The following is a 58937-nucleotide window of genomic DNA, read 5'->3' on the forward strand; positions in this document are numbered from 1 at the left end:
TGGCACACAACATGAAGCTGTGCAAAGGCCCTCCTGGCCAAGGCTGCCACCTGTTCTGTCGCCAGGAGGACTCCCAACATGCGCACAGGATATGTCTCGGGTAGTGCGACTCCATCCAGTACAAGAGATGGAAGGTCCCCAGAACCAGGGGGTCCAAAACCCAAAGCCACTTGGTCTTACTAGGGTTGAGCCAAAGCCTGTTGTCCGCTATCCAGACCCCCACAGCCTCCAGACACCGAGACAGGACCGCCCTGGCATCACTCGGACAGCCTCGGGTGGAAATATATAGCTGGATATCATCATCATATTGATGATATCTCACCCCACACTGAAGGATTACCTCACCCAATGGCTTCCTGTAGATGATAAACAGGAGAATCCTGTGGCAGCCCACAACAGGGGCCGCAGGCTGGACCTCTCCTCTCCTATCGACATCGATTATTTGTGTGCCGAATAGTAAAAGATTTTTCTAAAAACCAGACCAATATAGAATATTTAAGGAAGTGGTTTCAGTTGGAAAGCAAGGCCTGTAATTCAGAATTCCAAAATCCAGGGATAAATCTTGAAAGTATCCACAAGTGTAGATGTGCAAAACTACACATATCATTATTTGTATTATCTAATTTTCAAAACACATCCTGAGAGAGTCCAAGCCTTATTATTTCCAGCAATAATGAAGGCTTGAAGGCTTTCTGGAAAAAAAATAATCTCTTAACCCTCCCTTCATCTCCACCCCCTCCACTGCTTGTTTCTTCCCCCCGCCCCCCAAAAAAAGAAAACGAAAGGAAAGGAAAGGAAGAAACTCAGTACTTAGATTTTGAATTCTGGTCACACGTACATTGAAGCATGACTGGGGGAAAAAAATAGTGGAAGATGATAATAACAGAACGCCTTGTGCTGGTTACTAAAAAGGTAGCATGAAATGGTCTGGATTTCACATCTTCTGCCTCTAGCTCACCCTTCCTTCCTTCCTTCCTTCCTTCCTTCCTTCCTTCCTTCCTTCCTTCCTTCCTTCCTTCCTTCCTTCCTTCCTTCCTTCCTTCCTTCCTTCCTTCCTTCCTTCCTTCCTTCCTTCCTTCCTTCCTTCCTTCCTTCCTTCCTTCCTTCCTTCCTTCCTTCCTTCCTTCCTTCCTTCCTTCCTTCCTTCCTTCCTTCCTTCCTCAATAGATGCAGTTTTTAAATCACAGGGATTAAAGCTGTTAAAGCAGAGATTTCAGGAATTGGTAATGGAGCCAGAATGGAGAGTGACCTTCTGCTGCATGAAACCCCCAGACTCAGCTGGCTGTGTGCATGCATACACTATCTAGGTAGGACATAGTTGAGACGTCTGGTGTTTGCATCAGCAGCGGGTAGCCCCAGGCACCCTGTTCTAGACCCCATGAGCTGAGGCAGAGAAGCCTATGTGAATGCAGCAGTTAACCTCTAGACTGTGTAAGGGCACGCATCCCACTAATGTGGGAATTAGCTAATGTGCAACAGTGCGTCTGCTTTCCATGCAAATTCCTGGATCCAATCACTGGCACTGACAGTGAAAAAGACAGACCATGGAAGAGGTGAGACAGGGAGTCTTTCTACCTGCCTCTCAGAGAGGGAGGTACTGGTGGCCCTCCTGATGTTGCATCACTACAGCATCCTGCAATCCTCACAGCCATGATAGCAGGAGCTGCTGGGAGTTGTAGTTCAACAACACTGGGGAAGCCCCTGATTCTCCCTTTCTGGCACCTGAAACCGACATAAGGCCGCAAGGCTTTTCTGCGGCTTCTAGAACTCCCTCCAGACACACCTGTCCAAAATCTATTTTGAGGATGGTAAAGTTCAAAATTAATGGGGTAAGCCCTAAAATAGGCTTACCTAAAAAAAAAAAAGGAGTATTAGAGAAGTCCCACTGAAAAACCCAAGGAAAGATACAGAAAATCATGGTTTCACTTGGCCTCACATAAACTACAGGTAGTCCTCGCTTAACAACCTTTCATTTAGTGACAGTTCAGACTTATGATGATGCTGAAAAAGCTGAGTTACAACTGGTCCTCACACTTACAACTGTTGCAGCATCCCTATGGCCACGTGATCACACTTTGGGCACTTGGCAACTGGTTCCCATTTATGACTGTCGCAGTGTCTCATGGTCATGTGATCGCCATTTTCGACTTACCCAGCTGTCTTCTGGCAAGCAAAATCAATGGGGAACCATGTGATTCGCTCAATAACCACATGGTTCACTTAACACCCAGTGATTCACTTAACGGCCACTGCAAAAAAGGTCGTAAAATTAGGTCAGATTTGCTTAATGACCACTTCACTTAGCAATTCTGGTCCCAATTGTGGTTGTTAAGTGAGGACTACCTGTAAATCAAGTAGTCTCCCTCTTTCAAAAGTTGGTCCACTGCTGCTTTTGAAACAGAGTTTTGAACAAATGGGACAAATACTATGACCCTTTCAAAAATAAATTATTTTCTATTTAAACTGACCCATTCTGTAGAACCATAAATTCCGGAACTTTCAGCTGAAGGGCCATGAAAGTAAAGCACACCTTTGACATGATGACATTTTAGTCCCCAGATGCTTCAGGAACATTTGTTGTCATTCAGTTCCAGGGAAGCACATTCTGAAAATGTTGGTGGTCTACAGGGGCATAAAAGCAAATGAAGTTACCTGCCTTGGGCAACCTCATAGAGTAAAGGACAATCAGTGTGTGCAGAAACCAGTTGTCCAAAAATGCCATTTGGGCATTTCAGGACCTTCCACACCATCCACATCTCACATTAAATCACAAATCTTTTCACTGGCTTCCTTTTCAAACCAGATCCCAGTTTAAATTAGCAGTGCTTCTGTTTAGAGCAGTGTTTCTCAACCGCTTGAAAATGTGTGGACTTCAACTCCCAGAATGGCTGGCTTGGGAATTCTGGGAGTTGAAGTCCACACATCTTCAAGCGGCCAAGGTTGAGAAACACTAGTTTAGAGCCTTCAAGTCAACCCCCACTCCTGAATCTATCTGCTCTTATTTCACCCTGCAATCCTGCCCATTCCTTGGGTTTCTCTGAACAGGATCTTCTTTCTATTCCCTATTCCAGGATCAAAGTCTCCAAGCTCTGGGTTTTCAGGTATCATGTCCCTTTTTTCATTCTCTGTTGTGAAAGTTTCATGGTCTTTAACAGAAAGTTTTATGGTCTTTAACAGAAAGTTTTATGGTCTTTAACAGAGGTCTAAATATATATTTTTTAATTGGATGAGCAGGTTAGTGCAGGGACTGATAATCCCACCTTACTCTCATTGATTTTGGCAGTTCCTAAATTAATAGCTCTTTTATTTTAATTATGGATCTATACATGCTTAGGACCAGGTTAGGGACTGATCTCCGCAGAGAAAATCTATGTGGTCACTAAGAGTAGACACAGACTTGACGGCACATAATCAATCATCAATCAATACACACTTGGTTGAATTGCAAGGCATTGCTTTAAATATGTATGGTAATGGCTGTGTCTAGTTTGTCTTAATTGTTAATGTGTTTATTGGTTTGGCTGTTAAGGTGTAGACTAATTTTATAGAATGGACTTCGGGGTTTGTTTGTTTTGGACTTTTTTCTATCCTGCCTTTATTATTTTTATAAATAACTCAAGGTGGGGAACGTCCCTATTACTCCTTCTTCTTCCTATTTTCCCCACAACAGCAACCCTGTGAGGTGTGTTGGGCTGAGAGGGAGGGACTGGCCCAAGGTCACCCAGCCGGCTTCCATGCCTAAGGCGGGACTAGAACTCTCTTACCACGCCTGATTGGCTCTTGGGCTGAGAGGGAGGGACTGGCCCAAGGTCACCCAGCCGGCTTTCATGCCTAAGGTGGGACTGGAACTCACGGCCTTCTGGTTTCTAGACTGGTACCTTGACCACTAGACGTATTTGCATTGTGCCTTGTAAATATAATACTTGTAACAGTAGTAGTCATGTTGATTGCCCCAGCAAACCAGCAAAATATCCTGGACACCACCCTAGGCCATAAGAAAAAGCAAAATATCTTGGACACCACCCCAGGCCATAAGAAAAATACTTTTTAAAAATGCAAACTGCTTCTATTCTCACTGCAGTAACTGAATACAGGGCATGGATTAAACAGATGTTTTCTTGCCTCAGCTTTGGAGAAATGAATGACAGCGTTGGGAGTCTCTGCTAAGGGTTGCTGTGAAGATAAACCACAGCCAATGGCACTCTCTTGAGTCTGTTGGAAAGTGGGTGGAATAAAAATCTGTTGTTTTTACAAAAAAAACCAACTCTACGTGAGTTATGCATACAGATCCGTATTTATCCACAGGAAATACGTTGTTTAAAAAAACTGTGTTTGTAGAAGCAGCATGTTTTGATCTCTGCTATAGAAAACTAAGGAATCAAGAAGAAATCTGAAGGAATTTAAATTTGGAAGAGGTCTCTCCTTAAATTTTTCTGTCCTGCAATTCACCCTCTTCCTGGGTTCTTCATTGCCAATAAAGCTAAGTTGAGCCAGGCTACCCAAGGTCCCCATTTCTCACATTCAGCAATGCACATCACGTTCCAGGTATTGTACATATATTGGATGAATAAAGACATCATTATCATCAGAAATAGCTCCATGATTCTACAGCATGCCAAACCCATGTTTCTGCAACTGCTGCAAAGATGGTCGCTGAGTGCAATGGGAAGGGGGCTTTTTCAGCAGAATTTGGCAGTATTCTGGCTGTGGGGAGAGAGATCCTCTCATTTTTTTGCTACTCAATTATTTTTTATTGCCTGACAATGGCCCAATAAAATAGGAGTATATTGGGAAATGCAAAATATTTCCATTGGAAATACTATGGAATGTATTCTGATTGATTAGTTTTACTAATCCAAATGAAAAATAATAATTTTTCTGATCATTTCAAATATTGAAGCATATGCTGAGTGGGAACACAGGGGCAATGGTGCTCAATACCCACCTCTTCAAAAAGATTGTGTCTCTGTTCACACAACAGCCTTAATCAGGTCAGGAAACACATAAAATGGTTACTTCAGCCATCACGTTTGACTTGTGTGGTGAGCACAGGTATTTTAAATCTTACTTTGCCTTCTTTTAACAGCCAAGCCTCAGATCCAGTCCTATCTGCAAAATAAGGATAAAACTACTGACCTATTTTTTTTTATTACTAAATAGCTTATTGATTATACTGTAAAAATCTTTTGGGGCATTCTACAGAGCTAAAATGATGGACTAGGTGTAGGGAGACCTGAATTTTAGTCTTTCCTTAGACACAAATGCCAGCTAGCTGACTTTGGGCCATCCACTCTCTCTCAGACCTAGGCAGGGAAGTCAAAAAACAAAACTATCCGAGAAGAAGGTATTGGCAAACCACTTCTGAAAATGTTGCCAAGAAAATGGCATAGTCCTGTTATTATGGGCCTTTGACTGATAACAACAAAATGCTGTTACATTATACTATTATTTATAGGCTACAGAATTTAGTACCCATTATTAATTCTCAGCTTTGAATGCTGGAATAATGTGAGGCATGCAAATAGTATTTAGTAAATCCAGCAGTCCATATTTAATGTGCTCTGTTAAGGCTGGGGATCTGTATAGAAATATATAGGATATTCTTCTTAGAGTGACAGCCCTGACATTGATTGGCTCAGCTGCTATGACATCATGGAACAGCCCCAACATTCCTCAAAGGTGGCAGAACATCCACAGTCCCATGTTCTGAAACAGAAGGGATAAATACCGATTTGGCTGGAATTAAAACCTCATGTTGAATTTGGAAAGCTGGAAAAAAAAATGCCTGGAATGATGGAGAACCTTGGGAGGCCAGGAATGAAGGAATAAGATTTCAAAGAACAGGGCAGTGAAAAAGGTAGATGCTTGAAAAAATGGCTGCAGAAACTCCAGGAACAGAGGCATAAAAGAACAAATAGTCTGCATTTCACCCAGCTCTAGGCTTCTACTAGGATTTCAATATTTTCTCCTGGTGCCAAAAAACTCTTGCTGGTCCATGAAGGGCTTTTAGGACAGCAAAGGGTACCACCCATTGAAAATACAATTACCACCTTAAGTGAATTGATCTCCAGATAAAATGGTTGGTGAGGAGATGGAAATATCAACACTGATAGCTTATTAAAAGAAGAAAGTGGTGTGAGAATAGATTTTTGGGTCCAGGGGAGATGTGTGTGTTTCTTATGCATGACTGTTTCGGTCATTTACAAGTCTCAACCCTACCCCTCACCCTTTGTGGTAAAACGCCTCTTATCTGGTGCTCAGAGGTAGACTGCATCTAAATAAGGAGGGTCTTTTTTTGTTCTTGCCATGACTAATGCTTACTGTAGACACAGTACTGATCATCCTCCACATTTGTGTAATTGGATCTTGCACTGAATGACAAAATATTGATCCATATAAGAATAATGCTTTTTTAAAAATCACTTTATTGGCTACAACCAAGTGATGTTTCCCTTTTGGCTCAAGCAGTTTTTTGGAAGTTAGAAACAACTGTCAAGACAGTATCCAGTGTAAACTTCTCTTAAGATTTCTCAGCTTAATTAACTCTGGCTTGGAGAAAGCATACATTCAGCCCACTATTTCATTTCCAACAATGCAGAGTCCAGAAGAATCAACCTCCTTCATTTGTTCTTGGAGTAGTGCTTCTCAACCTTAGTAACTTTATGTTGTGTGGCCTTCAACTCCCAGAATTCCCCAGCCATGCTGGCTGGGGAATTCTGGGAGTTGAAGGCCACACAACATAAAGTCGCTAAGGATGAGAAACACTGGTTTAGAGATAGACTGCCTCTGAACAAGGAAGTTCCGTTTTCTTGCTCAGGCAAAAGCTACTGGCAAGTTGATACTGTTCTCTCAGCATGTATCCAATCCCGTTTAACCTTACTCTTCCTCCTGCTTTCTCTGTGTACTCGGCGTATGTTCCGAGGTGCTCTTCCTTTTCTTACTGCTCCTATCAACGGACAGCGGCCCATCCTCTCGCCCCTTCCCGGCCTCCTGGATCGCCCTTCCCTGCACTCTGCACACACTCAGAGACGCTCTGCACCGGCTCCCTGCGCTAATCTCCCCCTGCCCCTCCGTCTCCTCCCTGCTCCGGCCGCTGGACTACCACCTCCTCCGCCGTGTCCCGATCGCCCTTCTCGCCTCACCTCGTCCTTCTTCGTTCCCTGGCCACTTTTCTCCTCCGCCCTCTGTGCATGCCTAGGGGCCACGTGCAGGGGCTGCACCCGTTGCCATTCGCTCCTCTCTCCCGCTTGCTTTGGGACGCATCCTCTCTCTCTCCCTCTCACCGCCTGGGCGTCACGCGTCACACTTAAAAGCCCCTGCCCTGCAAGGCAACGCCACCCTGCCGAGGGGCTTTACGGACCGAGCCGCGAGCCGCCCTCTTTTGGCGGGTCGCCGCCGGGTCCAGCGCCCCCAGTGGCCCCACGGCGCCAAGGCAGCCTATCCCGCCTTCGCCGGGAAGGCGAGCGCGCGCCAGAGCGCAGAGCGCAGAGCGCCCGGCGGCTGGATCGGCTGCAGCTCCGGCGCCCGGCTCCTTCCTCCGCCCCCGACGCTCCCATGGGCGGGCCCTGCCCGGCCCCCTCCCTCCCCTCCTAGGCGCCCCCAGCCCTCCTGCCCGCCCAGGGGCCGGGGGGGCGGAGGGGCTGGGCGCCCCAAACTTTGCCCGCCCCCCCGCGCCGGCTTTCTCTATGGAGTTGCGCCGGGCGCTCCTCTGCTGTTGGTGCCTGGCGCTCACCGGCAGCCTCCTGCTGCTGCTCCCCGCGCCGGGCCGGGGCCACCCGCAGCCCTGCCACATCCTGGCGCGGATCGGGCACACGGTGCGGCTGGGCGCCTTGCTGCCCCGCGGGGGAGGCGCACAGACCCGGGTTCGCAGCGCCCTGGCGCGGGCCAGCCGCGCCGCTGCCGCCTTGCCGTACAACCTGAGCCTGGAGGTGTTGCCCGGGGCGCCCCTCTACCGGGACCCGGCCTCCCTGGCGCGCTGGCTGTGCCAGGCGCTAGTCGTGCGAGGGGTGGCCGCCGTGCTCGCCTTTCCCGCGTCCCGGCGGGAGCTGCTGCAGGTGGATTTCGCCGCCGCCTTTCTGGACATCCCCTTCGTCAGCATCGGGCAGGCACCGGAGGAACAGGAGCCGGAGCCGGGGGACGACGAAGGCGGCGACGGCGACGAGCCCCCGATGCCCTTCAGGACCTGGGTAAGCCTCGTTCGCCCTCCCTCGCTGGAGCCTCCATAGCCAGGGGCAGCCTGCCTTCCAGCGCCGCTGCTGAGGAGAAAGAGCAGGGAAAGCTGCTGTCCAGCTTGGAGGATGCTGGGAGCCTCCATATGCGGGTGCAGTCTACCTTGGGGGAGGTAGAGTACCGACGATTGGGCAGTTTCTGAATACTGTAGCTCTTTTGTTGATTCATGTGGTACCCTGCTATTGTAAGGGAGTATTATGATTATTGCTATTGATTTCCACATCCACAAGCATTCCTTCCCGTTACTGAATGCTAGAAAAATATCAGCAGGAGAGTCCTGTTGCCATTGGAGTTAACCTTTAAATCATTATTTACTACTCTCATGAATTTCCATATACTGTCTACCTTCATCTGTTGGATTCAGGGAAGATCTGGTAGATCATCCTCCTGTGTTTAGGACCATGGTTAGCAATTGTAACCCAGCTACTTAGTTGTGATTCTCTTCCTCCAGCAGATAAGCTTCCCTTAGATATGGAAGCTCACAAGAATTTACCCATTAACACCCATCCATACCCAGATTCAGAAAGAGACACCCGGGCAAAGGAACATGGTGCCTTCCAGATGTCTTGGACTTCAGCTCCCAGCACCCCTTGCCAGTACAGCTTAACACATCTGGGGAGCACCAGGTTGGAGAAGGTTGTAATAAGTGAAGCCGGTTTCTTGCTACCTCATCTGGCAAAGAATAAATAATGTGTGTCCTCATGTGGCTTTCCCGTCTTCTGCTGGGTGTGGTAACTAAATGGGGCCTGAGGGCACGATGGCAGTCTGCCTCTGCCATATCCTGGGGACAAAACAAGATCTGTCATCCCGTTCATTCCTTGCTTGTGGCATCCTCAGAGGCAATGTGAGTGACTGCGTAGTGTCGGAAAGCAGAAGTTAGGATTTAGACTTCTTTTCTGTTTCAAATCAAGACAGCTCTTCTTCGGCCATCATGCACAGTGGACCCTCCTTATTCAGAGGCAAGCTATCCCTAGATGCTAGATGAACAGGTGATCCACCATGTTCAGAGTCAGTCTTCCCATAAACAATGGGTATTAACAGATCAAAGAAACTGGGGCAAGGATAATAAGGATATTGCAGGACATCATGCCTTTTAGCTCTGGAGCTGGTAAGAACTGGAGTTAGACAGAAATCTGTTGGACTGCAGATTTCTAACTTCTGGAAGAGCATCTCATGGTATGTAGGAACAAAGGAAATGGTGGAACTGTGAGTTGTCTAGCTCAACACTGCCTGGGTTGGCTCTTTGGGATACCTGACATACAATATGCGTTTTCCAGCCTTTCCAAGAAATCTTGGATCTGAACCGGAGATCTCCCCAATGCAAAGCTGATGCTCTGATCTCAAACCATGGGATGCTTCTCAGAGCCTTCAGTCTCCCCTTGATGATCCTACCCACTAACACAGTGTTTCTCAACTGTGGCAACTTTAAGAGGTGTGGACCTCAACTCCCAGAATTCCCCAGCCAGCTTGCTGGCTGGGGAATTCTGGGAGTTGAGGTCCACACCTCTTAAAGTTGCCACAGTTGAGAAACACTGCTGCAATAGAAGAAAGAACTTTTAAGCCTTGTTTGTTCGTTTATTTATTTATTCCATTTGTATGGCCACCCATCTCAAACAAGTGACTCTGGGCAGCGAACAGTCATTAAATCAATTAAAAACCAAATACAATCACAATACAAAAAGGAAAAATTTAATTCACATAGCAGCTGAGAATTATTATAATCCATAAATGTTAGCATGATGGTATCCCCCCACCCCCAAACAGGCCCTAAACCAGTGTTTCTCAATCTCAGCAACTTTACGCTGTGTGGACTTCAACTCCCAGAATTTTTCCAGCCAGAATCCTTGCTGGCTGGGGGTTTCTGGGAGTTGAACTCCACACAGCTTAAAGTTTCTGAGGTTGAGAAACACTGCTCTAAACCTTCTGTGTAGAAGCTCTAATGTCTCTGCTTTTTGTAAACTGTTACAGGCAGTTTATATTTTGCAGAAGGAAGGCAATTTCCAGAAAGTGGAAGTTTTGTTTCTCTGCCACTGTTGGCTGGGACCATTGGACCATTGTTTTTCTGAGCAATTGCCTGAACGATCTAGGGATCCTTCTTCACTGTGCATTCTGCCTTTCTTCCTCAATGTACTGCTGCTCCAAGTCAGCTGGCCCAGAAAACGGTTCACATTAAATGGTGCCTATATTAGATTTATTTTTTTAAAAAGAAAGCATATAAATTTGTTAGCCCTTTGTAAAGGAAGCCTGCCCTCTTCCATGCCAGGGAATTATTCTATTTATCTCAGCATGGACTGACAGCAGCTTCTGGGGTATCTCAAGGACTGAAATAGGGTTCTTCTGCAGATGAAACAGGTGTGTGCTATTGTGGTATAGCCCTTCCCCACTTTTGAACCCTTCCCTGCCTCCAGAGAGATCATGTCACTCTTATCTTCACAGCAACCTTGCAAGGTAGGCCAAGGAATAATAACTGGTTCATGTCCAATCAGTGAAATTATTTTCAGAGCTGGGATTTTAACCGGGTGGTTCCTGGCTCTGCCTCTGAAGCGGCATAATCCCGCCTTGGGACCCAGGGCTGAGTCAAGCAATTAACAGATCGGGTGTCCCCCGAGGCTAGAAATAAAGCTTATCAAGGAACAATGTTTTGTGAAAACTGGGGTTGGTAGTGGAGCCAGACTTTTGAACAATGCCTACTTTTATTGGCACACGGCCACTTTGCTTTCGCCCTGCTGGTGCGTGTGTCACACTTCCATTCCTCTGCTCTTCTGCAGTAGCCTGCAGATGATAGTTAAGAAATGGGTTGGGTTTGTGAAGCCAAGAAGGGCGGGGAGCTGCGCAGGAACGGGGAGGCGGCAGCTACTCGAGATGTACCAGGCACCCAAACCTAGGGTCATTGGCACCCCTGTCTGGCACAATTAAAGCCTCTTGTGCATCTTGGAACAATGAGATCAAGTGTGCATAGGGTTTCCCCCTCTGTCAAGTGCCGCCCAGCTAAAATGCTATTTGGGGGACAAACAGAGGACAGGTGAGGTCCTGGAATCTCAAATGTTCCTTTTCTCTCTCTCAAGAAATTATTTGAACAGAATAAAGAGCTTTATAAGGTCATATCAAGATTCAAAAGGGGGATTCTCCCCCCCCCCACCTTTTTTTTCAAATCGCATCATCCTATTGATCAGAGCTAAGACATCCTTTGCTCCTTGTAACTAATTTCCCCAGTAGGCCATCTGTATTTCACATGCAGGTTTGGCAAAAACCAATTTCCTGCTGGCACACCGGTGAAAAAAGGCACAGTCAGAAACCAGAGTTTGTGTGGAGTTCGCATTTAAAACCAGAGAGCATTTCACTTGTTCCCATCGTGCTGGTCTTTCACCTGGACATCTCTGAGGATCAGATGTGGTAGCTATAATAGTAGCAGAGCCCTGGAGATTTTACTTGTCCCTGTGAAACGATTGGTGTCTCCGACAGAGTGCAGGAGAAAGCTTTTGGAAAGCAAACCGATCTAGCAAATTGTCAGTTGCAGAGAACTGGATGGTTTCAGCTTAGTTAAATTGGTGCTCTAGGCTCGGAGCACTTTACACCTTAATTCCAGTCGAGAGACTGGAATTGCAAACGGAGAACTGGTAGGAGAGGTATGAAATATAAGTAGAGCATGAAAGGAGATTGGAACAGCTACAATCAACTGTAGAAAGTGGCTGGGTCAATTTCCCCAATTGGGTGAGCTCCAGATATGTTGGGATTGCAACTCCCAGTATTCTCCAGATGGCACAGCCACTAAATTCTGGGATTTGCAATCCCACTATACCTGGGGTGCTAAATTGGGGAAGGCCCAGGTTGGACCATTGGGGAATGCTTGGATGGTTCTTATTTGATCGCATCCATGGAATTCTGTGGATCTGGGGGAACGGTCTATACCAGTGTTTCTCAACCTTGGGAATCTGAAGATGTGTGGACTTCAACTCCCAGAATTCCCCAGCCAGCCATGATGGCTGGGGAATTCTGGGAGTTGGTCCACACATCTTCAGGTTCCCAAGGTTGAGAAACACTGGTCTATACCATCACCACCACCCCAATGCTAGGAAGTTCTTGCAGCACTGGGGACAAGAATCACACAATGCAAGGGATCTGTGGTAATCCATTATGAGGTTCACCCACTCCATGCATCTTGGAGGCAGTCCAACCTGCCTGTTCCAACAGCAGACATCCGGATCACCTAAGTTTCTCAACCTTGGCAACTTGAAGATGTGTGGACTTCAATTCCCAGAATTCCCTAGCCAGCATGCTCCCGTTTGGGGAATTCTGGGGAATTGAAGTCCACACATCTTCAGCCTTGCCAAGGCTGAGAAACACTGACTTAGGTGATTTCTTGGCAGGGTATTAGCCCTAACAAAGAACAGCTTGTCTTTACACAGTGTAAGATTCTATGCCTCTAGCTGCAGTTATCGTGTGAACTTGGATGGAAATTTAAAAAGGGATTAGTAAATGATTGGTGAAGAATTATGTTCTGTCAGTGATAAGTGGAGCCTCCAAGTATAGTGGTAGTATACCTGAGTGACAGAAACTGAGGGGAAGTCACATTTTCATACACTGTGAGAAACTCAAATGGGTCTTTGACCTGCTCAAGGGGGGGCATTGCTTGATTTCTGGGGACTTCCAGAAACGTTCTCAAAGTCCAAGTCTTTCTCTTTTGAAAGTAATCAGCTGAAAAATGCAACAGCAGGGGTACAAAATGGATAGCAGCACTTGAGAATGGCCACATTTCAGGGTGTTTAAAGTGTTCTGGTATTTGCACAATCTTAGCACTGTTACAACAACTTTATAAAGTTGACCAACAGTGTAATACTGTAATCCCCCTATTGTGAAAGAGCCCCATGTCTTTGGAAAATCAAAGATGGGAGGATTTCTGATTTGTAGATTGATGGGCACGTCAGACACTGCATCAAGTTTCAGTGTGTGATGAGCATACACGGGTCTTCCTAAAGCAGTGTTTTCCAGCCGGCTGGGGAATTCTGGGAGTTGAAGTCCACATGTCTTCAAGTTGCCAAGATTGGAAAACACTGTTCTAGAGCCCCCTTTGCTGAACCTGTCCTAGGTTCAGTTTGAAATTTGAATTAAATCAAGTAGCAGGGAATGCTGAGACCTGATAGAGAGATGGACTGTGTTCACACTTTCTGCTCAGCCTAGCTACTGAATTTAATTAGTTTTCTGGGTTGCACAGTTATCAACCAAACAACAGGCTGGGTTACGCAACATGCCAAGCCAAATCCATCCAAACTGAGCTGGGTTTAATACCAAGATGCTCACATTGTGCCAATGCAATCTCTTGAGTCGTGAACTGACCTGGTGAAACCTGTTGTAGAAATACAGCTACCACTGGTTAAGGCAGGCAGCGCTGTACTGGACTGTAAAAATGATACATCTTTTATTTGTTTGTTTGTTTGTTTGTTTATCAAATTTGTCACCACCCATCTCCTCCGACCGGAGGGACTCTGGGCGGTTTACAACACAGAATAAATATACAATAAAAACTCAAATGAATACATGATAAAATTCCAATAAAATCCCATTAAACCCGAAACCAAAAATCTTGCTCTAAATTAGCTTGCTATGTTCCTGTCTGGCATTATAAAGAAAAATAGAGGCTATCCTATTGTGTGGGCATCCTTCATTTCTTAAAAATCAACAAAAGCAGATGGTTGATATGGATTTCATATGGAAAAGAACCAAGTTGCAGGATTTCTAACTCCCACTGATTTCATTTCAGAGTGCTTGAAAGTATTTCATTGGGAATACAGCGTGCCCCACATTGCTCACCTTGCCCCAAAGAAATAGCCGAGGACTGCCCTTTGTTTCAAGCCACATTCAGGGGGCAAAGGTTTTGCAAAGGGAAGTTTGCATAGCAGATTTAGCTGAAATTATTTGAATGAAGGTAGATCACTAGAAAAGTGCTTAGCGTCTTCCTTCTCTCTTCCCCCCTGTCCCCTTTTTAGAGCTGTCATCCATCATTAAATGAACCAGCAAATGGTTTTCCTTTTCTTCTTTAAGTGGAAGAAAAATTACAATCCATAACTTTTGAGCTTTTTGACAGAACTCCCTTGGGCCATGAAAAATATCTTCATTACAGAGGAGGTAACTTCTGGATCCAAGGTACAGTGACGTTATAGATCTCCACCCCAGCAGCAAATGAAAAGTGAGTCGAAGGAGTGATGGCCTGATGAGGTTGGAGAGGAGACCCAGGCCAGGGCAGTTAAGGGAAAGGGAAAAGGTCTGCATTAAGATTAGGTCAGATGCAAGGGTATCTACAGGGGTCAAAAAAGTCAAAATGCTGGCCATAGCCATACCCTTTTTTTAACATGCATTGTGACTGTGCCCACAGTCTGTAGAAGTTTTTCCCCAAAGAGAAATCAAATCAACTCCCCCTTCTGCTGGCTTTTAGGTAGTAATAGGACTTTTGTTCCATCTTCCCTTTGATGGCATTTTATTAGGAATAATGACAACTTAATTCTGCATTTTCCCTCCTTATTCTTTAAGAGAGCTTTACCGAAGTTGTTGGTTGGGTTTTGAGTGGGTTCAATCTGAAAGTGTCCTTGTTGGTCAACATAATTCAACTCCACATCTGTTCAAACAGTCATCTGCAGAATGCTCTGAGATTCTATTCTTATTGCATTTATATTTCCCTCTTTCTCTTGAGATTTAAAACAATGTCCTGGAGTGGGACATCCCTCATTTTATTCCCAAAACAACAAACCTGTGAGGTAGGTGGAGTTCACAGCTGAGGGTGGACTTGAACCTGGCTCTGGAGTCCCTGTCCATTGAACTGTTAAATGGACAAGGACACTGGCTTTAAAAACTTGCAAACATCAGGGTGAAGGGAGGTGAATGGAATGATGGAAATAATTTTTTTAGTTGGTCCAGCTCTGTGCCTTTTTAAAAAGATGCATTATTTTCCAGACTTAACAGAAAGGTAACAGTGGATGAGTGGCCCCTGAGTTTAGCAGGTTATTTTATTATAAAAGGTTTCAGCTTCTATTAGTAATCTGTTCCCTCTTCCACTGCATCTCTGCAGAATTCCCAACAGCATCATCCATGGTAAAATCGAAGTTGCACAGAGATATATTTCTAAGTGGGAACAGACTGATTGTGGAGCTCAGCCCCTGGTCTTCTCTTTTGATCTGCTTTCAGACTTATAATAATTTCATGATTTGCAGGCAAGGATCTGGGTCCCTAGAGATTTCTGGAACTCTTTTACTCGGTGTTTCAATTAACCATTGCTGTCCTGTGTGCACATAGGCAGAACAGGATATTGGAAACAGGCTAGGAATGGAGCTGGCCATTAATTGCCCCCTGAGATTCTGCACCATATTTGAGGGCAAAGAAATGGGACAGCAGATTTTCTAAATTTCTCCAGGACAACTTCTCAAGGGTGGGACACTGCCACTTCTGTTGGAAAAATCCCAGGGAAGATGTTTCCTTAGGATTTAATGGAAGCAAGAAATAGAAAAATCTGCAACTCTACAGGTGAAAGAACTATACAGGGTAAGACAGATCTTACACACACACACACACACACACATCCCTTGACTGTCTTTGTGATGGCAAATGCTCTTTCATCAGACTTAGTAAGAACTGATACGAGAAGTGTGCAGAATTGCTCGGCTTCATTCTAACTAGAATCGTGTTTACAAAAGGTCAGAAGTAGCACCATTTTAGTAGCGTCTCTGGGTAGCATGTTTTCAGCCTAACACATTTTATTAAACGCATATATTTTCATGAGCTACACAGCAGCTCGCGAATGCTTATGCCTTTTAATAACATTTGTTAGTCTCAAAAGGTACTACCGGACTCCTGATTTTTGGTTGCCAGTTCTCCTTCTACAATGTTTGCAGAACGGAAGAAGTCCACTTTTGTTCACATTAAGAACTATCTGAAATTGAGGATCCAGGCATCTTTTGCCTTGATTCGCCTCCTCTTAGAAAATTCAGCACTTTTAATTAAGCCATCTGGAGGTGAGATCCCTTGAGAAATCCAAAATGCTGGGAAAGGTGGAAGGAAAGAGAAGATGATGATCAGCAGCAAGGGGGATGGACTCAGTTACAGCGGTGATGGGGCACATTGGAAGACCTGAAGGACCAGGTTATGGACCAGTCATCCTGGAGAAGGTTTATATACATGGTCTTTAAGAGTTGGTGGCACATAATCAATCAGAGCCAAGGCGGTTGCTTCAGATTTCAGCTAGAGGAGGAACTCAGGGTAGGCAACCCGAAGCCCACAGCCTTATTTTCAAGCTCTCTGCAAATAAAGAAAAGCCTGTTGTGGAATCAACACAGGACTCAAAGCACAAATAATCAAGGCTGACTGCAGTCTTTGTTGATACAGTGAGCTGGTGGGTGCCTCCCCTGCAGACAAAAGAAATGCACTGATATTTATACATTACAGAAAAGGAAATGATATAAGCATACATATTCATATGATGATGCAGGCTCCAACAGATCCCAGGAGCCACATCAGAGCTCTCTGTCCCGAAGAGTGCAGTGCTAGGAACAGCTAAGATCCTGCGCGGAACCCTCAAACTCCCAGGCCTCTGGTGGAGGACCCAGGGTTGAGGAAGACACATGCCACCCATAGGGGTGGGAAGGGAATTTTTTTTTTAATTTTCATAAACATTAGATCTCAAGTTACTTTCTGCCCTACATGTCTACTCTGAAGAAAGCCATTGTCTTAGTGGGAAGAAGGGAAGGAGCAAGCTTCTTGAATACAGGGATTGGTGGGTTGCTGTAGGAATGTCCTGATAAAAGTTAGCAGAAGCTGCAGAAGCTGGTGTGAGAGAGCTTCCACGGTTGTTGTCACATGCCTTTGTTTCAGTTGGGTTTGAACGGGACCATTCATCTGAAAACTTATTTTTCTCACACTGTTCTGGTTATATATTGAGCAGGGGAAGAGAAAAAAGAGAGTAAAGTAGAAGAGAGAGAGAGAGCACACAAGGAGGAAGAGTGGCATAAAAGAATTTAAAAAAAAAAAGAGTGGTCCCACCCACGGGTCTACCAATAGCTCTGCCTTGTCCACCAGTAATGCAACGATGGAAGGAAAGAGGAGGACAACCAGCAGCAAGGTGGATGCGCTCAGTTATAGTGGTGATGGAGGCACTATGTGTTGATGTTGTTTATTCATCCAGTCGCTTCCAACTCTTCGCGACTTCGTGGACCAGCCCACACCAGAGCTTCCTCTCGGTCGTCACCACCCCCAGCTCCCCCAGGGACGAGTCCGTCACCTCTAGAATATCATCCATCCACCTTGCCCTTGGTCGGCCCCTCTTCCTTTTGCCTTCCACTCTCCCCAGCATCAGCATCTTAGAAGACCTGAAAAACCATGTTAGAGACATGTCGTCATAGAGAAATCCTATCTATTTGATCCCTAAGCATCAACATTGACTTGATGGCACATAATCAATCAATACAGAAGATCCTAGTGCATGTAGTAAGCCCTTCTTTTTTTGTGCCTTCGAGTCATTGTTGGCTCCTGATGACCACCTGCACTAGTCCCTGCAGTTTTCTTGGCAAGATTTCAGAAGTGGTTTGCCATTGCCTTTTTCCTAGGGCCGAGAGACAGTGGCTGGCCCAAGGTCACCCAGCTGGTTTTGTGCCTAAGGTGGGACTAGAATTCACGGTCTCTCAGTTTCAAGCCTGGCCCCTTAACCACTACACCAAATGGCTCTCAAGCCCCTTCCTATACATTATCTCAATTGTTATTTCAGTGTCCTCCCTCACAATACTGGAATGCAACCTCTTGGGCTACACTGAATATGTGCCATCAAGTTGGTGTCATTGTTGGCAACCACATAGACAGACCTTCTCCAGGAGAATCTGTTTCCAACCTGATCCTTCCGGTCTTCTGATGATGCACTCATCACTGCTGTAACTGAGTCCATCTACTTTGCTGCTGATCGTCATCTTCTCTTTCCTTCCACTTTTCCCATCACTCTCTTCTTCAGAGAGCTAGGTCTTTGCATAAAGTGTCCAAAATATGATAATTTAAGCCTCAAATGAGAACTTTGGATTGATTTATTCCAAGATCAATTTGTTTGTTTTCTTGGCTGTCAAGGGCATTATCAGGAATATTCTCTGATACCAAAGCTCAAAATCATCAATACTCTTCCTATCCTGCTTCCTAAAAGACCAACTTTCACTTCCATAGAGTGTCACAGGGAATACCATGGCTTGCACGATTCTGATCTTGGTTGGGACAGAAACATCCCAGCATCTGAGTATCTTTTCCAAGATCTTCATTGCTACCCTAACAAGTTCTAGTCTGTGGTGTATTTCTTGACTGCTGGTTCCTCACTCTTGATGGTTGAACCTAAAAGACAGAAGCTGTCTACCATTTCAGTGTCTTGATTGTCAATTCTAACGTAGGCTACATACAACTTTGAAAATACTGCAATGTTGTCAGATGTTACGGATTATTCCAACCAGTTGGAGACCGCATGAAACCTTTAATTAAAGAACCAATAAAACCCACTCCATCTTCCCCACTTTTTCTTTTCCTATCCCCAATTCTAGCTTTTGCCCTGGCAGTACTAATCTGAGCACTGCTGCCCATCCCACTCGCCTTAACAAATACAAACCTTGGCCAAATGTTATGCCAGTTTTGAGCATATTCAGTTCAGCCCTCACTCATCCTGATCGGAAGAGGGCCAGTCTCAAAATACTTCCGGAAGTGCTGATTCCTGACAGATTCCTGCAAGGAATATGGTATTTGGCCCAACTAAGATCTTCCAACCTTTCTATCCCTGGAGACTGAGGAGGAAGTGTTCTCTGCATGCTACTTGACCCCGATCATCAACTGTTCCAGGCAGGTTCCCTTAAGGTTGGGTGGATTTGCTGTGTACCTGCATGAGAGCGATTAAATCGGGGATAGCCATTTTGTAGCCCCTGGCTACAAAAGCACCCTCCAGTTTTGTTTTTTGTTTTTTCCAGTGCCCAGAGCTTTCTCCAGTTATACTGCTGAGTTTCCCCAAACCTTTGCATATCATTACATCCTAAACATTATATCATCTACATGATCCACATTCCCAAAGGAGGATGGCCAGGAGACACTAATGTCAGATCAGAGATTCATTCAGAGTCATAGTAGTCACCCTCCTCTCTGAGAGCACACTTGGGCCTTTGCCATGTGCCTTTAATTAGCTGATTATTTCTGCCATCAATACCAGCCATTCTCTTTGGCCCACTCACTGGTTTCAGCAAAATGCTTAGAAGTGTACCATCTGATTTCTGTTTTATCCTTGTTTGCAAAGTGCTTTGTGGGCATAAGTGTTAGCATTGCTTTGGGTTGTGGTGAATGGCTTAGTCATTTCCATTTTACAGACAAGAGAGCTGAGGATCAGAGAGAAGAAAAAAAAGGCTCTGGGTAGAATTTGATGATACAAAATGGTCTTCAGATCCAGCTGATGGGGTGACCTTCTGGCCATAGAAGGAAGGATGTGTTTGCTAAAAACCAAGAAAGAGGGTAAACTGTTTTTGACTTTGATGATCCTTCTGCTGTTGAGATGTCTTTTTATTTATTTATTTATTTATTCATTCATTCATTTATTTATTATTCAAATTTGGCTACCGCCCATCTCCCCCAAAAGAGGGACTCTGGGCAGTTTACAATAAAATTAAGACTATAATAATAGACAATTAAGATCTTATAAAAACAAATTACAAATATAAAATACAATATAAATAAGTAAAAAATCCAAGAGGTTAAAAATTCTAATCAGGTGGGAGGGGGTCTAAGGCATGAGCCAACCCCATGAATGGTTGCCCACCTTCCCGCCCCACACGAGATGGCAGACCCAGGTTTTCAGGGCCCTCCTGAAGGTCGGAAGTGAAGGCGCCTGCCTCACCTCTGGGGGCAAGATGTTCCAAAGGGCGGGGGCACCTGGAGAGAAGGCCCACTTCCTGGACCCTGCCAGCTGGAATTCTCTTATCGACAGGGTCGGTAACGTGCCCCCTCTGCCTGACCAGGTGGGGCAGGTCGATGTTGTGGGGATGAGACGATCCCTCAGGTAACCTGGACCCGTGCCATGTAGGGCTTTAAAGGTGATAACGAACACCTTGAATTGGACCCGGAAGCAAACTGGGACCCAGTGCAGCTCGCGCAGTAAAGGTGTTATATGTGCCAATCTAGGGCACCAAAAATAACCCCCCATGGCCACATTCTGGACCAGCTGAAGCTTCTGGATACTCTTCAAGGGTAGCCCCATGTAGAGCGCATTGCAGTAATCGAATTTTTTTTTTTAAAAAGCCAGTTTGCTCTAGTGGTTAAGGCAACAGGCTAGAAACCAAGAGACTGAGTTCTAGTCCCACCTTAGGCATGAAAGCCGGCTGGGTGACCTTGGGCCAGTCCCTCTCTCTCAGCCCAACCTACCTCACAGGGTTGTTGTTGTGGGGAAAATAAGAGGAGGGGGGAGTATTGGGTATGTTGGCTGCCTTGAGTTATTTATAAAAATAATAAAGATGGGATAGAAACTAAATAAATAAAATAAAAAAGCAACATGAAAATCCCTGAAGAATGAATCTAGTATTGCCTCTGATATCAAACTCAAGCTGCAAGTGCCAAAAGAATACAGGGAAAACGCCAAATCCTGACAAACAGAAAAAGAATTGTCATGCTCTGCAGAACTGCAAGACATCTTGCATGAATAAAAAATAAGGGAGCACCTTGTCCATGAAAAAAACAAGCCCAATAAAAACTGGGAACATGCAATTGTTTAGAAAAAAATTCGTAGAGTACTGTAGAGGAGTGTGTGACTGGCTGAGACCCAAAATAGAGCTTCCAAGTTCAATGGCTGTCTATCACTGCATTCAATTCTACTAGTGGTTGCTTTTTCAGTGTTGTTAGGGAGGGAGGACTCTTCCTTACAGATCACTGCTGGAGACAGAAGATCGGGCCAGGTGGATCAAGTCCAGCCAAGCAATTCATTTGCTCATGGCCGGGCCACAAATCTCTGTCACTTTGTCCTCTCCTTGCTTGAGACACCCTGTAGGTGGATGGAGACGCCAAGTTATTTTGGCTAACTTCGGAAATGCTGTCTGGGTAGCTTGCATTCCTTCTGCCTCACATCGAAAGCTATTTGTGATGGTTGAACTTGGAGAGAAGGTTTTAATTGTGCTGCATTTCTGCATCCCATTCTTGGACAAGCAGATATGACAAGATGGCATCTAACCAGCAGATGGTTTCCAGCAGGTTCTTCTTCTTCTTCATAACTGGAAGAGAAAAGGGTCTTAATTCTTCTGAGAAAGTGACACAGTTCCCCTTCTCCATTTCTCTTTTAAACTGTAACAGTGTAATGGTATGTGGGAATGACCTTGGGAGACAGGGCAAAGAGATGCAACCAAGAGAACAGTCAGATAAAAGGCAGCTGAGCCCGCAGCAGGAATGTGGGCAGGTCAAGAGGCTCAGAAGAGACCCTCCCTAGTTTCTTGGGCTGTAAAGGAGACAGGGAGAGAGATGTACTTTCAGACTTGCAAAATTCTGTTAATGTAGCTTTACAAGAATGTAGAATTAGCTCATCTGGTCATGTTTCCTGTCTGGTTTACCTTGTAAGGCTGACAGACAGTGACCCATCAGTTTTCCATTTTGGTTTTCTTTTCAGTCAGCTTCACACATTTTTTTTTTACTGTAACCACTTCTGGAAAACTTCATCCAGTTCTGATGCTGCAGTTTATCAACAAATTGGAACATGATGGCAAAAATGTAGTTCATTTGGAGATGAAGTCCTAGGAAGAAAGATTGAAGAAGTTAGAAACATAGAATAGTTATTTAATGAAGAGTGGTTTTGATAATAAACCTGCCTGGCCACCTCATAGTCTAAGCAGGACATTACCATTAGGAACTTCCAACCAGAATCTGCTTCTCTATAATTTGACTATCAGCCCATGTCTTCCATTTCCAAGGCCACAAAAGGCAGTGGTCTTCCTGTGTTACATCCATTCAGTTACCAAAGTTCAGTTCAAGAAGGGGAGATTTTGTTTCAAACTTGGGAAAGGGTTTTGACAATAAGACTTGCTTGTTAGTGGAATAATCTACTTTAGAAGATGAGGATTTTAGACAAAAGGGATGGCTACCTATCTGAAATGATATACGGAGATATTTTTTGTGGAGGACAAGGGATGGGCTGGATTGCTTTGAATCTTTTTAAAATCTACTATCCTCAGCCTCCCCAAACCTCCTTAAACTGCAAAATGCTCCCAATTTCTTCTGCGATGTTTCAGTCCCAGATCACCCCAGCTTCCTCCCATGTTGTGGTAGTTTCAAGACTCTGTATGGAGAATGTACCATTTGGCCCACCTTTCAGATCAGTTGTGCTTTTTGTGTCCCTCAGGCACATGTGTGCCTTGTGAAACAACCTTCCCAGGATGCTAACATCCAAGCTTCATTTGAGTGGGTGTCCAAAGCACGTGTGGGTTTTTCTTTCTGTGTGTGTGTTTTGCCTGTGTACATATTTATCAGCGGATGTGCTGATCATGCTTCAGCAAAGGATCGTTACCTTGTCGTGGTGCTGGAGCTTGAGCACCTCAATGATGCCATGAGCTAAACCGTGAAGGGCCACCCAAGAAGGGAAGGTCATGACAGAGAGGTCAGACTAAATGCGATCCCTGGGAAAGGTAATGGCAACCCACCCCAGTATTCTTGCCGTGAAAACTAAATGGATCAGTACAACCAGAGATATGTCGGTATACCATCGGAAGATGAGACCCCCAGGTCGGAAGATGGTCAAAATGCTACTGGGGAGGAACAGAGGATGAGCTCAACTAGCCCCAGACGTGATGACGCAGCTAGCTCAAAGCCGAAAGGACGGCTAGCGGCCGACGGTGCTGGTGGTGAACAGCGAATCCGATGTTCTAAGGATCAACACGCCATTGGAACCTGGAATGTAAGATCTATGAGCCAGGGCAAATTGGATGTGGTTATTGGTGAGATGTCAAGATTAAAGATAGACATTTTGGGCGTCAGTGAACTGAAATGGACTGGAATGGGCCACTTCACATCAGATGACCACCAGATCTACTACTGTGGACAAGAGGAGCACAGAAGAAATGGAGTAGCCTTCATAATTAATAGTAAAGTGGCTAAAGCAGTGCTTGGATACAATCCGAAAAATGATAGAATGATCTCAATTCGAATTCAGGGCAAGCCATCTAACATCACAGTGATCCAAATATACGCCCCAACCAGAGATGCTGAAGAAGCTGAAGTAGAGCAGTTCTATGAGGATCTGCAGCACCTACTGGACAACATGCCTAAAAGAGATGCTATTTTCATCACAGGAGACTGGAATGCTAAGGTGGGCAGTCAAATGACACCTGGAATTACAGGTAAACATGGCCTGGGAGAACAAAACGAAGCAGGACATAGGCTGATAGAATTTTGCCAAGACAACTCACTCTGCGTAACAAACACTCTCTTCCAACAACCTAAGAGACGGCTTTATACATGGACTTCACCAGATGGACAACACCGAAATCAGATGGACTACATCCTTTGCAGCCAAAGGTGGCAGACATCTGTACAGTCAGTAAAAACAAGACCTGGAGCTGACTGTAGTTCAGATCACGAACTTCTTCTTGCACAATTGAGGATCAGACTAAAGAGATTAGGGAAGACCACAGATCAGCTAGATATCTCACTAATATTCCTAAGGAATATGCAGTGGAGGTGAAGAATCGATTTAAGGGACTGGACTTAGTAGATAGGGTCCCGGAAGAACTCTGGACAGAAGTTCACAACATTGTTCAGGAGGCGGCAACAAAATACATCCCAAAGAAAGAGAAAACCAAGAAGGCAAAATGCCTGTCTGCTGAGACACTAGAAGTGGCCCAAGAATGAAGGAAAGCAAAAGGCAACAGTGATAGGGGGAGATATGCCCAATGAAATGCAAAATTCCAGAGGTTAGCCAGAAGAGATGAGGAATTATTTTTAAACAAGCAATGCGCGGAAGTGGAAGAAGACAATAGAATAGGAAGGACAAGAGACCTCTTCCAGAAAATTAGAAACATCGGAGGTAAATTCCAGGCCAAAATGGGTATGATCAAAAACAAAGATGGCAAGGACCTAACAGAAGAAGAAGAGATCAAGAAAAGGTGGCAAGAATATACAGAAGACCTGTATAGGAAGGATAACAATATCGGGGATAGCTTTGATGATGTGGTCAGTGAGCTAGAGCCAGACATCCTGAAGAGTGAGGTTGAGTGGGCCTTAAGAAGCATTGCTAATAACAAGGCAGCAGGAGACGACGGCATCCCAGCTGCACTGTTCAAAATCTTGCAAGATGATGCTGTCAAGGTAATGCATGCTATATGCCAGCAAATTTGGAAAACACAAGAATGGCCATCAGATTGGAAAAAAATCAACTTATATCCCCATACCAAAAAAGGGGAACACTAAAGAATGTTCAAACTATCAAACAGTGGCACTCATTTCACATGCCAGTAAGGTAATGCTCAAGATCCTGCAAGGTAGACTTTAGCAATTCATGGAGCGAGAATTGCCAGATGTACAAGCTGGCTTTAGAAAAGGCAGAGGAACTAGGGACCAAATTGCCAATATCCGCTGGATAATGGAAAAAGCCAGGGAGTTTCAGAAAAACATCTATTTCTGTTTTATTGACTATTCTAAAGCCTTTGACTGCGTGGACCATAACAAATTGTGGCAAGTTCTTAGTGGTATGGGGATACCAAGTCATCTTGTCTGCCTCCTGAGGAATCTGTATAACGACCAAGTAGCAACAGTAAGAACAGACCACGGAACAACGGACTGGTTTAAGATTGGGAAAGGAGTACGGCAGGGCTGTATACTCTCACCCTACCTATTCAACTTGTACGCAGAACACATCATGAGACAAGCTGGGCTTGAGGAATCCAAGGCTGGGGTCAAAATCGCTGGAAGAAACATTAACAATCTCAGATATGCAGATGATACCACTTTGATGGCTGAAAGTGAAGAGGAACTGAGGAGCCTTATGATGAAGGTGAAAGAAGAAAGTGCAAAAGCTGGCTTGCAGCTAAACCTCAAAAAAACCAAGATTATGGCAACCAGCTTGATTGATAACTGGCAAATAGAGGGAGAAAATGTAGAGGCAATGAAAGACTTTGTATTTCTAGGTGCAAAGATTACTGCAGATGCTGACTGCAGTCAGGAAATCAGAAGACGCTTAATCCTTGGGAGAAGAGCAATGACCAATCTCGATAAAATAGTTAAGAGCAGAGACATCACACTGACAACAAAGGTCGGCATTGTTAAAGCAATGGTGTTCCCCGTAGCAACATATGGCTGCGAGAGCTGGACCATAAGGAAGGCTGAGCGAAGGAAGATCGATGCTTTGGAACTGTGTGTTGGAGGAAAATTCTGAGAGTGCCTTGGACTGCAAGAAGATCAAACCAGTCCATCCTCCAGGAAATACAGCCAGACTGCTCACTTGAGGGAATGATATTAAAGGCAAAACTGAAATACTTTGGCCACGTAATGAGAAGACAGGACACCCTGGAGAAGATGCTGATGAGAGTGATGGAGAGTGGAAGGCAAAAGGAAGAGGGGCCGACCAAGGGCAAGGTGGACGGATGATATTCTAGAGGTGACGGACTCGTCCCTGGGGGAGCTGGGGGTGTTGACGACCGACAGGAAGCTCTGGCGTGGGCTGGTCCACGAAGTCACGAAGAGTCAGAAGCGACTGAACGAATAGACAACACGTGCTGATCAGTAGAACAACACACAGAATAAATCTTGATAAATCTCTCAAGCTTCCTTTTACTCCCTCCAAGATGCAGAGTAGGAGGGAGGAAACGTAAAGGGTGTAGAGTGCAGTTCCAGAATTAATTTTATAAAACATCCTCATTAAGTTGAAGAAAACAAGGACTTACTGATAAAGCCTCTTTAGCTAACACAGGCATAATTGGACTGGCTATTGAGATGCATTTAATTATTAATTATTCCTCCACTAGTTCTTTTATTTCTATGACACCAGTGTTTCTCAACCTCAGCAACTTTAACATGGGTGGCCTCCAACTCCTGGCTAGGGAATTCTGGGAGTTGGAGTCCACCCATGTTAAAATTGCTGCAGTTGAAAAAAATCTATATTAGACAATCCTCTTCTCTCCATCCAGGAGTTGCCATCTCCAACTCACTGTCCTGCTAAACCTCATCCTTGACAAAAATAAACCTTGAATTTATTCGTATCCTATTCTCATTCCCATTTTTCCCTGTTCTCCTTCTCTCTGAAAATTTCACCGTCTAATTGTCATGTGGAGATCCCTGAGGAGGAAGCTGTGCTTCCTAGACCCGCTGATTGATCTGTTGATCTTTCCGTCTATTTTCTGTATATTCCAACTTCCGTCCGGGAGCCCTTGCTGAAAATGGGTCTTTAATCAAATAAGGAGATTGATACCACTATGTTAGGAGTGTCTTCTTCATTCAGGGGTATCCAAGGGGGAGGTCAAAAAAATCAGGCGGCAGACATGAGTCTGCAGTTATCAGCCAGGTAGGCAAAGGGTATGACCTTTGGTTTAGAATCTCCATGAGATTTAAGCTCTTAACATTTAAGGGAAGGGATTAGCAAAAATCCCTTGCATTGTGTGATTCCGGTCCCCAGTGCTGCAAGGACTTCCTGGCATTGGGGTGGTGGTGGTATAGAGCAGTGTTGGAACTTGCCCCACGTGTGGACTTCAACTCCCAGAATTCCCCAGACAGCTGAAGTCCACGCATCTTAAAGTTGCCAAGGCTGAGAAGCACTATTGTCAAGGGTCCTAGCTCCATAGGACCAGTCCCTCATGTCTCCTCTAGCAAGCTTTAAATGAGACTGAACTTGCCTGGGGCAAGTTGCAAAGTTTCTGTGCCCTGTGTAGGTCACACCCTGTCTGTGCTTTGCTGGACTCATTTATTTCCACAAGAGCTTGTCCTGTTTTCCTGTCCTAAGCAAGAAATGGCTCTGTATGTTAAAGAGAGGCTGGGAAATCATCATCATCATCCTACAAGCAGTTGGGGGCAGCCTTGCCAGCACCTTCGCAGCCATGCTCTTGTGCCAGTACGTCTATGCTTGAGAAATTGCTGCGTGCAGGCAACGAGAGAGGCTGCGGCCCGGATCCCCTGAGGTGTTTGCAGAAGCTGGGAGGAAATTCTCGCCATTGAAACTGGCAGGAATCATTGAATAATCTAAACACATAAAGTGGTTTGTCAGGCCTCTGTGGGAGTTAATGACTTGGCAAGTCCCTGTCTCCATCCTCCTCCTTTGAGAATCTCCTGATTTTTCAGCATCTCCGTGTTTGAAATATTGGATCGACCTACAAGGAAGAGTGCAGCATAATTACCTGCATAGCAGAATGTGCTTGTTGCAATGCTGCATGAGTTGGCACACAACCTCTCACCTTCCAAAACTGGTTTTCTGCCCTGTACAGGTAGTCCATGCTTAACAACTACAATTGAGACTGGAATTTCAGTTGCTCAGCTAAGCAATCATTAAGGGCATCTGACCTAATTTTACAACCTTTTTCGCAGTGGTCATTAAGCAAATCACCGTGGTTGTTAAGCGAACCATGTGATCGTTAAGCAAATCATGTGGTTCCCCATTGATTTTGCTTGCCAGGAAGGTCAAAAATGGTGATCACATGACCACAGGATGATGCGACAGTCATAAACGTGAGCCAGTTGCCAAAATGCCCAAATTGTGATCACATGACTGCAGGAATCCTGCGACAGTCACGAGTGTGAGGACCAGTCATAACTTGGTTTTTCCAGCACCGTCTTAAGTCTGAACCATCACTAAATTAATGGTCATTAAGTGAGGACTACCTGTATTAAGTATGGCTAAATCACTGAAATGCCCTAATGCAGGCAGAATGGCTTGTCCATGAGGACAGCCCATCTCTGTATACTTCCAATTCCAGGTTTTGCCTCCTTATACACATAAGGGTTGTTTACATATGTTTTCCTGGTGTCCTTTTCATTTCCTTCCTCAAAATATTGCCTTGGTCTTGATTTGTGCCACAATCAATAGAGTGGTGATGGTGACAATGACGATGGACATTTTTTAATGTCATCAGAATGGAATGTTTGCATTTGTAAAAACAGAAGAATAGCTCTCTGGATGAAGCCAAGGCCTCTCTTGGCCCAGCATTTCATTTTGCACCTGGCCAATCAGATGCTTCTAAATAGGTGGAGATTTATCCCTTTTCTGTCATTGCTCCCTTTCAGCAGATATTTGAAGTCATGTCACACACACACACATTCCTGCAATTTAGAGATAGATTGAATCTTCAAGATGGACGGTCCTTGATTAGGCCTGTCCTCTGTTAATTTATCCAGCCTTCTTTCTGCAGCTGTCACCATGTCTTGTTGAAATGGGTTCCATGGGTTGATTGTGCCCAGTGGAAAGAAATCCTTTGTTCAGCCTGCTTTAGCTTTCACTCCAATCAGCCTCCCTGGATGACTTTTATTGTTCATGCTTGGAGGCAGGAAGGAACTCTTTTCCTGACCTGTGTTCTCTTCACCTACGGTATCTACGGTACCTGGGCTGCCAACATCCAAATGACCCTTCGATGGCAGCAGAGAAAGAGTTTTCTCTGCATCTCTTTGCCACAATTTAGCAGTCCCAGGTATTTGCAGCCTGGATATGATAACCTTATCCATGTCAAGGATGACTTTATTCACCTCAGACATGTCTCCCCACAATTTCCTTTTTTTTCCAAACCAAAGAACTCCAAACATTTTTGCCTTTTTTCACAGAAAACCACAGAGCCCTAGAGTTGGGAATACCTCAGCGGTCATCTAGTCCAACCCCCCCGCCCAGTATTCCCAATGCAAATATACTATCAATTTGTATGAGGGCGGTACAATGTTGGCAGCTTGAATTTCAAAGAATCCTAGCGTGGATTTTTGATTTTGCACACTGCAAACATCTTCACCGCTACCTGTTTGTTTTTGACCTGGTGGCCCCTCCACGAAGAAGATGTAAACACAGTCCCTGTGGGGTCCCTCCTGGTTAGCACAGATGGTTTTAAAAAGTTCCCCGCTGGACCCCGTTAACCAAAGCCCCGTCCTGAGTCTGATGCATTCCAAGCATTGCTGGACTCCAGTACCCATCCACCCCATCTAGTATGGCGTATGATTGGAATAATCAGCAGTTGTAATCAAACAGATCTGGAGGGCACCAGATCAAGAAAATCTCCAGCAAAGCCACAAGCAGAAGATGGCCCTAGTTGTTTTTTTGCATTGAGAGAGGTAGATTCTGAACATGGAGTCTTTGCAAAGTGTCCCACTGAAGCCCTAAGTGATAGGGTGAATTATCAATCCATTCATAAACTTGTTTCTCACAGGGGTGACTTCCTTAGTCTTTTAGATTAGGTAATCTTTGGTTAAAGATGGGAATTAGGACCAGGAATTCCATCACTAAGTGACGCAGTTATAAAGCGCAACACCTAGCAACGGCAGTTCTGGCACTTCCGGTTGCTGTTGTTAAGCGAATCCCACATCACTGTTAAGCATGACATCACATGGTTGCCATTTGCAACCTCCTGCCAGCTTCCCCATTGACTTTGCTTATCAGAAGCCAGCAGTGAAGGTCGCAAATTGCAATCAGGTGACCGTGGGACACTGTGGCCGTCATAATTGCAAGCTGGTTGCCAAGGGCCCAGATTGTGATCACGTGACTTGCAACAGCCACAACCAGCTGTAAGTCTCCTCGTTCAGTGCCGTCATAACTTCAAACTCTTGCTGAACAAATGGTCAACCAAGGACTACATCTACTATTAGTTAAAGTAGTACTGTATTTATTACATTATTTTCATATAATAAATGTTTGGGTGTCAAATCTGAAACAATCTGAAACTTCATGAAGGGGCTGATGAGCTGAAGAGTTTGGGGACCCCTCTTTTAGATGGAGAAATGGAAATGGGGTTGCATCTGTCCTAACAGCCAGGAACCACGCTGAGACAAGGAACTGGTCTCTAATGCTTTATTGCTAGTACATAACAGGAATCCTAACAAACTGAAGAAGCATGGGAAAAACCCAGCCATATAAACCCCAAAGGTTAAGGCGGTCCCGATCTGTGTCTCTTTGAATGGCTGCCCAATTCCTCAGTGCTACGCATGCGCTTAACAGTCTGGATGGGAGCCCCCTGCTCGCCATCCTTACTCATGACAGCATCACTCTCTTCTACAGACCATGGCTGATCTCAAAATCAAATCGGCATTGAACCTGATGTGTACGTGGATGGGAGATCCCCAGAAAATTCCAGAGCTGTAGGCCAGACCAGGAAGTCAAAATGACATCCTAGAAATAAGAAATGCTTCAGTCTTTTTGCCCACAACTTGACTCAAGGGAGCCTTTAGCTTTATTTGAAATTCAGCGTTTAGTTTTATTCTGATAGTCATCTCTTGCTGGGATGAATTTAAACTTAGCTGCAGATGTCTTCTGCCCTCTGGTGGCAGCTACCACATTTGCATGGTGCTGGTACTGTCCTCCATCTCTCTTTCTGGTCCTTGCCTCATCTTCTTCTGGCTTAAGCCTCCTCTGCAGCAGGCTGTGAGCTAGAGATAGCACAGGGGGACCAGCAGTGACCAAGCCATCTAGCCCAGTGTTTCTCAACCTCAGCAACTTTAAGATGTGTGGACTTCAACTCCATGCTGGCTAGGGAATTCTGGGAGTTGAAGTCCACACATCTTAAAGTTGCTGAGGTTGAGAAACACTGCTCTAGCCAATGGGCCTACCTGGGAACCTGCTAAGCAGAAAGGGAGGAGGGCTTGTGGCACTAAAGTCATTTGCAAAGGCATACTTTTATCCAGACCTGAATCTCAGAAGCTCTTTATAAGGGCGAGCAGGCAGTTGTCCACGGGTCATGTGCAGAGTGTTGCTTCAAAGTAGCTAAGCAGACCCATGCAGCTTGCAGACAAGGCTTCCAGTTCAGAAAATGTGGATTGTCAGAAGCTTTCAGTTTTGTTTGCAGAAGAAATTCACCATCTATTTCTCCATTCTATTTTTCCTTTTCCCCCCCAATAAATCCAACTGTGATAATATGAAATGGATTACTGTCATGTTCACCATTCCAATGTTGCTGGTACATCGTAACGTTTCGCATGTCATTTGGCTGATGCGTGTTTCGTCTGGGAGGGGAGGAGGATTCCATCTCGTGGGATTGTTATATGTTAGCAGCTGGATTGGAATGTGTTTGGGTTATCTCGTGTGTTCAAGGTTCCTTTCCCAGGACATCAGCAGAAATGGTTACCAGCACCTGGGGGGGGGGAGTTTGCAACGGCAGGGCGAGGGGAGGGATTACGTTTGATCCGAGGGTTTTTAGTTTGTATTTGGCGCGCTTTTGCTCATTCTCAGCTTTCTCTGTATTTGCATACTATTCTTTAATAAACCAGATATCAATAAGTTCCTGCTTGTGAGTCTGAGTCTATTAGAGTAGGCAATCATTACATAAAGCTGAGAATCCAAAAAAATTTTCCGTTAGCCCCTTTCCAGATTTATTTTGTGAGGGAGAAGTGCTAGCGATGAGCAAACCAAATCCCCAAACCACGGAAAGCGAGGAATCGAGCGAGGGGGAACCCGACTCCACAGTGATAAGAACGGAGAAAGTCCCTCCTCGAGAGCCCTCAGAAGTTCGAGAGGGGTCGAGCTCCAGCCTAGGAGAAGAGGAGGTTGGAGGTAAAAGAGCCCCTGAACTGACCGGTGAGTCACCAGGCGAGCTGCTCACCTGGGATGAAACACAGGGATCCCCACCAGGGACGTCCAAAACGTCTTGGAAGCAGCGATACCCGATGTCCCCAACCGTGGTGAGGCAGGAGGGAAAGGAGGATTCCCAAACCCCTGATCGTATAAAACTGGTGGAGGCCAAATTGGAGTCACTAGAATTTATGTTCCGTAAAATGTCCATGGACTGGGGTCCCCGGGAGAGGAGGAGAGAGGAGTCCAGTAATAGGTATTCGACTCCTTCTTTGCCCCCACCTTCCCCGGGGGAAAGGAGTAGGACCCGGCACAGAGAGGAAGCAAGAGCGCCGAGGGTGAGAATTTCAAGGTCCCCTCCCCATGAGCAGAGTTCCCTGGGAGCTAAGAGGAAGCCCGACCAACCAGCTGTGGTGAAGGGACCGCCCGGAGTGGGGGTTAAGGACTTTACCGTTAAATTTGATGGAGATCCAACTAAGCTATCGTTCTTCCTTACTAATGCAAGGAGTTATATGGACGAATGGGAACAGTGTTTCCGCTCAGAAAGAGCCAAGATTAATGCCATTGCCACTAAGCTCAAGGGGTGAGCTGCCGATTGGTATGTGCAGCTATGTCACTCGGATGCCCCTGAGCTGGAGGAGTTCAAAGAATTCCTGTGGGCATTGAAACTACACTTTGAAGACACGTTAGCTAAAGAAAGGGCAAAACGGGCATTGAGGTAGCTGTGCCAGGGACCACGATCGGTGGCAGACTACGCTCTGGAATTTAAGGCTCTGGCTGGGAAGGTTGAGGATTGGTCCCAATCCACATTAATAGAACTTTTTAAGGACGGTCTGAATACGGAGGTCCTGAGGTGGTCGCTTGGCAGGGACGACCCAGATACCCTGTATGAATGGATACAGCTGGCAGGGAAGGCTGAGCATGCCCATGAGACTTTTGCTCACCGGAGGGTGATGAGATATGCTGGGCTCAGCAAGGGTTCCCGTACTGCTGCACCCACTGGAAAGACCGGTCAACGTGCCTGGGAAGAGGAGAGAGAGCGCTGCTATGCAAAAGGACAATGCCTCCGATGTGGGAAGGAAGGTCACCGAGCAGCGGCGTGCCCGAAGGGAAAGACCGATGATCGTCTGGGAAAGTCGTCAGGGAAATCTCCCTCTTTAACCAGGAAAATGAAGGCAGCCATGGCTGAAACTGAAGTGGAGGAGATTCCTTACTTCGGGGACGAAGGGGAGCCCGATCTATTACAGCCGGCGGGAAACGCCAGCCACCTGCTTTAAAGAGTGCCTCTGGGCAGGTGGTGGAGGAGGGGCGCGACCATATTTTGGTGAGTGGCAACTATCCCACACTGACAGTGAAAGTGAAGCTAGGCTCCCGCACAAGAACCGTTGAAGTTTGGGCATTGATCGATTCAGGGTGTTCGTGTTGCTTGATGCACCCTGACGTGGTGGCTGCTTTGGAGTTACCCAGCTTTCCACTAAAACGTCCCATGATTTTTACCCAACTGGATGGTTCTACGGCGGGGGGGAAGCCAGTCACCCATTCCACGGGCATGGTGGCATTGCAAATGGGCAGCCACCGTGAAGGGCTGCCATTTGTAGTGGCACCTGTGGGGGGTCCCTTAGTCATTCTGGGGATTCCTTGGTTGGTCCAACAAAACCCATATATAAATTGGGTGCACAGGACTTTGACTTTTGGGGATGGTTTCTATCAAGCCCCTGGGGAGGACGACGCTCCGCAGGCTGCAGTGGGGAGGGCGGCGGCGGCAACCCCGCATTTCGCTGTCACCCCACTGGAGGGCTTGCCGGAGCAATACCAAAGCTTTGCGGATGTGTTTAGTGAGAAGGAAGTGGACCAACTTCCACCTCATCGAAAAACTGACTGTGCGATAGAGTTGGTCCCCAACGTGCAACTGCCCAAACCAAAAATTTATGCTATGACGCAAAAGGAACTGGCGGCGTTGTGGGAGTTTGTGGACAAAAACTTGGCCAGGGGGTTTATTGAACCAGCAAATTCGCCAGTGGGCGCCCCCGTCTTGTTTCGAGCGAAGGATGGGACATTGAGACTTTGTACAGATTACCGCGGATTAAATGCGATTTCAATATTAAACAAATATCCTCTGCCAATAATAAAAGACATGTTAGCACATCTGGCTAAGGGGAAAATCTTCTCTAAGCTGGATTTGAGGGAAGCCTATTTCCGTATCCGCATACGGGAGGGGGATGAGTGGAAGACTGCTTTCAATTGTCCTCTGGGTTCTTTTCAGTACAAGGTTTTGCCTTTTGGGTTGGCGGGGGCACCAGGGGTGTTCATGCAATTGATCAATGAAGTGTTACATGAACATTTGTTCAAGGGCGTACTGGTCTATTTGGATGATGTTTTAATTTATACTGAAACGGAGAAGGAACATGAGCGCTTGGTGAAACAGGTGCTTAGCAAACTGAGAAAGGCTGAGCTTTATGCTAAACTTTCTAAGTGTGAATTTCATCAGACTCAGCTTGACTACCTGGGCTACAGGATCTCTAACAAGGGCATTGAAATGGATCCTGAGAAGATTCAAGCTATTTTGGGGTGGGAGTGCCTGCGTACCCACAGGCAGCTCCAAAGTTTTCTTGGTTTTTCCAACTATTACCACCAATTCATCCAGGGGTTCTCAGAAATTGCATTGCCTCTGACTGATTTGTTACGTACGAAGGGGTTGGGGGACACACGCAAGGTGAAGAACCCGGGGGCATTGCTCAATTGGACACCTGCATGCCAGTTGGCTTTCGACAAACTCAAAAGCCTGTTCACTGCTGAACCCATTCTGCAACACCCTGATCCCACTAGACCCTTTGTGGTTCAAGTGGATGCTTCCGATTTCTCAATTGGAGCACTCTTGCTGCAAGCGGATGCTGCTGGCCGCCTGAAGCCCTGTGCGTATCTGTCCCGGAAATTTTCCGAGATGGAAAGGCGATGGCATGTTTGGGAAAAAGAAGCTTTTGCAGTCAAGGCTGCTTTGGAGGCATGGCGCCACCTCTTAGAGGGGGCTAAATGTCCTTTTGAGGTTTGGACTGACCATAAAAATTTGGAAGCACTCAGCACGCCCCGTAAGCTCAGTCCTAAGCAGATCCGCTGGGCTCAATTCTTCAGTCGCTTTGACTTTAAGTTGAAGTTCATTCTGGGCAAGAAAAACTTCCTGGATGATGCGCTTTCCCGCCTGCCCCAGGACTCAGTCCAGGCACCTGATGTTGTGGGTACGGTGTGGACAGCACCCCAATTGGGGTTGCAAGCTGTCACACGCAGTCAGACTCATGCACAGCTGCCCCCAGCTTCGGTTTCACCAGCTGGGGGAAGAACGCCAATTCCCTCGCAATTGCAACAACAGTTTCTGCTAGAGCTGAAATCTGACACTTGGTTGCAAGCGAATAGAGACAATGTTACATTTGACAGAGGCTTCGCTTGGAAGCAGAACCGCCTCTATGTCCCTGACGGTTTGCGAAGGGAAATATTGATTCAGTCTCATGATGATAAAGTGGCTGGTCATTTTGGGTTTGTCAAAACCTTACACCTCGTGCGCCGCCAATTCTGGTGGCCCACATTGAGACGTGATGTAAAAAGTTATGTTGCTTCTTGTCCTGTCTGTGCCATGTCTAAACGGAAGGGGGGCAAACCGCAAGGGCTACTGCAGCCGGTGGCCAGCCCCTTCCATCCTTGGGAGGAGGTTTCCATGGATTTCATTGTGGATTTGCCTCCTAGTCAGAGAAAGACTGTGATTTGGGTGGTGAAGGACTACTTTTCTAAGCAAGCCCATTTTATTCCATGTGCTTCCATTCCGTCTGCGCAGCAGTTGGCCCGCCTTTTTCTAGTCCACATCTACCGGATTCACGGGAGCCCCTCCCGCTTGGTCACGGACCGCGGAACACAGTTTACTTCCCAATTTTGGAGGGCATTTTTGAAGCTGGTGGGCACCAAGCAGGTGTCCATTGCGTCACATCCGGAGACTGACGGATCTACGGAGGCTCTTAATTTGACCCTGGAGCAATTTTTGCGGGCATTTGTCAACTATCAGCAGGACAATTGGGTTGATCTGCTGCCTTTTGCTGAAGTGGCTTATAACAACGCCGTCCATCAGAGCACGGGGCACACCCCTTTCCGTACTGTGTTTGGCCGGGACTTTGTTCCCATTCCTGACTTGCCTCAGCCCTCCACGCAGCCTTCCTCTGCTTCTGATTGGGCTGCTCACCTGGCTGATTCATGGCCGGTAATTCAACGGGCGTTGGCTGATGCCCAATCTGCCTATAAACTGCACGCCGATAAGCGACGAGCCCTGCAACCTGCTTTTAAAGTTGGTGATAAGGTCTACCTTTCCACCAAGTTCATTAAATCCCCTCAGCCCTCAAAGAAGTTGGCTCCTAAATTTGTTGGTCCATTTCCCATTGTGGGCGTTGTGAACCCTGTCACATTTAAACTGGATTTGCCACACAATCTGAAGCGTTTACATCCTGTTTTTCATTGCAGCTTGCTCAAGCCTGTCAACCACCCCGATCATTGGCATCCGCAACCCCCACCTCCTGCTCTGATCATGATTGACGGGCAGCAACATTTTGAGGTGAAGGAGGTCCTTGATTCTCGCAGACTTCATGGCACCCTGCAGTACCTCATTCGGTGGAAACACTTTCCCCACCCTGAGTGGGTGTCTGCCCGTGATGTTCAATCTCCTCTTTTAGTTCAACGCTTTCATCTAGCTTATCCTGTGAAACCTGCTCCTTGATATTTTTGGGGGGGCGGTATGTCATGTTCACCGTTCCAATGTTGCTGGTACATCGTAACGTTTTGCATGTCATTTGGCTGATGCGTGTTTCATCTGGGAAGGGAGGAGGATTCCATCTCGTGGGATTGTTGTATGTTAGCAGCTGGATTGGAATGTGTTTGGGTTATCTCGTGTGTTCAAGGTTCCTTTCCCAGGACATCAGCAGAAACGGTTACCAGCACCTGGGGGGGGGGGAGTTTGCAACGGCAGGGTGAGGGGAGGGATTATGATTGAGCCGAGGGTTTTTAGTTTGTATTTGGCGCGCTTTTGCTCATTCTCAGCTTTCTCTGTATTTGCATACTATTCTTTAATAAATCAGATATCAGTAAATTCCTGCTTGTGAGTCTGAGTCTATTAGAGTAGGCAATCATTACAATTACATACTGCATATTCACCAGTAATTCAATGGGGGGTGGGGTCAGAAATAAATAGGGGTCCCCCTCTGTACTTTTAAGCAGGCACTTAAGACAACTTTCACAAAGCCTTTCATTTGATGAGGAACTGAGGCAACCTCTGGGCTATGTGGATCAATCAATTTATTGGTATATATAAAGCAGGTTATATTTTCAAAGCTTTTATTCGTAGGAAAAGATGAAGCAGAGGTTTTGGACTCCTAGTAATGTTTGATTTGGGGAGCTGCAAGACAGAATTCTGAGGGGAGCTTCTTTCAAATGCTGTCCTCATGTTGATACAGTTTAGATTGGTGATCCTTAAACTTTTTTCTCTCCCTTCCCACTTTTAAAAATTATAGAGGACCTCAAAAGAGCTTTTGTTTATACGGGTTATATTCATCGATATTTGCCATATTAAAAATTAAAATGGACACTACCGCTTCTCACAATTGTTTGATGGGATTTTAATATTGTCTTATTTTTCAGCATAGGTTGGCAAATAATTTTGATTTTGTGGACCCCAGAGAGGGTCTTGGGGAACCCCCAAGGGTCCTAGGACACACTTTAAGAAACACTGGTTTAGAGGACATGGACACATTTTACAGAGCCTATTAAAGCAGCTAAACTGAGCCTCACAGGATCAAAAAAGCCAAGATGGTTGTGGCTGTGACTGTGAAACCAAAACTGTCCTTTTTTCCAAGTGTCACATGCGGCTCATTTGGGTTAGTGTGTGGTGAACTCGTGTGATTGTGTGCCAGTCACTGAATTCTCCCTCCAGCTTCTGACCACAAACATTGCCCAGATTGCTTCAAGAGCTGGGTTTGCACAGCTCTTGAACCCTGGCTAAAAGGGGATTGAATAATTAGTGGTTCAGCATGTTTTAGTAATCCTGACATTGTTTTAGCATGTTGTATGAACCAGGCCCATCACACTGAGCCACCATTTAGGGTTTTTGTTTGGATGCAGTGTTTTATGTGAACACAACCATTGTATTTTGTTAACCTTGGTCAGGGTTTACAGTGTTGTGTGAACCCGGCCTGCCCATGTACAAAAGTTGCAGGATTTTTATTATGACGTTGTGCCTGCCATCTTGCAGATTTTGACCCTGCAGACTCCCCATCCTAGCTAAGCTTTCTACTAAACTGAAACCTCTATCTGATATTTGTCACTTTTCTGTGCTCAGATCATGATCTAAGCAAAAGACTTCTCACAGGTGAGCCACACTGAGACTGTGGCAACCTTAGCAGCCTCCTCACACCCATTCAAGGTATTATTTTAGTAGGCAAAAAACAAAAGGGATCTCAAAATGTTGTACAACTTTGGCTTTTATGTGTAGGACAAGGTTCATAGAAACCTACAGATGAAGGGGAAACTGAAGCCATCAGGCCCAATCAGGTTTCCCTTCTCATCCCTTCCCTTCCCTTCCTCATCCATTTACTCCCTTCCCTTCCCTTCCTCATCCATTTACTCTCTTCCCTTCCCTTCCTCATCCATTTAATCCCTTCCCTTCCCTTCCTCATCCATTTAATCCCTTCCCTTCCCTTCCCTTCCTCATCTATTTAATCCCTTCCCTTCCCTTCCTCACCCATTTAATCCCTTCCTCATCCATTTACTCCCTTCCCTTCCCTTCCCTTCAGCTTCCGTGGCCACCCATTCACAGAGAACTCTGGGCAATTTACAAGAGTTAAAACAATATAATCAATTAAAGTGATCATGCCAGAAGAGGGTAGGAACAACAACCACTAAGCTACAGGCAACCTCAGTCTCATAGGTGGGTTCACACAACACCCCAGCCCACACCCTGTGGAAAGAGCTTCATCTTTAAGGTTCTGTTGAAGGACAGCAGGGTTGGGGCCAGATTCATCCCTGACAGACAGCTGCCCAGCCTCTGCTTGAAGACATCTGACAAAGAGGACCCCTCTGGGTCTTGGCTCCACAGTCTGAGTGTTCTTGCTGTTAAGATGCTTTTTTCAAGTGTTGTAACAAGATCTCCCTTCCTGTAACTTCAGCCTGGGGGTTGCAAACTCCCTGTCTCTGTTGCGAAGCTCGTGGTAGAAAAATCTCTCCTCTGAAATTGTTCTTGCTTGCTTTCTTTCGCCCTCCCAACTCCTTCTTGCAGAACCCCTTCCATCTCCACATGGACCGATGCAGTGACTTTGAGACTCTCCTGGACTTACTGGTCACCATCTTCCACACCAACCGTTGGCAAGATGTCACTCTAGTTTTGTGCCAAGCGTGGGATGCCTCTGGCTTCGTTGACCTCTGGACCAGCCATGCCAACCTCGAGAAGACAGTTGTGGTTGACCTGAGCTCCCTTGATGAGAGGGAAGCGGCTCGCCATCTTCGTCGGCACTTGGAGGAATACCGCGAATTGCCCGGCCCAGCTTTGCTCTTTGGCTGCAACGCCCGACTCTCCCAGCAAATCTTCCGGATGGCAAAGGAGCTGGGGGTAATTCAGCAGTTCCACTGGATTCTGGGGCAACCACAGAACGTGGATGAGCTGCAGACCGAGGGGCTGCCCCTGGGTCTCTTGGCCTTTGGGGAGGTGGACAGGCCCTCCCTGGAACACTTTATCCAGGACGCAATAGAGCTGGTGTCCCGGGCCATTTCTCGAGCTGTCTACCTTCGACCTGATCTCGCCCTCATCCAGAGCATGGTGAATTGCAACGACAAACACGTTGTGGACTCTGAGTCCTCTGGGCTCTACCTTTCCCGGTGAGTAAGCTACTCCTGATAGCTGGTTTTTGGATACTGAGGAGTAATAGTTCCGTGGAGTCCTTGGTGCTCTCTGAGCCTGGTTGTTTTCTTGCAGACGTTTCATTGCCAGACTAGGTAACACCTTCAGTGTGAACAGGGAGGGGGCCTTGCTCTCAGTTTATACACGGTGGCTTGCCCTGCCTGTGTTGGTGGGGGTGTTGTTCTCTCCTTGGGAGTTCTTTGATTGGGCTATTGTTTGCTGCTTGGAATTCCCAAGGAGAGAACAACACCCCCACCACACAGGCAGGGCAAGCCACGGTGTATAAACTGAGAGCAAGGCCCGCTCCCTGTTCGCACTGAAGGTGTTGCCTAGTCTGGCAATGAAATGTCTGCAAGAAAACAACCAGGCTCAGAGAGCACCAAGGACTCCATAGTTCAACCCTGAGCTGCAAATATTCGCTTCGATTGGTAGTAATAGTTCCCTCTTCTTTCAGCATACACACATTTCTCTGTATGTTCTTGGCAAGGCCACTAATATGCAATGGACAGCCTTCTCTGAGGAAAAGGAATTCTGCAGAGACTCATGCAGAGGTGCAACAGGCAAGCATCCCTGAGGCTTGCTGTTAGATCATGTTTCTGTATTTCCATCAGGTCTGCATGTAAGAAATTAAACTAGTTTGGTTAATTATGGTGGCATGAAATTAGAATTATGAGGGATGAAATCCCAACTAATTCAGAGGGCACCAAGTTTATTTGCAAAGTGCATCTAAACCAGATGTGTCAAACTCAGATAGAAACAGGGGCCACTACAGGTAGTCCTCGACTTATGACTATTCGTTTAATGATGGTCCGAAGTTACAACAGCCTCAGAATGGGTGCATTACAGCCTGTAAAGCACTTCCGAGCGTTGCAAAAACATTGCATCACCCCCTCACGGTCACATGATTGCATTTTGGGCGCTTGGCAACCAGCTCGCATTTACGACTGGTTGCAGCATCCCACGGTCACATGATTGTGTTTTGTGACTTTTTTGCCATTTTTTGGCAAAACAAACGCCCATTGGGAAAGCTGAATTGGCTTAATGACCACTGTGATTTGCTTAACAATCCAGCTTAATGTACACACACACAGGGTTAGGGTTAAATATTACCCAACTGTATTTGGTAAAGGCTTCCACCGGTTAGCAGCAGAATGGAGCAGAGTGTTTTAGAAGCTCAAGATTCCTGTTTTTGTTTCTCCTTACTTCCAGGTTTTTAGCTAACACATCTTTCCATGGCCAGACAGGCGAGGTCTTTGTGCGCAACACGTCTCACGTCCACACTGACCGTCACTACAAAATCTGGAGCCTGCTGAGGGATTCGGTGGGCCAGCCCACGTGGGTGACCGTGGGGAGCTGGAAGGGGGGTGAAATGGAGGCGGAAGAGGGCAGCTGGCCGCAGCACCTGCAGCGCAAGAACCAGGCTGAGGGCGGGGGCTTCTCGCGCATGAAGCTGCGGGTGGTGACCTTGGTGGAACACCCATTTGTCTTCACCCGGGAGGTGCGTAGGCGCATTTGAGACATGGCACCAGCTGAGCAAAGCTGAATGTCTTACAAACGTTTCCCTCTTTAAAAATATAAAATTATGCAATGTATAACAGCCATCAGTCAACTTGGCATTCTCCAGATGTGCTGATTATAACATCAATCATCCACATGCAGAAGAGATTGGCTGGGAACAATGGATATTGTAGTCCTGCATATCCCAAGAGAGCCAGATGGGGAATGCAGGGCCTAGTCTCTTTTTCTGCATAAGTATCTGGTGCAAACTGTGATACAACCCCAAAACATGATGAAACAGGCATCACAATATCACAAGGCAAACGCTAGCTATTCAGATGCACATCCCAACATTGCATACAACATTGCATACAACCATACAGGTTGTCCTTGCTTACCGACCACTCGTTCAGCAACTGTTTGAAGTTGTGATGGCGCTGAACAAGTTGTTGTTGTTCAGTCATGAGTTATATCCGACTCTTCGTGACACCATGGACCACAGCACGCCAGGCCTCCCTGTCCCCCACTGTCTCCCAGATCAGTCCTTGAAGTTCCAGCTGTCACACCACCCCCACAGTCGCACGATCATGATTTGGATGCTTGGCAACTGGCTTGCACTTAATGACGGTTGCAGCGCCCTGCAGTCATGTGATCTCCATTTGTAACCTTACCTGCCGGCTTCCCACAAGCAAATTCAATGGGGAATCTGGCAGGGAAGGTCACAAGTCACTCCAGTAAGCACCCCGTCCTTCCTGCACTCGCACAGTGCCACAGCCTCCTTCCCTCAGCCTCCCCGCGCTGGTACGACTCCCTGCCCTGCTTCCTCTGGTCTCCCTGCGCTTGTGCGGCGCCACACCCTGCTTCCCCCAGCCTCCCTGCACTTACCCACAGCCTGCCTCGGGCCTCTGAGGGCCTCCCCCTATACCTTGTGGCACCCTCCATGGCACCCCTGTGCTCCTTGCCTGGGATTCCTGCCGCCTCCTGCTTAACGACCTGTGTGTCTTGGGGTTACAACAGCAACTGGGACTGCCAGGATTGTCGTCACTAAGCGATGTGGTCACGTGACGTCGTGCTTTATGACCACATCGCATAGCAATGGCAATCCCAGTCCCAACTGCCATCGTAACTCAAGGCCTACCTGTATGGTTCATGTTGTGTCATGACCCAGGCTTCAGTGTTTAAATTTAAGGAAAAACTTCCTGACAGTAAAATCTTTTTAAAACAGTGGAAGAGTCTACCTATGAGGGTTGTGGGTTCTCCATCTCTGGAGATCCCTGGAGATCCCCTAGCCACCTTTCGAGGACGAGTTAATTAATTTTCCTGTACATTGCAGAGGATGAGACTAAATTACCTTTGGAGTCCCTTCTAGCTCTACAATTCTATAATTCTCTGATTAGTTCCCTCTGCCCCCCTGTATTTTTCCCTCCCCAGCATTTTTTTATTGCACACCATGCTTAGCAAAAAATGTTCAGCAGGGTGGGTGTGTGGGTGTGTGTGTGTGAAAAAGTCAAGCTGACAACTATGTTGTTGTCTTTTATATGCATGTTGCAGCCACCAGTCTTCCCCTGGACGCCCCTGTTGCCAAATTAGTTTGTAGGCTTTTTCTCTGAAATAAAACAACAATTTCAGAATAAGCAATGATCGAAAAATATACTTCTATTTTCTGATGCTTGATAAGCAACATGATCTTCTCCAAATATTTTGGATTATTATTTTCACTATCCCTTGCCTGGGAGCAAATGCAGTTGGAATTCCAACAATACAGCTCTAAATTGCCTATTCTGGATACTTTCCCCATTTTTTTTAATGCATGTTCTCTCTCTTACCAGTGAGTATACAAAAAGCCACTTCTTTCTTTTAAAACAGCAACGGCCTGTGAACTTTCGCATTGTGTTTCATAATTATTTTCATAAGTATTAATAACATAACATATTCAGTCCCTAAGAGAAGTGCTGGGTTTCAGGCTGTGTTCCAAACAATCTGGGATTCCTGGGTTCCTTCATTATTATTTATTCCACTTTTGCTCCCATTTTCTAAATGCAGAATATATGCAAAATGGCTTTTAAAGTGAAACTAATAGTGAGCCAAAGCATTCAAATGAAATGTTCTGAAGCAGTTAATTAAAAACATTCGCTATTTTGTGGTGGTGGTGGTGGTTCTCCCTCCTATTTTAGATCTTTATCTTTTTGCAAAAAAATACACAAGGCAAGCATTTGGGGAGGGAGGTAAAATTAACACACAAGGCAGCTTACACACACACACACACACACACAAAATGCGTTGCATCACATTCTGTGCAGAACTCAGGGGCATCCAGGGGAGGGTATCAAAAAGGGCAAGATGTCAACCATGAGGAATGAGAAGTGGGAATAACCCTGAGGAACAGGAGGTAGAGCCGCAACCAGGACAATGGTCAGATAAGAGAAACCTGAGTCCAGGGCAGAAGTGTAATCTGAGAAAATGTCTCAGACAAGCCCCTCCCTAATTCCCATGAAGATAAAGGGAGGGAGGGGGGAAGTGCATTCAGACTTGCATGATACTGTTACTATAACCTTATAATAAAAGTAGTATAAGCTTGTGTGTCTTTGCTTCCCAAGTTTGGTCTGCGTCGGAGGGCCATGTGAGCAAAGCCCCTCCTCTTTTTTACGTGCATCAGATGTGCCTTCTGTGTTTTAGTGTGTCCCCTCTGGAACGACATCCCCCAGACCTGTTTCACCACCACCACCACCCCTCTTGTTTAAATGAGTGTTTAAAACATGACTGTTCCCCCAGGCCTTAGGTGAGAGTAGCCTCCATGCATAATAATGGTTTGTCAGAGATTGTGGTTATTTTCCCACCAAATACTTGCTGGTCTTCCATATTGTTTAAATGGGTGGGTACACCCCCAGGCCATGATGGAGTTGGGCAGCCTTATACATTTAATGAATAATTAAATATAATAAATACATAAATGCACATTAAAAGGGGTAGAGCTTCAGTAAGACGGGGTGGACGGCATCTTGACTTTTGTGACCTCTCCTGCAGACGCTGCAGAAGAACATTTAACCTCGGTGTCCTAGCTAATTTGTGGCATACTTCATTCTGATTTTGAAGCACAGCTTTAAAAGAGTTTCCCCTTTTGAGTGACCTTCCACCTGGCAGGGAGGCCTTTAATTCCCTAAATCCAGTCGCAAGGAGCTGGGATCTAACAGATTTGGAGGGCGTCTGGTTAGAGAATGCTGATCTACATGCTTCTCCTGGTCAGCCACTTTTACCTTCTGCTTTATATTTAAAAGGTATTAATTGGTGCTCTTTCCAGGTAGATGAAGAGGGCAACTGTCCAGCTGGGCAACTGTGCCTAGATCCTCACACCAATGACTCTTCCGTGCTCGACGCCCTCTTTGAGGAGCTGAACTCAGAGAATGGCTCCGTGCCCATGGACTACCGAAAATGCTGCTATGGCTACTGCATCGACCTCTTGGAGAAGCTGTCCGAAGACTTGCCCTTTGACTTTGACCTCTACATTGTGGGAGATGGAAAGTACGGGGCCTGGAAGAATGGGCGCTGGACAGGGCTGGTAGGAGATCTCCTGAGTGGCACGGCCCATATGGCGGTGACATCCTTCAGTATCAATTCGGCCCGGAGCCAAGTGATCGACTTCACCAGCCCTTTCTTCTCCACCAGCTTGGGCATCCTGGTGAGGATCCGGGACACAGCATCGCCCATCGGGGCCTTCATGTGGCCACTGCACTGGACCATGTGGGTGGGCATCTTTGTGGCCCTCCACATGACGGCCCTCTTCCTCACCTTGTATGAATGGAAGAGCCCCTATGGCATGACCCCCCATGGCCGCAACCGCATGAAGATCTTCTCCTACTCCTCAGCCCTGAACCTCTGCTATGCCATTCTTTTTGGGCGCACTGTCTCCAGCAAGACACCCAAATGCTGGACTGGCCGTTTCCTCATGAACCTCTGGGCTATCTTCTGCCTCTTAGTCCTTTCCAGCTACACAGCCAACTTGGCCGCAGTGATGGTGGGCGAAAAAACCTTTGAGGAACTCTCTGGGATTCATGATCCCAAGGTTGAGCAGAGACTTTCCTTCTGTGCTCCTTGCCCTTCTTTCACAGTGTCCTGCCTTGTCTCCCTGTCTTGCTCAAGTTCTTCTCCATCTTCCTCTTTCCTCCAAATTGCTTCTCTGCCTCTGCTTTGGCTGTGTCCCATGGTTGAGCTTGGCTTCCCCTCCATCACCTTCCATCTTTGTTGACCATTCAAAAAAGGAATAATTGTGTTGCATCTAACCAAAGTTTGCTGACTCCAGTCTCCTTCTCCCCTTGATGTTCCAGGATGGTCAAAACCTCTGGGAAGCCCACAAGTCCTCTCCTTTGGTATTTATCCCCAACGGAAGATACTTAGTGGTAGGCTACATCTAGAAGTGGGGGCCCTGTATAGCCAGTTTTGAGCACCCCTTTGTATATCTCCACGCATCATCGCCTTCCTCCATGAATTTATCTAGTGTTTTAGAACAACTGAAGTTTTTGGCTGTCACCTCAAGATGGTAGCATCTTGCCATGTAGATTTTATTATATTTATATTTTTATTGTATTTTTAACTGTAATGGTTTTATATTTTAATTGTGTTTTATCGTAAGCTGCCCAGAGTCCCCCCATTGGGGAGAGATGGGCGGTGAATAAATTTATTAAATAAATAAATAAACCTTACACGGGTATTTCCTTGGGTGAAGATTCATTCCACCAACTCCAGGGCAGTTTGACCTAGTAACCAAATGAGATCAGAGTGAAGAAAACCTTTTTCTCCTTCCCCGCGCCCCACACCCTGCACAGTTTTTAAAAACCTGTTGAAATACTTCATTTCAGTTGCTTTCCCCCTAAATCAAAACTCTCATCTTCATCCCTGTTGTGCGCTATTTCCGAAGTCCAGATTTGCCTCCGTCTCTTGAAATCCCCGAACACAATCCCGCAGGCCTTTCTCCCTGTTTCCAAATCTTCTGCGACGTTTACCATCATTCTGTTGCTGACATTTTCTCTACTGGTTTGGGAACATCCCATGAAATCTCATCCTTTCCCTCTTTTCTGCTCCATTTCTTTCCCTACTTTTGCCCTCCACCCTGATTTCTGTTGCAAGCATTTTAAAGAGTGTCCACATTAAAAGAACCCCCCCCCAAAAGTCTAGGGGAGACTGCCTAATCCCAGTTCTGCTTTCTGCAGCTCCACCATCCATCCCAGGGTTTTCGTTTCGGCACCGTCTGGGAGAGCAGCGCAGAGGAGTACATCAAGAAGAGTTTCCCAGACATGCACGAGTACATGAGGCGGCACAGCGTCCCCACCACCCCTGCAGGGGTCACCATGCTCAAGTAAGGCAGGCTGAGCCTGGGGAGGACAATCTGGGGGAGGAGGTGCTGGCGCTGCGGTGCATTGGCATCTGTTCCAGTTCTAGCACTTGCCTTTGTGGCCCCCCATCTCATTTCAAAAGCTTTCTGTAGGGGACCACTTAAAACCTCTGGAAAGATCTTTCTCCTTAAGGACATGCTTAGTTGATTGAGGGGGGCGCTCAGATAATTCCTCTCTCCGGTCATCTGTGTTGTGCTAACAGGTGGAACTGCAAGATGTTGGACTGGCCCTTGCGCACTCTTCCCGGCCACTCGTGCACACTCCTGTATGCTTGCACAGCCTCTCCCACCTGGCAGCAGCCACCCCAAGCCCCACCTCACTTCTCCCACCACTCGTGCACACTCCTGTATGCTTGCACACCCTCTCACTCCCTTCCACCTGGCAGCAGCCACTTACTTTGCAACTTCCTGCCGGCTTTCCCACTGACTTTGGTTGCTGGAAGCCAGCAGGAAGTTGCAAGGAAGTGCTCACTTAATGACCTACGATCCTCGCTTAACGACAGCAGTGGGGACTGCAGGTCATGTGATGTTGAGCTTTGCAACCACATTGCTTAGCGATGGAGATTCCAGCCCCAATTGCTGTCGTAAGTCGAGGACTACCTGCAACAGCGAACACGTGACTGAGAGAGAGATGCTGTGATGGTTGTAAATGGTCGCAAAGTTACTTCTTCATCACTGTTGTAACTGCAAACTGTTGCTGTCCAAGGCAGTCATTAAATGAGGACTACCTGCAGACTTAATTTATGCTGCCCAACTTGACAGCAACTTGCTTCTTCTCACCAGGACCAACCCCCCGAAGCTGAATGCCTTCATCATGGATAAATCCTTGCTTGATTACGAGGTCTCCATTGATTCAGACTGCAAACTCTTAACAGTTGGGAAGCCTTTTGCTATTGAAGGTATGGCAGAAACATCTGGATCGGGGGAAAGCATCTGGAGGCAGAGCAAGGAAGGGGTTCGGTAGCCAAATGAGGCTTTAGTCCAGATTGGCTCATTCTGTTAAAAACAGGTATCCTCAGTCTTTAAGTGAATCTGTGAAATATTAAGCTTGGAAGATGCACAAAGGTTTCTCCTTCTTCCATGGAGAATGTGATTTTTATTTTATTTTTTTAGCACTTTCTCAGGGGTCTCCAAAATATAATTATGCATTGGTTGATGAAATACTTCACTTTGTATCCAGAAACCTTACAGTAAAAATAGGGGCGCCTGCAGTGTGTGTGTGTGTCAAAAAAGTCAAGATAATGGCCTTGATTATGTGGCCATGGCCACCATCTTGACTGTTTTGACCTCCCTGGAGTCCCTGAATCAAAATAACGCTGATCAATAGCATGTGGCAGCAAAAACCAGCAAAATGCTCTTCCTATGTCTGGGGTTAATGGGAGGGCGTTCTGCACGTGTTCCATTATCACAGCTGTTCCACTCCAAGTAAAGGGTTTCTCCTCTTTTACACCCCTCCCAATTCTCGTGGACCGTGCCAGGCTATGGCATCGGCCTTCCCCAGAACTCGCCTCTGACCTCCAACATCTCCGAGTTCATCAGCCGCTACAAGTCGGCCGGCTTCATGGATCTCCTGCACGACAAATGGTACAAGATGGTGCCCTGCGGGAAAAGGGTCTTTGCCGTTACTGAGGTATGGAGGCTCTGCGGGACAGAGCTTCCCCTCCTTGCCTGCTCCCACCCCTCTGACTTCCTGGTGCACCCGGATGCACTGATAATGCACCAGCAAAAGGTGGTTGCACCAAGCTGCTTTGGAGGTGGCATCTTCCCAACGTGCACGAATGTGCACACAAGTATTCCAAGAGGATCATCCTTACTTTGGGCGGGGGGGCAGTGTTTTATATATTCACACCAATGAGCCCGAGGAACTGTGTTTCCAACTTGAACATTCCAGCTGGGGTAATCCTGCCTCTGTTCCTTCTTTCCCTGTCACTTCCAGACTCTGCAGATGGGGATCTACCACTTCTCTGGCCTCTTTGTGCTCCTCTGCATTGGACTCTGTGGCTCTCTGCTCACCTCCTTTGGAGAACACATCTTTTACCGACTCATCTTGCCTCACATTCGGCGCAAGAAAAAATTCAATTACTGGCTCCATACCAGCCAGGTGAGGGGTCATCTTGGAGACGTGCATACAATGCATGTTGCGTGTGGGCTCAGTCTCACAGGGCGGAGGAACAATAATTTGTTCTGAAAGGAAGCAGTGACTGAGGAGTCCTTGGTGCTCTCTGAGGCTTGGTTGTGACCAGGCAACACCTTCAGTGCTAGAAGGGAGTGCGGTTTGCTGTCTGTTTATATACAGTAGCTTGCCTGACAATGTCGGTGGGGGTGTTGTTTTCTCCTTGGAAGTTCTTTGATTAGGCTGTTGTTTACTGCTTGATTGTTTTGTCTGAGTTGGTAGTTCCTTGATTAGGATATTGTTTACTGCTGGACCAGCCTTTCTCAACCTTTTGACTCTGGAGGAACCCTTGAAATATTTTCCAGGCCTTGGGGAACCCCTGCACATCCAGGCTCAAATACAGGCCAGAAGTTACAAAGTTATTATATTGGTTACATGTGTAGGCCTGTATAGATGCATTAACAGTGTTCCTAAACTAAAAATTTAAACTTGCCTCTTTAATGTGAAGGTGCCCGAATTTGAAATAATTTTTTAAATAAACTGTGATCTCCCAGGGAAGCCCTAGTGACCTCTCACGGAACCCTGGGGTGCCCGGCTAGATTGTTTGTCTGGTGTTAATCCTGATGTTAATCTTTGCTTATCTGGGTGTTTGTTGATTGCTGGCAAGGAGGGTTTTTTTTAGTCATATGGCATAGCAGTTCGGTGTTCATGGTGCTTTTTGTTGCTGGGAAATCCTTGTGAAGTCCAGCAGCCAGATGTGTAGTCTATTTAGCCGTGACAAGTCACGCTGCCCGGGGTGCACCACGAGGAGGCTGGACTACATTGCACCGAGTTGGGCTGAGAGGGAGCGACTAGCCCAAGGTCACCCAGCCGGCTTTCATGCCCATTAACAGGCACATAGAGGTAAACCATATTTACCAAGCTTCCAGGAGAGAGCACCAAGGACTCTACGGTTCAACCCTCAGCTACAGATATTCTCTTCTAAAGCAGTGACTACTTGGGCTTAGGAGCTGCTTGTGTTTGTGTTCGAGATTTTACAATCTCAAAAAAGGAGAGACCTTGAGAAAAATGACAGGATTTGAAATGCATATGCAGAGCCAAGATCGTTTACTAGGATGTATTTCTAAATTGTTGCTGAAATGTGACACAGAGGCAGAACAAATTTAAAATGGTATGATAAAATTGATGCAAAATTTGAGAGCAGTAATGACAGCGGACCACAGCAAAGAATGATAATAAACCTTGAGCCTCCTCCCAATTATTCTCAGAGAAGTTATTTTTCCCAGTTATTTTTCTTCATCTTACAAATCTCTGGCCTTTATGTCTTTGTGGTATTTATATACATAATCCAGAAAATACACCGGGCTCTAAACATGGGACTGGAGGAACAAAGGCTCAAGAAGTTGAATTTGGAGAAAAGGTAAATTCTTTTCACATCAGCTCTTCTGCAGTTTTGCCAACCCTTTCCACATTATGCTTGTCTGAATAATACGTGAAGTTGCCGGGGAACTATTAGACCTATTGTGCGGGTGTGCCTTCAAGTCAGTCTTGACTCCTGGCAACTACCTGGACAGGTTCATGCCATTTCTTTCGGCAAGATTTTGGAAGTGGTTTGCCATTGCCTCCTTCTTCCTAGGGCTGAGAGAGAGCAACTGGCCCAAGGTCACCCAGCTGGCTTCGTGCCCAAGGCAGAGTCTCCCATTCCAGGAATGGACACAATTGGTGCAGAAGATGGGTATGTGCCACGGGCCTGCTGGCTGCCTAAGGCACGCACAAACAAGGGGGTGGGATTTGATCACAATGCCACGCCTGCCAGTTTCCAGACATTACCACACACCTCTGCAGACTCCCCTGCCAAGCAATCTTTTTTGGGCTGGGGTGAACACACTATGTTACGTTTTCTTTTTCGGCAGCTGAGGAATGTGGGGATGGGACAAAGAAAAAAACAAATCAACAGAAGGACCAGGACTAAATTTTTGGCCCATTTTCCACTGGGTTTTCCTGCTGAAATTAGCAAGTTACCTCCCTTTGTTGATCTTTATGGAAGAACATTTTGAGGGCTCCAAGGGGTGCAGAAAGGATCAAACTGCCTCATTTGGGCTGCAGGAGGCCCATTCCTGTGCTGTTTCATAAATTATATATTTTCATCCTAAATGGGTCTGTGTCTCTACTGTTATTTTTCCCGATGTTGTGCATCTTTTACTGAGCTTATGATTGGAATTCATTGTACCTTTTCATATATGCGCATGCCTGTAAAAAGGTGCGGGTCCTTTTAATGGGATTGTTAAATTGTTGCAATCCCATTTTTAAAGAAAAAGATGGGATGTCATGACTTTCTTGGTCTTAATTCTTTCTCTCTCCTCTCCTCCAAAGATGCAACCTTCAAAAGCCTCCGGATGAACCCGAGCCGCCCCCCAGCCAGCCAGACTGGAATAACTTCCGTGGCACAGCGATGAAGAAGGAAGACAAGCGGGTGCACTTCAACATTGACAACACCCCAGAGGAGGCCTCAGAAGTTGAGAGGGCAGGACCTATTTGGCACTGCATGAATGGCCAGGACCCCCAACAGGACAGCAAGGAAGCCAAGCAGAGGGAATTGAAGGAGCTGGAGAGCAAAATCGAGGATATGCGAGAGCAGCTGAGGGCCGCCCTGGTGCGGAAGAGCGAGCTCATGGTGGCCCTTGGACCACCCCCTAAAGCTCCTCGGCTGCCCCCTGCCCTGAAGGCACTGATCAGGGAGGCCAATGAGGACAGGTGATGGAGTGGGGAGACCGAGCTGGACTCTGTTTGGACTCCTCTGTCCCTGGTGAAGAATGCCAGGACAAAGAGCAGGACAATGAGAGAAGCAGAATATTGGTTGGGGGAGATGTTTGTTCTAGCTTTCCCTGTCTTCCCCAGATCAGTTTTCATCCAAGGGGCGTGGGTTGCTGGTCACCCTTGTTTGCATGTGGAAGTCCCCACTTCATCCATGTCTATTGAAAAAGCCACCGGGCTGAGAAAGATGGTGGCAAGGTGGCTGACAAACAGGCAGGACTGGATATGTTTGGGATCCAAGTTCATGAATTCACAGATGTACTAAGTTGCCTTCATGGGTCTGTATTCAGCAGGTGCTGATCGTTACTTTCTCTTCTGCAAAATCCTGTGGCTGATTTTGGCCCAGACCTCTTAGCAACCTAGGAGGAGCACACTTCTTGAGTTTTCACTAGTCTTTTGATGCCTCACTAGGCAGGCACAATTTCTAGGAAGCGTCAAAGAAAAGGAACTGCTGAACTAAGAGAAGGTAGGGAGAAGGCTGAGCATGAGGGTGGAGCATAAAATATTCTGGAGAGCAGACTGCTTCTGGTTTAATCTGTTGTAAAGCAACCTTAATTGCAAATTCTCTGCCAGGACCCTGAAGCTCATTACCCATCACAGCCAGCTAGTAACTGGGCTGCATAGCCCAATTTGTGGGACTTCAACGTATGTCCATCAGGCACAACATAGCTAAGTGGATGTGGAGTGGGGGGGCGGACAGGCATTCAGTTCCTGGAATCCTCAACCAACTTTGTTGATCTTGGAGAAGCTTTTGCAAGACAGAGTAGACAACGTTGGACCAGAGGAAGTCGAGTTCCAGCTGATAGGATGCTTTGATGTTAGCCAGGGGTGTCATGATTTAGTGGCACAACCCATGGCTGATGAAGATGCACATGGGACAAGCAGAAGAGAGTTTGGATTCTTGGGAACAGTTCTATTGTAATGATTGCCTAAACCCAAATACTCAGTCTCACAACCTCGGGCTTAAAGATAACTGATTTATTAAAGGAATAGTATGCAAATACAAAGAAAGCTGAGAATGAGCAAAAGCGCGCCAAATACAAACTAAATACCCTCACTTCAAACCCAATCCCGCCCCTCGCCCCACCATAGCAACCACCCCCTCCCAGGTGTTGGCAACCGTCACACATCGGCCTGGGAAAGTAACCTTGAAGACATGTCATAACCCAAACATACATTCCTGCAGAACAGCAAGGAGATTACAGCCTGGCACGGCTGAAATTCCCCTCCCCGCAAATGACAGACACGGAACAGGAGAGTGACATGTGAAACGTTACGATGTATTCAAACCATTGGAACGATGAACATGACATATCGCCCCCCTTAAAGAAACTAAACTAAGCAGCAAGTTCATGCGGCTAGGCAGAATAAAGACGGGCTAAGTGATTTTACAGTGTGGGACACGCATCAAAGAATCCACATGTGAAACGCTCCCATTCATCTCTACACAAGATCTAAGCATTGGCATGAAAATTTTCACGATGCAGATATTAGCATTGAACATTGCGATCATGACAAAACGCAAGGAACAGGTTACAGTGGTTAAACAGCATATAAATGCAAAAGGCTAAACAGCATGAGAATGCTAAAGCAAACCACAGAGCCCCGCCCCTCCACTCAGTCCGGAGGGACATGCTTCCAGCAAACAAAGCCCTGAAACCCACCCCTATCTCGCCCGAAATCCAGGATTTCTCGCTGATCGCCAGCCTCGCTCGGTGGGTCCACCTCCTCCGCCCTCAGTGCGATGAATGCGTCGCCTTCTTCCTCAGGCCCCAAGGCGGGCTGTCTCACCTCGGCCTCTCCGCTGCATCCCGCCCGACCGCCGCCGCTCTCCACGCAGCCCAGGCCCCTCGAGGCCGCACCCTTCTTGGCGCTGACACAGGCAGGAACGATGGCTCTCTCCTGCCGCGCTTGCATCCCGTGGAGCAGCGCCATCTCCAGCCACAGGAAGTTCCTCATCCAGTCCCGCTGCGCCTCCGAGCGCTCGCACCGCAGCTCGGCTTCGGTCAGCAGGAACACCCACCACTCCAACGAAAATGCCGATGTGCCGCCCTCCTTCGCCGGAACCATGCAGCCACGCCGCGTCCCAGCCTGGGCCATCAAGGATGCCAGCCACTCCGGGGACCACACCGGGGCGCCGCTCTCCACCTCCAAACCCATCCCCGACTCCGGAACATCGCTACCGGCCACCGCGCTGAGGTCGCTCCCCCGCGACTCTGCCCGTTGCGGCCTGACCCGCCGATCAGCGAATTCCACCTCCGGAAACGTGGGGTATTGGGGTCTCCAGGTGGCATGAGCTAGCCCCGACCGAGCTTCCGCCATGCCGTCCCCGCTGGAGCGCTGTTGCGCCCCGATTCGTCCATCCATTGTTAAAGTCATCGCTAGCTCTCCCCTTCACCAAAGGCTTGGATGGGGGCTAGCGGAAAATTTCATTATGATTCTCAGCTTTATGTAATGATTGCCTAAACCCAAATACTCAGTCTCACAACCTCGGGCTTAAAGATAACTGATTTATTAAAGGAATAGTATGCAAATACAAAGAAAGCTGAGAATGAGCAAAAGCGCGCCAAATACAAACTAAATACCCTCACTTCAAACCCAATCCCGCCCCTCGCCCCACCATAGCAACCACCCCCTCCCAGGTGTTGGCAACCGTCACACATCGGCCTGGGAAAGTAACCTTGAAGACATGTCATAACCCAAACATACATTCCTGCAGAACAGCAAGGAGATTACAGCCTGGCACGGCTGAAATTCCCCTCCCCGCAAATGACAGACACGGAACAGGAGAGTGACATGTGAAACGTTACGATGTATTCAAACCATTGGAACGATGAACATGACATCTATTTACATGGAAGGGGCAACTTCCCAGCAGTTGGGAGACCCTAGGAGATGTCCCAGGGGAGAGGGCAACCAAAGACTGCAATAGGTAGAGTAATGACATCACCAAAGTGGACAGAGGTTAGGGTTCCTGGAAGGGAGGAGAAGGAAGGAATGGGCGGTGATATTGAGTAAGTCTAAAAGAAAACTTATGTGTCCTTTGTGGGGTGGTTATTCCCTCCAACTCTATAATTTCATTTCTCAATAGTTTTCCACCAAAATTTAGCTGTATAATTTTGAGAGGGCGGGCACAAAGATTGGCTTAAGACTTCAGAGGGACCTGCCCACCTCTAATTTGCCCTAGTCTCAGTGGGGTCAGGATTTGAGGCTTAGACAAGCTTCTGCTGAAGTGACTCAGGACAAGGCAGACGGACCCCCGGCACATTTGCAGCTCCAGGGTGCAGCTCCCGCTTTGCAGAGAGAAGGCTCCAGGCTTCCCTCCCCCTGGCCCCGAACCAATTCTGGACAATAAAAAGGAGAGGCCAGCCTTCCTCGAACGGGTCCTCTCCTGATATTCTGAGAGGACACACCTCAGAACCCCAAGCCAAAGCTTGAGATTGTGGGAGTTGCCACCTCCAGCACAGCAAAAGGGCACCAGAAGAAGGGATAGGCAGCCTCAGGGCTCACTTTTTGTTTCTGGCCTAGGAGATAGTTTCTTGCTTCTATTATTCAGTTTACTGATTTGCACAGCAAACTGGCCAAGTTTGAAAATGTTTATTGCTATGGGATTGCACTGGTGGGCTCCAACTGTCCTTAGAAACTTCCCCTTTTTAATTAGGCAAATCAGTGGAAAAGTTCTTATTCCAGGGTGGGCAGAAAGTCAATGGGAGGGGGTCCTAGACCCCATGGGTCCCCTCAAATGGGGGAGGGGGGAGAGCAAGAACAGAGCCCTGTGACAGCAACTTATCATGGAAAGTACAGGGGAAAACCAAGTGGGGGGGGGGCAGGGGAGGCAGGGGGTGGGTATGTTTTGTCTTCTACTTCGTAAAATTTGCAATGCACCTTTAGGATCTTACCTAGCAGCTCAGGTTCAGGAAGGTTTCATTCAGGTGAGCTGCGGGAAAACGGGGGAGCCCTGCAGAGCTCTGTTATAGCACAGTTCACGCATAGCAGAGTTTTGCTTTATCCAAACAGTTTGGCCTAGGCATGATTTCTTTACGTAGCTTAACATTTGCCAACTCCTGAAGCCGTGCTGTTTAAGTTGCCAGGATGCGAAGAAGTTTCTGCCGGGTGGAGGGCACTCTGTTCTTAACAAGCAGCTTAGGTTTCACAGGCTGCGGTTCAGATTGTCAAATGAGATTTGACAGAGCTTTGCTTTGCTTCCTACCTCATCCCAAAAGCCTCTTCAGGTTGGAGAGCAACTGTAGTTTTGCAGACTGCTTTGGCTCACTAAGATTGGCTCCTGAAAAATTCCCTTTTTCTTAACTGTATTATTTATAGAAATCACAGATCAAGGCCTGCTTCTCCACCCTGGTTTTCTGCAAACTAACATGCTTCCATTTGAGGAAAGGAAGAAACTGGGGCATAGTTCCTTAGCTCATTTTTCCCAATTAGCCTCAATTGTATTCTTGTTTTTCTATTTTGCAGCAGGGGACACTGGGTTGGTGACATAACAAACCAATTCACATGTTATATTATTTAACCAAATGTACTTGAAGGAATTGGAGTAAATTGGAAATACATCACTGGCTTTAAAATACTGGAGCTTACTCCATTAAGTATGAATGCAGAAGTCAGGTCTTCACTCATACTCCTGGTGGTAAAACAAACTCAACTTTACAGGCAGGAGGATTTCAAACTTGCTGGTTCTAAATATTTAATGCTGGGTTTTCTTTTCATCTCTACCAGTGACTTAGCAAACCACTTTAACAATGTACTCAGCCTGTAAGCAAGCAACTCTCAAGAGCAATTTATTAGAAAGTATCAGCCCATCATCAAAAAAAATCCTGAATTCTGTATAATCACTGAAAAACACTCTCCTGGCTTTTGAGCTCATTATATGTTCTGCTTCAAATCTCTCTCATCTATATTTAAATAATTTAAAGATAGTGCATTGCTTTCCTACCCAGCCTGAAGCTTTTCTAATTGAGAATGAATAACATGCAAGACTCAAGATGAATTTTTAAGAAAGATGTGGAAATTCAGAAGTACAGTTTAGTACAAGCAAAGACAAGACTGGAACCAGTTCAGGGACTAATGGAGGTGTTCATGGCTATTACAAAATCCAAAGAGCCCCAATTCTTGCATCATTTAGTACCAAGGAGGGCCTGTGATAGGTAGGGCACTTGGCCTGCAAGGAAGAGGCCTCAGTTGAAGAAAAGTATCTGAGAAACTCCTGGGATGAAAGGTCCTTCTCACCTCCAAAAGAGCTCTTCTCACTCAGAGATAGCAGTCGGCCATAGATAACCAGAAAAATATGCTTTTTTCCCCCTTAGAGCTGGTAAGATCTACGAAGATCCAGATGACCACTAGTCAGCAGAAAAGAGAATTTAAAAGTGGTAACTCACCACTGCCATCTGGTGGTCACCCAAATCCTTCCAGCTTGAAACGTTCCTGCACAAAAGGCCACCCCTTCAATCTCTCTTCAAAACAGTCCCAGATTGGAGGGTCTGTCCATCAGATGAGACGTGATGAGTAGAATACAACAAAGCTCCACATAGTGAGTGACAGACCAAATGCAAGATAGATCTGTGGCATGGAGAAGACCGTCAGTCTCCAGCATCTTGTGCTAAACAAACCCCGGGGGGCAGGGTTTTTCTGCTAAAGACCCTAGGGCAGCCCAAGGACAACCTTTAGTGCCCCATGGCACTCGGGTATGGGGGGACATAACTGCACAACCAGTTCACTGAACAGGAACAGCAGTTTTGCAAAAGAAGTCAAATATTTGTATTCTTATTTCCAATGGATTTGGCATCCCCGTTGCATTATAAAAAGAAGCAACCTTTGCCCCCAAAAAGGGAGGAAAGGACTAAAATTCCAGCCCTTCTAAAGATGCCGCATTATTATGGTGACTCCTGCAGTCCTCGGCTGCAGATAGGAGAGAAGAGCCCACTTCGGTCCTTAAATGTTCCTGGCAGCAGAAAATACTGAGCTAGGTAGAGAAAAACCCACCAGTTTTGACTCTGCCTTGCATAAGACTGTCCTGTTTAAACCCACTGTTTTCCTTGGAGCCCGGAGGGGAGCCGTTTCATACTGAGCAAGAGAAACCTAGTCCTGTGGTAGACTAAACCAGCTTGGCGTGCGCAGCCCTCATTAGAAGGCAAATTCATATTATAACCACGCAGATCTCCAGAGTTAAAGGGCACAATCTGAATTCAGAGCGCACGCACAAGCTTGTGTAGGCCCCGTCAGGGTCACCTTACGCTAAATGACTTATTTCCCGCAGTAACACGGCAGCTGCAGTGGGCAGCCACGTGAGTCCAGGGCCAGATGCAAATGCGTTAGTTCCGAGCAGGGGTTGTGCGTGTGCCCCAAACACAGGATTTGCACTTCGAATCCAGCTCTGTGCAGCCCGACCTCGCATACATAACACTAAGGTTATGCTCATAGGGCGGGAAAGGCTGCAACAAGCATCATTTTGAGTTTTTTTTGTAAACGTGAACAGGCTGGAAACCAAAGAGATAGATGAGGTGTGCCTGAGAGTTTCCACAGGCCCTCTTTGGGGTGACATTCTCCCCTAGAGCATCTGGAGTGAGGCAGTTTATGAATCTTACAAGTAAATACAAACCAAATAAATACATTTAAATGCCAAGGACCAACACTCAGACTCAATTTTTCAAAAGGGATTTGCTGAAAAACAAAGCTGGGATGGTTCTTGGGTATGAAACCAAAGTTCAAATACGTCTTACAGGTTCACCTAACCAGCCACATCAGGGTTTACCCGCTGGTATTTATTTGTGCGCAATTTAAGTTCAACAGCTATATGCAGAACAGCCTTCTGAAATCTGGTGCCCTTCAAGATGTACTGAACCCCAGTTTCCACCACCGCCAGCCCATAGTGTTTGGAAATGATCGGAAGTGTTGCCCCACAGACCTGGAAGGGGCAGGATTGTGAGAAGGCTGAATTGAGCTACTATAAAAAAAGACTGTTCTGTTGATTTTATTCATTTTAAAACAAAATTAGATGGGTAACAGACTAAGAATCAGAAAAGGAATTAAAACATTTTCACTTCTAGAGAAATAAAATGATTTTTCTTTCTTTCTTGCCTAGTTACATTCTCGAAACTCACACTGAGCTTTGGATATTCTCCTCCCAAAAGGATCCTGTACTCTCACAGCCCAATATCTGGGGTAGGGAATGGAAAAATAAAGTCATGTGGATGCTCCAGTTGGGAAATATTCTGTAGTCTGAAGAAGAGAGGCACTTTATTAGATTAGTTCATATTAAGAGCAGTGGTAAGGC

At 46.5% G+C, this 58937-nt stretch overlaps 1 protein-coding gene across 1 annotated transcript; it reads left to right on the plus strand.

Moving 5' to 3' along the window:
* Positions 1-7530: 7530 nt before the first annotated feature.
* GRIN3B (glutamate ionotropic receptor NMDA type subunit 3B) lies at positions 7531-52317 on the plus strand. Its single transcript, XM_063290814.1, has 10 exons — positions 7531-8186; positions 39225-39820; positions 41052-41340; positions 44638-45399; positions 46544-46689; positions 47509-47624; positions 48204-48355; positions 48662-48826; positions 50191-50258; positions 51212-52317. Exons 1-10 carry the CDS (start codon positions 7686-7688, stop codon positions 51594-51596), a joined length of 3180 nt encoding a protein of 1059 aa, XP_063146884.1. The 5' UTR covers positions 7531-7685; the 3' UTR covers positions 51597-52317.
* The last annotated feature ends 6620 nt before the right edge of the window (positions 52318-58937 follow it).

This window comes from Candoia aspera, chromosome 1 (genome assembly GCF_035149785.1).
Source record: "Candoia aspera isolate rCanAsp1 chromosome 1, rCanAsp1.hap2, whole genome shotgun sequence".
Lineage (NCBI taxonomy): Eukaryota > Metazoa > Chordata > Lepidosauria > Squamata > Boidae > Candoia > Candoia aspera.

Bases quoted from the DNA above. Each gene is read 5' to 3' on its own strand.
- GRIN3B (XM_063290814.1), top strand. From the start codon at position 7,686: ATGGAGTTGCGCCGGGCGCTCCTCTGCTGTTGGTGCCTGGCGCTCACC. The intron at 39,821-41,051 runs GTGAGTAAGCTA...CCTTACTTCCAG, and splicing joins TCTGGGCTCTACCTTTCCCG to GTTTTTAGCTAACACATCTT. The intron at 48,827-50,190 runs GTGAGGGGTCAT...TACATAATCCAG, and splicing joins ACTGGCTCCATACCAGCCAG to AAAATACACCGGGCTCTAAA.